The sequence below is a fragment of the Pinus tabuliformis genome, chromosome 4_2, assembly GCF_031772625.1.
Source record: "Pinus tabuliformis cultivar Carrire ecotype Pingquan chromosome 4_2, CPIR1, whole genome shotgun sequence".
In the NCBI taxonomy this organism is placed as follows: Eukaryota; Viridiplantae; Streptophyta; class Pinopsida; order Pinales; family Pinaceae; genus Pinus; species Pinus tabuliformis.
In genome coordinates, this window is record NC_142304.1 from 966,780,280 (window position 1) to 966,852,368 (window position 72,089).

A 72,089-nucleotide genomic window follows, 5' to 3' on the forward strand; every position below is an offset into this window, starting at 1 on the left:
GGCCCGTTTCCGCCTTTTGGAAATGTTGGTGCTCCGTTTATGGCAACATTGTCTTTGCCTAGGTTAACCATCGGTCTACTCGTTTGGTTGTTTTCAACCTCAGTGGTCCTGAGCGTCATGAATCCTATTCCACTGTCCCCTCTGTCTGAACCGCAACATGTTGATTCCAAGGTTGAGCCTACGCCTTCCTCCCTTGTTTCCTCACCTTCATCTCCTCCTTCGTCCGGTGAAAGTTTCACATCTAGTAACTAGGAGACTAAGAAGAAGAAGAAGAAGATGGTGTTTGACAAATGTGAGGCCACCAGTGTCGCAATTGCTTCGAGTGCATCTCAGGTCATACCACCCTCTTCTCCTCTGCGGAAGGTTAAGTTTCCTTGTAAATTGTGCAAGGGTGACCATCTTCTTTGTGATTGTCCTAGCATCCTTAGGACCTTAGAAGTATGGTCTCATGATCTGGCTCATCCCTCGTCGTCCTATGACGCTCATGACGATGCTACCGTACCAACTGGTAGTGGTAAGAAGAAAGGGAAGATTCGATTCCCCTGTAGGCTATGTGAAGGCAACCATCCCCTTTACCTTTGTCCACTCATGGATAAAGATTCTGCTGTTTTGGAAAGTTTTATAGCTACTCCGCATCCTCTTCCAGTTGGTTATCAGAGGCTCTCTTCAGACCCTCTCCCAGTTGACAAAGAGATTAACTTAGATTCTTCTCTTGTCCACCCGTCTCTTCCCAAACCTGGCTGTGCTCAAGTTGTTCCTGATCAACCATTGGTCAGAAAGAGTATCGACTTGGATTCACCACCCGTTTATCACTCTATTCCAAAAGAGCATCATGATTACACTGCTCATGTTCTTCTCGTCTCGTCAGATTCTCTTGAGTTCAAGAACGGCCCTCCTATCCCAGCTGATTCAACTGGAGTCATTTGACTGCATTCTGCCTTCCATCCTACGTGCCTTTCCAGATTACAATACATGCCTATGATAAGGTAGTATGTGGCACTGTCTTGGATGAGGGTGCATCGATTAGCCTCATGCCTTTCACTACTTAGAAAGCTTTGGGTTCCTCACAGCTTGTGCCAGTCATGCAGAATATGTTGGCATTTGATGGAGGGACCAGTCAACCTTTAGGGATTCTCCTGAAGTTTCCTGTTACTTTGGGAGGAAAAATTTTCTGTATTGCCATGACGGTTGTCCAAGGTGATTTAGATTTTAGTCTTCTCATTGGTTGTGACTATGTTTATGCCATGGGGGCCCTTTTCTCTTCACTTTTCCATGTGGTTTGTTTTCCACACGATGGAAGAATGGTGACCATCGATCAATTATTGTTCTTTAGTCCCCTGGTGCCTCCTGTGCAGCTGTCGTCCCCTATCAGTTCTTGCTTGCAAGCAGTACTTTCCCAGTTGTATGTCAATTATGTGGCTACCCGTTCCATCTCCGCCTCTGCTGATGATCATGTAGATGGTCTCGTACATCATGTACTGGGGGCATTAGAACCTGATCTGTCATTAGTGCTTCATGACATGTATTCCTCCCAGAGGGTGTTTCTTCCATCCTGCGAAAACCTCTCGGGAGCCATATTCTCATATGGCCCATGAAACAGGTTGTATAAGCATAATTCCTAATCTTGTGTCAAGCTCATTAAAAAATGAAATAAGATGCCCGAGGATAGTTTGTTCCTGTGTCAACCTCGTTAAAAAATGGAACAGGGTTATGAGGATAGTTTTTTTACTGTGTCAACCTCATTAAAAAATGAAACAACTCCCTTTTCCAAATCGAGTCTTTGATTACGATCTCCTAAAATCTGAGTCGAGTCTTTCCAAGATCTCGAAAGTGAACCTTCATTCCATCCACCTCGTTGAATGCAATGAATCTTGGGGGGAATGTACCTTGATTTGCATCATTATGTTGGGGGCATGTGAACTTATAACAAGCATAGTTTTTCATTTCAAGCTTGTGTAAACATGAAGCCGAATCCAAGAAAATTTCTCCATGGTTCAAGCTTGTGTAAAAATGAACCCATACCTGATTTACATCTCCTGATTGCCATTTTTATCTGCTAAATTCTGCTAGATGAGCCTTGGTTGGTTCGTTCTATCGGCACCATCTCTTTGGATGATCATATGATTTCACTTGGTTGTTTTTCCTTTCCTGAGGAACCGCAGCGATGAGTGGTTTTATTAGCCAGCCTCTTGACCATTACATGTTTTGAGCAGTTCCACCATTATTGGAACCAGTTGCTACCCTTTATACCACTTATTCCTCTAGGAAAAGTCTTATTTAAGCTCTTTTCTGACTTATTAAAGATGAAAAGATTGCCGATTTTTTCCCTTTTGACTCGTTAAGTAAAATAAAAGGTGGTCCACTTTGAGCTCTTTTCTGACCATATAAAACATGAAAATATTGTTGAACTTTGGTCATTTCGAGTTCGATATTGGTTACGAAATGACGTGTCTTTGATCACTTTTCTACTTTTTCGGATCGAGGTCACTAATTACGGAAAGTACTCCTTGATCATAATGGTCAAGCGGTTCTCTCGAGTATTATTTTATACTTTTTCGAGCTCGAGGGACACAAATTTACGAAAAAGGACCCCCCTGGAGTTTTCTTTTCCATGTCTTTTTCAAACTCTCTAAACATGAAAAAGGCTCTGAGTTTTCCCTATATCAGACTCGTTAAACCCTGATGACATTGGACTCGTCACAATGACGAGACTCGAGCTTCTCCTCCCTAGGGCTCGTTAAACTCTTACTAAGTTGGATTCGTCCGAAGGATGGACTTATATTACAAGCATATGTTATCCCCTTCAAGCTTGTTTTCAAAAATAATTGGGGTACTCACCAGCAATGGTGGGGGAAAATTTGGAAGTCATCGTTGGTTACCTATGGCAACTAGTCACTCTTGAACATCGACACTTTTGCTTCTTGTCGGGTTGGGATATCCACACATCGTCAGTTGGCCTTCCGGGGTTCTGGGTAGCCATTTTGCCTCATTCCATCTGATCCGTGTTGTCTCCATCAAGCCTCTAATCCCTTGGTACCAAAATGCTGCCACATTCCAGAGTCATGTCGTCGATATGTTCAAGAGTATAATCCTTCTGCAGTTTACACCCTTACCTCCTCCTTTAATATTCTGTTTCACCATCTACCACTTGTTCCTTATCTCGTGTCGTTGATGGGGGAAACATTATGGCCCTCCTACGATGGGTCGTCTCCTATCGACGCCAGCTCATTATCCAGGAGATTGATCTAGAGATCCCCTTCGGTACCTTGGAGCTTGCATGCCTCAATGGCAAGTTCTTCGCACCTGACGATAGACTTTCATCATTGGTCTTCGATTGGGTGATTCCATGAGTGTTCGACTTCAACTCATTTTTCACACTTAGTGGATTGTACTGGATAGTACCTTGAGAGCCATTGACATTATTGGTGGTTTCTCTCGCGCTTGTTAACGGTTTTCATCATTGACTGGTAATCAAGTAACTTTCTATCATGCTTAACTTCAACACATCTGTTCACATGCTAGAATTTGTACTATACATCGGATGGGTTTCAAGACCCCGAACTCAGATTACATATGTTCGGGCTGCGTGGATTGGTTCGTGATTGCATATATGACTCTTTGATGGATGGCTACAGCCATACTTCATGGATGGCTACGACCATACCTTTATCATTGTCATGGTCTTGTCAACTAGATGGCTACGTCCATACCATAGACCTAGTTTCATATGTCTTCTGGATGGCTTCACCCATACCTGGACTATATGTATTTCACTATCATAGATATTAGTTGTACTTGCGCTTGCAGGATCTTCGAGGCGGTTTTCTAGTTCAGACAGTTTCAAAGCATTTCACCCCTCCCAATCTCTTGGGATTCACGCTTTAGGGGGTATCTGTTACATAGTAATTTGTCACTGTCCTCATCTCAGTCCCTCTGCTGCGTCATGTGTCAAATAAACATGTTCATATCTTCCCACTGATCTAAGGAGATTAAACAAATTCTCTCTAATGCTGCAAATTGACCCTCATTCCCTAAGTTTTTGCCTCGTCGTGAGTAAATCCTTAATATACGTGATGATCCCATGTCATAACGATCTCATTGCGACTCTGTCACAGGTGTACATCTGTTTCCCACGACGGTCAGATTTCTAGACCCGGCATGAGGTTATGAGTTATATATAGCGATGATGGGTCTGCGTGCATTGCCTCCTAGCGATGTTGTCGTGGAGAATTAGTTTACGGCTCGCGACGATCCAGATTGGGCGAATTTGTTCCAATAGTTGACCTTCTGGATGTCTCTAGACCTAGTTGTTGGGATAGTTTGGGTCGCCCTTCCCCCTCTGGTATGGTAGTTCCATCATTTGTGCTACCTTCCTTGAGGATGAGCTCCTCCTCCCTCATTTCATGGAGACTCCTTCTCCTATTAAAGCACTCACCTTTGCTATGATCTGCTAGTTCTTTTGGTTGGGTAGTGCTGCTAGTGCTTTTGAGTTTGATAGATAGCTGGTGTGAGTGTGACAAGTGTGGGATTTTTGATAGCTTGTGGAAGGTTATGGAGTGCCCTTAACTTTGTGTTAAAGCTTATGAGTGAGGGAGAGACATTGTATGTTGGGAGATTCATCCTTGAAGAGTGAATGCTTAAGAAACATACTGGTTGGACCCTCCGAGAAGACTTACTACCTCAAGACTTGGTTGTAAGCTTGCTCTTGATTCATTATTAATACAACCAATGATGTTTTCCTATGTCTTGTATGTAATTTACTTGATAGCTCATGACTTCTTGACTTTATGAGTAAATAGATCATTTTTGTTTCCCAGTTACGTGCTTTGTTGTTTTCTTGTGTTGTTTCAGGTTAATCGCTCGTTAAGAAGAAGGAAACTGAAGCTGGAGTAGTGCAATGGAACTTCATCAACCACCGGTTTGAGGTATGCCTCCAAGGATGACTATTTAAGGAAATCAATTGTTGATTTTTCTTTGTTGTGACTAGACCCACTATAGGGCTAGAAGGGTTGCCTCTGTCCGCAGAGGGAACGCTTTCCTGCATCACAATTAGGGCTAGCAATCTGTGTTTCATAAATTGTCCTGTGGCTACCACTCCTCCTACTCCTGTTCGCTCCTCCCTGACTTTACATCTAGACCTTCTCCCTTTAGCCTCTATGGAGGGCACGACTTCTAGTGGTTCTCGCCCTTATAACTTGAGACCTTACCCCTTCCTAGAACCCTTTATTTTCTCCTAAATGAGGACCCTCTCCCTTCCATATCTTTGAAGCTTCCACATGGTAGAAAATCTCATCTGTCCAAAGCTATCAGGCGAGCAGGTATTGAGGTGGCATCAGGTATACAGACTCCTATTGACTGGGTTCTTAGATAAAAAGGAGACCCTACTAGGGTTACCCCATAAAGTGCCTCTCTTTCAACTGTAGGGGTTTGGCCAACCCAGATAAAAAACTAGCACTAAAAAGGTTGTGTAGATTGGAGTGGTTGGATGTACTATTTCTTCAGGAGACACTAGGTGATGGGGCCTCCGTCAATAGTCTCCTACTGAAAATACTCCCGGATTGGGAGTTTCATTATCTGGATGTCAGAGAGAGATCAGGAGGCTGCATTTTGGGGTTCAACGAAAAATCTATAAGGGTGGTCAACATCTGGGGGGTGAGGTTTTTCTAGGTTTTGATCTCATCTCCCTTGATATCATTATGCCCCTCAGACTCAATAACATCTATGGACCTTGTCATAGCAGAGAGGTTTTTTGGGAAAGATTGTTCAAAGCATATTTCATGCAAGCTGATAATCTGATTATTGGACACGACCTAAATTTCTCTTTAGGGATCTCTAAATCCTAGGGCAACAGAGCTCAGACTGACCCCTTAACGGCCTTCTTTGAAATAATGATCTATTCTCATGATCTCCTAAACATCGTTTTGGCAAATATTGTGCCAACTTGGAGGAATAGAAGAACTGGGGAGGATGCTTTAGCTAGAAGATTGGATCATTTTTTATTAAAGCTACTATGTTAGCTAGGTTGGATTGTATTCATCAATGGGTGGGAACCGGGGGCTTATCCGACCACTCCCCTATTTTCATGGATATTATGGATTCCAACCATAAACCAAACTCTCCTTTCAAATTTAATGCTACTTAGCTCGTTGAAGCTGATTTTCATAAATTAGTATTGGAGACCTAGACACACTGTGGTTTAGATAATCATTCCCCCTTGTCCGAAGTAATTGCAAGTAACTTGGCCCATTTAAAATTGAAAACCATCATATGGGCAAGAAAAAATATGCAAAAGGATGAAGTTGACTTACTAAGGATTGAAGGGGTCCTTACGCAAATGGAAAACTTAGGGATTACAAGCTACGCAAATTCTAGATCAAAGGATATGTTGATCAAACTGAGACAGAAAGAGGAGACTTGGTGCTTAAAGAGTAGAGAAATTTGGCTAAAGGTGGGAGATGAGAACTCAAAGTTCTTCCAACACTATGCCAGGGGAAGGAAAAATACAAATATTATCTGGGCATTGCAGGATCAGACCGGTAGGGAGGCCAGCACTTTCAACCAGCGAGCAGATATGGGAATCAAAAATTTCTCTCATATTTTAAAGGTCCCTAAGGAAGCCTCCATAGCTAAGATCTTTTGAATTGTTGATGTTTTTCTTAGATTTGTAGTGGTTGAAGATGCAGCGATCCTAAATAAGCCAATATCGTTAGGGGAAAAGGAAGCTACTTTGAAATGCTTCAAAAGAGACAAGAGTCCGGATCCAAATGGGTGGCCCATATAATTCTACATTAATTTTCATTGCAAAAATTAAAGGTCGCATAAACATTTGGAAGTAGAGATGGCTCTCCAGGGCTAGCAGACTCACCTTGATAAAATCTATGTCGGAGTCCATTCTGGTTTACTAGATGACTCTTGGATGGATTCCGAAAGGTATTATCAACAGGATTCAAAAAATTTGATGTAGGCTCCTATGGCAGGGGGAAAACGTGGTGGTGGGCTCCAGTATTGTAGCAATAATGCTACAACTCGTGGGGCTTCCTATCTCTAATTTTATCAACCCGGTAGTTCGTACAAACTTGGAAGCGACGGTGTTGTATGCACAAGTACTAGCTCTTGTCGCAGCTGTCACTTGGTTAGCTGGCACAAGTCCGCTAGGGCTCAAGCCAAATTCTATATGTTCTCAGAAGAAGCTTTCTAAATGATGGACGAAGGCTATCTCAAAGGAAAGCAATCTACTTTGCAAAAATGAACTGAAAGCCAACCAAAACATGCAAACCCTAGTAAACCCTAATTTGACTAGCTTAATCTCTATGATGCAATGGTGGGAGTGCAAATGTCTAAGAATGATGCCATTACCTCTAGTGATATGAAATGCATGAATTTAAACTACTTCCATTGAAAAGAACATTGTTTTGTATTTTTGCTTAAGTGGTTGGAGTGATTATGATTTTGCTTCTTATTAGGGTTTGGCTGTGCAGAGGTGGTGCAAAGGGAGAGAAAGCTTGGGAAAGGTCAGGAGGGCTAGGAGAGGTTCCAGGGGATCCCTAACATCATTCCACAGGAGTCCACAACGTTCAGATGCTCGGCAACCGAGTTTGCAGGCTTCTACAGGATGTCTGCAGGGGATCCTACAGGAAGCTCGGGATTTCTACAGGAAGTCTGCTAACTTCTACAGGATGTGCTATGGTTGGAGTTTTGGGTGATGGAGGAGTGAAGGAGTGGTATGAGTGGATGGGTAAGGTGAAGGAGGAGTTTTTGGTGGCTCAGGGATAGAGGTATGAGATGAGGAAAGAGCGGGTACAGTTGGTTGGTGAATAGAAGGGTGGAAGCAAGGGAAAGTTAAAAAGATGGAGCTACGTGAGAAGTAGATGAGTTGGAAGGCTAATGAGCTGAAAAGAGGTCGAGCAAGTGGCTTCAGGCGTGGTTGACAAGAAGAAGAACACGATAAAGTGATGCTATGTAGTGTAAAAGAAACAAATCCTCTATATCTTGCACAAAACCGAGAATTCCATCAACCTATTCTAACTGTGTTATTAAACCAATGAACAGCAATGTAAAGTGTGGAGAAAAAACGTGCATGGTGTTGGAACGAAGAAGTCGTGCTCAAGAGTAGAGTGCATGGACGGATCTACAATTGAAATGACTGTGTGGCAGCTTGCATGAAAGCATAAGACTGCGTTTTTTGGTGGTTGGTACAGCCCACACCCCCAATCTCTAAACAGAGATGGCAGCGAGTGCACCATCAACCTTTTTTTGAATCTCCAATGAATTAAAATCCTCCTACTCTAATCTAAACAACTAAAAGCACTTGAACTGTAAACTAATCCTACTCAATCACATAAAAGAAATCGAATCAGCAGACTGTAAATTCTAAATGCATGTCAAAACAGAGGAAATAAAGTGCTGCAAGGAAACAAGTAACAATACAAGGAAGAGGAGATCTATTGCTCTCAGGTTGGGCCCTAACTTGAGAGCTATAGCTCCCTTAAGAACTCAGAATTGAATCCAAAGCTGCCTGCCTTTATTAAAAGATCATAATCATGAGTCTAACATCATGCCAAAACTGGCTTACACTGGCTAACCAAATTGACTAACTGAAATGAGGTCTTAAGCCCTCTTATTTATACAATTTGAGGACCCAACAGTCCTCCTAAAATTTAGGGACTTGGCTGCCCAAGACTTGTAGTTAACAGCAGTCCTACTTGACTTGCTTGGCTGCCCTTGTGCTCATTGATTTGGTGGCCTTTGAACTCCGAGCTGATAATTCGAGGTAAGGGCCCATAAATGAGGGGGACACCTTCCTACAAATCCTCTAGCTTGTTCTCCCACGAATTTGGCTGCCAAGTGCTCATTAAGACCTTCAATTTTGTCTCCAAGTGGACCAAAAAGGCTACGCAAAGCACCCATTAGACTTGTTGGCATAATGACTAACCAAATTCACTCTATTAACATAAAAATAATCAAAAACATGCAATAAACCAATGAGAATGGTGGATTAAGTCAACTTAGGAGGTTGAATGAGCCCAAATAATTGCCCGTTTTTGGGGCTCATCATCACCCCCCTACTGAAAGTGTTTCTCATCCTCTGAGCAACCAATCTCTCTCCTCATTTTTGATGGCCCTGGTGGCTTCTTTGGCTAACATCTCGGCCGATTCCTCCTTTGGCTTCCCTCTTTCCAAACTTCCTGTAGAAACAGTTCGTTGGCTTCCTGTAGAAACAGTCCTGTAGCTGAGTTCTGGCTTCCTGTAGAAACAGACAGCACCACTATATCCTGCTCGGCTGTGGGCGATTTTCCTTCAACTGTGCTGCTAGCTTGATCCTCATAGTTATTATTCTCGATGGAGCTTGGTGGACTTTGGGATCCAAAAACCACCTCAATGAGGTCAATCTCCCTTTTGATCTCAGCCTGGTTAGAATTAATAGAATTATCACTCATATCATCATCTATGTTACAACCCAATAGCATATCAAGGTCAATATTTTGATCAGATGAAACACCATCTAACAGAAATGGGAAGTTGATGTCAGCATCAGACTCCATTTGAAAAGCTCCATCTCCTGCTACTACTACCTCAGAGTAGTCAGTCTTGTCTGGAGATGTGACTGCATTGGCAGATCCAGAACCCTTTCCATTACCAGTACCATTCATTACAAATTCACATAGAGGAATGCTATGGCTGCTGTCCATGGGAAAAGGGTTAGGATAGTTTTCTGGGTTGAATGTAAATGGCCCATCATCTCTTTGTGGAGATCCATCATCCTGAATCAAATGCAGGGTACTTGAGACAGTTGATCTAGGATCTCCATGATGGTGATGCAGTTCTTCTTGAGTTTGCATATTCATGATGGAATCACCTCTTTCAATTTTCTGCATATCCCCATGATGGTGATCCTTTTGTTCTTGAGTTTGCATGTTCATGATGGAATCACCCCTTTCAATTCTCTGCATACCTCCATGATGGTGATGCTTTTCAGTTTGCATGTTCATGATGGGTTCACCTCTTTCCATTTTCTGCATATTGAAAAACAAAGAATTGCAGGAATATGAAGAAGTTGTATGAACATTTTCCACGTCCCAGGGTTTCCATACAGGGATACTTACCTTATTGCGGTTGTTGGGAGAAGAGGTCAGGCAATGAAACGCATTGTAGTTTTCTTGCTGCAGTTGAACCTGAACCTGTAGCAGCTGCTCATGTCACTGTCGATCCCCTTGATCTGAATTAGATGACATTGCATCTGATATTGGTACCTCTTTCCTATCCTCATTGCAGGGCACTAATTCCTTCTTCTCGGCTTCTTTCAAATTCCTTATGTGGTCTGTTAAAATCGAACTTCTGTGTTTCCTGTCATCCATAGAGCCATCCAGAGTTCTCCTTGATCTTCTGCGAGCAGTTTGCCTGCGTTTACTTGCATTCCAGTGGTTTTTTATGGCATTCTCCGTTCTGCCCGGAAGACGTTTGGCAATTTCTGCCCACTTATTCCCCACTTCTGCATGAGCCTTCACCAATAATTTTTCTTCTTCTTCAGTCCACAGATCTCTCTTTCTTCAAGCTCCAAACTTGATGAAGAAAAACTCAGGCTTCTCTGCTCTGGAAGACTCTGCTGCACTTTCCTGTAGAAGACCCCACCCGTTTCCTGTAGAATGTGATTCTGCCTTTGAGTGAGCCCGATGCACGAGTGAAATTCGAGAACAGGTAGGAAACTCAGCGGAGGACGATAGGTTAAGCCGATTGTGGAAGCAGAGGATGTATACTTCAGTTTAACATGATGCAAGTGCAAGTTGACTAACAGTTTATGAATTTCAGCTGAGCGCTCATTAATTCTGCGTGATTTTTGGTGGAGTGAGGTGGCAAAACGTGTGTTGTCCCATATGAACTGCTGTGCTATCATGAACTGCATGTCTCCTTCTATTTGTTAATCAATTGAAGCCCTGTGCACTGAAGTTCAACAAATCTTCCATTGCTTGTGTTTCTCAACTTCCACGTGAATGACTATCCACGCAGGCTGCGTGATCTTCATGTAAGTGCTAGAGAGATGGGTGTCTTGCTACATTCATGGCTTAATTTCACCATTCCATTCGTTCATGCAATGCTTAGACTAGATTCATGCAATAGATGAACAAGGTTTAGTCACGTACCTGAAGTCAAATGGCTGCTTGTGAAGCTTTTTGTTGCTGCATGCTTGGATCCTTTGATTGCATGAAGGCTTGGCTGATTATTTTTTATTGCTTTTCCTTGTGCAGGTGTCCTCTAGCCGGATCTGAGTTGCATGCAATTGTTTCCACGTTCAGATCTGCACCTTCAAGCTGCTGCTGCTGCAATGTCACAAAACCAGAACTTGTTTTCGCCATTGCTCTCAAACGGTAAACCAGATTGATCTGAAACTTGGTGAGCATGTTTCTATCATCATGATGCATCTCCCATAGCAAAATCATGATCAATGGATGCACGGATTTCGAGAAAAATGGAAAATGGCTGAAGCTTTCAGAGCTCGATTTCTCGGAAACCGTGCATCAAAATCGGCTGAAACTGCTTGGGTAGGTTACCATCACTCACATGCATATCCCCATGAAACAGGTTTTGAAACGGATGCACGGATATGGAGAAAATGTAAAAATGGCTGATGGTGATGGAGGTTGATTTCTTGGAAACCGTGCACCGGAATTGCATGAAACTACTCAGGCCTGTTGTCATCAACCTTGTACAATTCCCCATAAAACGGTTTGTCAAATGGATGCATGGTTTTCAAGTTATGACAAAAACAAATTTTGTTCTATGTCTTTTTGCTTCAAGGCACTTTGCATGTGTTTGCATGGAAGGGAAAACTAAGCTTGGGTTGTGATGCAGGTATGGAGATGATGGAGGAGGAGTTGGAAGATTGCATGAGGGCTTCTGAACCCTTGAGGAAGCTACAATGTTCGCCAAACCACTTTTTGGAATCCATGTCTAGTTTCCCACAATTTCTACAGGAAGTTCCTGTAGAAGCACAATGAGAAGCACAATGAGGTGGAAAAAATGATGGAGAAAGGCAAGGGATGGACACACAAGTGCTTGTAGGCCTAATCAACAGATTCCCATCATCAGATTCCATTTTAGACTTGAATTTGGTTCGTCCAAAGGTTCTACAGGATGTTTCCTGTAGAAGTACAGAGCTTCCTGTAGAAGGCACAAGAAAGATTCCTTTAACCTTGATTTGAGTGCTCCTCCTGTCATGAAACGTCCTTCTTGAAACCTGCAATGTCATTGCTGCAACATGAAATTATTCAATGGAGATTAGCTTTATTTTTCTTTTCCTTTTTCTCTTTTTTTTTTTTTTTTTTTTTTTTTTTGAAAAACAACTAGGGCGCCTCATGGAGGTTTTCACCCTAATTTCCTGCCTTGGGCGCCTCCAAGGGAGGTTTTCACCCAAAGATCTTATTCTCTTTTCTCTTTTTTTTTCAACCCATTGACTGCCTCATGGAGGTTTTCAATCAATGAGCCAATCTAAGGCGCCTCCGAGGAGGTTTTCACCTTAGATTTCTATTTTCCTCTTTTTTTCATTTTTTTTCTTTTTCTTTTTTCTCTTTTTTTTTCTTTTTTTTTTCTACCCTACCCTACTTGAAAAACAAACTCATTCTCAAGTATAAGAATACTTCCAATGGAGCCATGTGCACATCGAGATTAGAGACAAGATGATGTGAAGGCTCGAAATGCATGCTTGGATAGGTATCCAGATCTCATAGACCAAATGATCTGACCTTGAAGGGATCAAACATAGCTGAGGAAGAGAGTACTGCTGCAACTTAGTGACTGTCTGGAACCATGTCTTAATATAGCTTTGATATCCTTGGTTCTTTTGCTGATCTGGATCATTCTTCATGTCACCTTCTATCATGACCTTCTGATCTTCCTCTTTTTGTTGATCTTTCTCTTGAATACATGGAATATTTGATGGTAACCATGAGGGAACTCTCTCGATCTCTAATTCTGATCTCTTCTCTTCATCAAGTGCAGCCCATGGTTCTTCGATCTCTTCTTTGGAACCTTCTTTTTCCTTTGGTCCTTCAATGTTGTCAATAGATTCTCTCTTTTGCAACACTCTTCCTGAGCTTTGGTGAACATCTTTGAGCTCAAAAGGAGTCATTTGCACATGTTGTGCCTCAGCTTTGCAATTGGGTTGAGCTACTCCATTGCATGGCTTTGGAAATGGTACAGGTAGCTCAGTGGAGGTGTGAAACTGAGATGGAGATGGATGGCATTGTGGTTGGGTAGGCATTTGGGGTTGCCTTGGTGGAGGAGGAGGCGATGGTTGTGGATGAGCAGGTGGTGGAGGAAAATAAGCAGGAGGAGTGTTGTATTGGGGCCTCCACCCCTGATGAGGTGCATTCCACTGAGGCTGTGGCTGAGCATAAGAGTGAAATGAATGAGCAACTGGTTGGGCATAATATGGATCTGTGAAGGAACAAGGAGGAGGTGTGAACCAGGAAGGATGAGCAGGGGGACCCCAAGAAGGCATGAAAGTGGCTTGGTAGGGGTCATAATAGGTCTCAGGTGTCCCTTGCAGCTCCTGCTGATAAGATCTAGGTTCATGCGGCCAACTTTGGTTCATATAATGGAGTGGTTCAGTGGCTCCTTTGGCTCTCTGATATGCAGCTTTGATTCTGGGTAAGGAAGGGCACTGATCTGTAGGATGGTATTCTTCACAGATGAAACACACTTCTAGGGAGTACAATGGACATTCGTTCCTAGGATGCTTTCTAGTGCACCTAGGACAAAAAATGGCCAAAGCCCTCTTGGCTTCTTCTTGCTTCTTTTGGATCCGCAAGGTATCCAGTTGCATGGCAAGAAACTGCCTCATATCACTCTTGAAATCTTCCAGCTGATTTGCAAATTCATCTTTGGATAAGGGACTGTTCCCAACATTTCTGCTTGTAGCCATTTGCTCCAGAGGAATGGTTCCTTCTTCTTCTCCCCTAGAGGTTCTTTAAATATGCCTTGATGTCCACCCAGGGGTTCTTTAATCACAGCCATCGAAGAAGAGATAACGTTGGCTGTGTGAAGCAGTGGGGGGTTGTGCAATCATTTTTCTAACTTATCTCTACTCCTACAAGGCATGAAATGAAATCTTTTTGGTTGATTTTTTTCTTTTTTCTACTTCTACCTACAAAATTGAAATAGATTGAACTGCAACTAACTATCTTGCTAAAATGAAAATGCGGAATTGAAATGAAAGCAGGAAAGGACTAATCTATTTTGCTCAAATGAAATTGCAGGAATGGAAATGCTAGTCTACGCTTGCAGAATTGAAATGCTAATCTACGCTTGCAGAATTGAAATTGCGGAATTGAAATGCTAATCTACGCTTGCAGAATTGAAATTGCGGAATTGAAATGTTAATCTATGAAAGCGGGAAATGCTAATCTACTTTTGCATAAACGAAATTGCATAATGGAAACGAAATAAACTACTTAGAAGAAGATTGTAGTGGAAAATAGAAGAAAAGCGGCAATCACCAATACTCTGACGCTTCCCCGACAACGGCGCCAAAAAGATGGTGGGCTCCAGTATTGTAGCAATAATGCTACAACTCCTGGGGCTTCCTATCTCTAATTTTATCAACCCGGTAGTTCGTACAAACTTGGAAGCGATGGTGCTGCATGCACAAGTACTACCTCTTGTCGCAGTTGTCACTTGGTCAGCTAGCACAAGTCCGCTAGGGCTCAAGCCAACTTCTATATGTTCTCAGAAGAAGCTTTCTAAATGATGGACGAAGGCTATCTCAAAGGAAAGCAATCTACTTTGCAAAAATGAACTGAAAGCCAACCAAAACATGGAAACCCTAGTAAACCCTAATCTGACTAGCTTAATATCTATGATGCAATGGTGGGAGTGAAAATGTCTAAGAATGATGCCATTACCTCTAGTGATATGAAATGCATGAATTTAAACTACTTCCATTGAAAAGAACATTGTTTTTGTATTTTTGCTTAAGTGGTTGGAGTGATTATGATTTTGCTTCTTATTAGGGTTTGGCTGTGCAGAGGTGGTGCAAAGGGAGAGAAAGCTTGGGAAAGGTCAGGAGGGCTAGGAGAGGTTCCAGGGGATCCCTAACATCATTCCACAGGAGTCCACAACGTTCAGATGCTCGGCAACCGAGTTTGCAGGCTTCTACAGGATGTCTGCAGGGGATCCTACAGGAAGCTCGGGATTTCTACAGGAAGTCTGCTAACTTCTACAGGATGTGCTATGGTTGGAGTTTTGGGTGATGGAGGAGTGAAGGAGTGGTATGAGTGGATGGGTAAGGTGAAGGAGGAGTTTTTGGTGGCTCAGGGACAGAGGTATGAGCTGAGGAAAGAGCGGGTACAGTTGGTTGGTGAATAGAAGGGTGGAAGCAAGGGAAAGTTAAAAAGATGGAGCTACGTGAGAAGTATATGGGTTAGAAGGCTAATGAGATGAACAGAGGTCTAGCAAGTGGCTTCAGGCGTGGTTGAGAAGAAGAAGAACACGATAAAGTGATGCTATGTAGTGTAAAAGAAACAAATCCTCTATATCTTGCACAAAACTGAGAATTCCATCAACCTATTCTAACTGTGTTATTAAACCAATGAACAGCAATGTAAAGTGTGGAGAAAAATCATGCATGGTGTTGGAACGAAGAAGTAGTGCTCAAGAGCAGAGTGCATGGATGGATCTACAATTGAAATGACTGTGTGGCAGCTTGCATGAAAGCATAAGACTGCATTTTTTGGTGGTTGGTACAGCCCACACCCCCAATCTCTAAACAGAGATGGCAGCGAGTGCACCATCAACCGTTTTTTGAATCTCCAATGAATTACAATCCTCCTACTCTAATCTAAACAACTAAAATCACTTGAACTGTAAACTAATCCTACTCAATCACATAAAAGAAATCGAATCAGCAGACTGTAAATTCTAAATGCATGTCAAAACAGAGGAAATAAAGTGCTGCAAGGAAACAAGTAACAATACAAGGAAGAGGAGGTCTATTGCTCTCAGGTTGGGCCCTAACCTGAGAGCTATAGCTCCCTTAAGAACTCAGAATTGAATCCAAAGCTGCCTGCCTTTATTAAAAGATCATAATCATGAGTCTAACATCATGCCAAAACTGGCTTACACTGGCTAACCAAATTGACTAACTGAAATGAGGTCTTAAGCCCTCTTATTTATACAATTTGAGGACCCAACAGTCCTCCTAAAATTTAGGGACTTGGCTGCCCAAGACTTGTAGTTAACAGCAGTCCTACTTGACTTGCTTGGCTGCCCTTGTGCTCATTGATTTGGTGGCCTTTGAACTCCGAGCTGATGGTGGAGAATTCGAGGTAAGGGCCCATAAATGAGGGGGACACCTTCCTACAAATCCTCTAGATTATTCTCCCACGAATTTGGCTGCTAAGTGCTCATTAAGACCTTCAATTTTGTCTCCAAGTGGACCAAAAAGGCTACACAAAGCACCCATTAGACTTGTTGGCATAATGACTAACCAAATTCACTCTATTAACATAAAAATAATCAAAAACATGCAATAAACCAATGAGAATGGTGGATTAAGTCAACTTAGGAGGTTGAATGAGCCCAAATAATTGCCCATTTTTGGGGCTCATCACGTGGGTCAGTATTTTGCTTGTGTTCACTGCGACAGGATTGGGAAACACAAGAAATCAGGTGGTTGGGGTATAAAGGACCTCCATTTTTTTTTGCAAAGGCACTGGCAGCTAAGATGGGATGGAAAATTATCAAGTCAGAGAGCTTATGGAAAGAGGTGGTCTATTACAAATATATTCATCCCCTATCTGTAATTGACTGGATTCGAAGGCCCACCCAATGCTTACTCAGTGCATCGATTATATGGAAGGCCATCTCTCAGTCAATAAGAATTATCAAGGATGGCTTGGCGTGGCATATTGGGAACGGTGAGCAGGTCAAATTGGGTACAGATGCCTGGTCTAGATGTGGGAACGCACACATTCTCCCACTGGCTTTACGAAAATTTCTATTAGTGGCTGGCATCACCCAGATTTCCCACATCGATGATGACAAACATTCACTCCAGACAACGCAGATTTGTCTAGACTCTAGGGATCTTGGCATCCCGGACAGATGGAGAAGGACATGGCAACGATTTATAGGAGCTCTGGAGGAAGAAAATATCAGAATAAATACACAGGATGATGAAATCATCTGAGCCACAGCTTCTCATGGTAGTTATTCCCCAAAGGAGGGATATGCTTCTCTTATGTATGCTCATGAACCGGGGAATATTTATTGGTTGAGTCACCCTCTATGGAAACTAAAATCACCACATAAAACGTGGTTGTTCATGTGGTGTATCCTGTTGAATAAAGTACCCATGAAGGTAAACCTCATGCAACGTGCCTTTCATGGCCCGTCCAGATGTTGTCTATGCCATGAAAACGTTGAGGATATTGATCATTTATTCCTCCACTGCTCAGTTGTTGTTCAAGTGCGGACTCATATTACAACCACTCTGAAAATTACCCACAAATGGGAAGGCTCGTACATCATTAATGCCTGGCATCGTTGGTGGAACGAGGTTGCCACACAAAAGACATAAACCCCCCTTTGATTGTTTGTTGGGGCATTTGGTTGAACAAAAATTATTGTATCTTCCAGGATGCCCTGAACCATGGGCCAACCACTTGTAACTATATTGTTGCCATATACAACCTGATTCTTGATGATCCTGAACAACAACATGCTTAGGTCATCACTCTGGAAGTTATAAATAAGAGCTTTCCTTGGGCTTATTTTGATGGGTCTACCTAGGCCGTGGGCTGCGTGGTGGGGGGGGTTGTGATCCATATAAATGAACACTTTTTTTCAAAATCAAAGTGGGTTTAGGGAGAGGCAAAAATAACTATGAAAAACTCACTAGCCTAATACACCTTCTCATCTTTGCTCTGGAATAAAACTGCCACAGGATCCAGCTTTCTGGGGACTCATAACTTGTTATAAATTGGATCAAATCTACATATCATTGTCACTTGCACACATTCACGGGTTTACTGGATGAAGTCATCAATCTAAAATCACAATTTGATTTTATTGTATGCTCTCATATATACAGGGTAAGGAATGTGGTCGTTGATTGTCTATCCAAAGAGGCAGCGCAACAAAACAAGGGGCAATGGTTGATTCAGGAATTCAGAGATAGAGCTTTTTTCCAGTTCTTTCATCATCCATTCATTGAATTGGATGGAAAAGTTTCGGATTGATCTTCAAAAAGATCATCTGACATATTTTTTCTTTTTGTTTATTTATTGCTCTTGGTAACTGAAATGGACTATGGTTTATTGTTTCCTTTATGTAAATATTATGTTGATACTGTAAATATTGAATTATGACCATATTGATTCGAAATGGGTTTCCCATTCTTGGTGACTACATCTCATACATGTTAATGATACAACATGTAATTTTCTTATTATTAATGAAGATTGTTCTTTTTTCTTGGAAAAAAAAGAAGCCTCCTACAAAAATAAAAAGTAGTTTTTTCCATAATTAATAATAGATAATTTGATTTTTCCATAGCTAATTATGCATACAAAAATAATGAAAAAAAAATCAATTGTTCCTCATCCATAGATGGAGTGCAATAAACCACCATTTTACCCATTCCGATATGAAGTGTCATGCCCCTACACCTGGGGTAGTCTTTCAACCGCTTATAGCGAGGTGCAACATTACCAATCATTTTCTTTTCACCAATACTTACGATTGTAGACTATGCCTAACATTCCATACTTAGTTTTATTTTTGTTACCAAGTATTATTAATGTGTTCCTTTATACAAGTGAAAGCCCATAACATTCACATAACAGTAGTATACAATAGGAATGCACAACAGTATAAAGGGAGGGGCAACTCCTTGCAATATGAGTCTGCCCGAATCAATATATTATACAATCTTCAATGTTACAAAGCTTTACAAGTTAAATCTTTGGAAACCCAAAATTTACACTTAGCCAATTTTCAACTTCGGAAAACTCGGTTGCCCAGCTCGTCGGCACCTCCACACGATCGCCACACGACTCACGAACCCTTCGTTCACCTCGTCGCACAATCGTGTTGTTTTCCCAACTTGGGCGTGCCTCCAAGTCGCCACACACGGGCGCCTCTGCCCGAGACACACCTTTGTTCACAATCTCAACACTTCACCAAGCAACACCGTGCACACTTGCACGATGGGCGAGCGCTCACCCGAGTCACCCAAGAACCCGTGCCAAGTCGTCGCACAAACCGGGTGCCACACTCGTGCAATCCTTCCTCCAATCGGCGGGAAACCCTGCCCATGCCCTTCACCCAAAACCAAGAAACATGACTTAACTTCGTGCGGCCTCGCCCAAGAACGGGCGCATCACCAAACTACGCCTTCCTTCTTTGCGTCCACACACTTAGACCTACGCCTTTCTCCTTTACATGAGTGAAGATGCTTGTGTTGAGTGATTGTCAAATGAACTCATTGCAACTCTTGTTTATACGGGTGGCAGGGCGAGTTAGCCTATCCAGCCGACTTGTCCTCCACGCCTTATTCACCCACACTTCTCCACAATTCACCCGTCGGCTTTGTCTCCAAGTGTGGTCGGCCCGTGAGTTGAGCCAACCGCTCCCCACGCCTATAAACTCAGCTTGCCCTCCTTCCTTATGCACATAACACTTCGCATATCCAAGTCGAGCTCGCACTTCGTTCAAACCGGCTATTCATTCAACCTCCAACCACGGTCACACTTCGGGCGGACGCGTTCAGGACTACAAGTCCTTACATCCTCCTCCACCTGAAGTCGTTGTCGTCCTCGACAACATACCATCCTGGTAGCCGTCCACCAAGATTAATAACAACTGTCTCATCCATGATGTCAACTCCTCCACATACTTCAAACATGCCTGCAACATATGTAGAACCACCATCTCCATCATGTGTCGTCCCGGCAACCATCTGTCATCAAGATCACCATACCAAGGTATACACCCAATCGGTATGTCATACATCGGAAATCATCTCAATCCATGATCATCGACCATCTCGTTGTAATCTCCACATGCTGCTCCCCATCGTGGAAGGCTGGCCCATCCATCTCAAGCTACATGCTTCCTGCAACATCTCGTGTCAACCTCATCATGTGTCGTCCTCGTGTGAACCGCTACCATGATACTCCAACATAATGCTAACACACCTCTATACACTACGCATCCCCATGTTTGAACTAGTCGGGTGATCAGTCCAACTATCACGCTCAAACCATGAGAGTGAACATCCTCATGCCATCATTAGCTGTTTCTCAAAACATCCTGTCACATCCTCAACTCGATCAAGAATCCATCTCCATACAAGTGTAAGCCATGCTCAGGTCCATGAAGTAGTCCTCATCTCATCTGCAACATGTTGTCCATGATGTTTGGTACCAATGTGCTGCCTGAAATTAGCCACATCTATCCCAACATCATCATCCATATGTGTGCCTCCTCAACATGAAGAGACCATCTCATCAAACTCTGATTCTCAATGTGCCACATCCAGGTCCAGGAAGCAACCTCCATCATATCTGCAATGTGCCATTCCCCAAGTCTGCCATAGAAACAAGTATACACCTGTCTCATCTATCCATGTGCTGCCCATGATCATAGATCAATCAGCTCCCATGTGTCAAAAGTGGTTAAGTCTCGGCTCAACCCATGCCCAAGTGTTGCCACCAAGGCATCATCATCGTTGTAACTCCATCACTTCAAAGTGTCTCATATCGATCCTCCACATCAAGTCACTCTTTCAAGCCATTCCCATACATGTACTTGAAAGTATGCACCCCATCCTGCATCAAAGTCTCTGACCTCAGCTCCTCAATGCATCAGATCCTCCAAGTCCACCATATATGAAGTCCCTGAAAGTCACAACCTCATGTCATCATGAGCTCCATGAGTCATCTCCAACCAACACTCTAGCAAGCATACAAGTCTCGGCCCAAAGGTCTCTGCAAGATGCCTCAGCTCTCCATGTAGTAGGAATGCTCCATAGTCTGCTCACAACTCCATCCAAGTCCATGGCCTTGTTGTACATAAGTGCACAACCTCTCCATCGGCTCATAAATAATAAGTCTCCATGTCACATCAACAAATCCACTTGCACAACATCCCTGCCTTGGCACTCCTCATTGGATGCCCATAAGTGACACCTCTACAAGTGCTCCCGCATAATGTCCCTACATAAGACTGCCATGCTCCATGTCTCCAACCTGATGTCCATGACTAAGTTGCCCATGTAGTCCAACCAAGTAGACCCATCACAACAATCGATCATCCTCATCCAAGTCTGCAATCTTCGGTCTAGTGAACTCGGTCACCCAACCATATCATCATCATCACGAGTCCCTTCCATCATGGCTCCCCCACTGAAGGTTCCACCAAGACTTGCTCTTGGTCTCGGCCATGAGAAGTCCACCCAAGTATCATCATACCTCAAGTGTGTGCCCTCCTCCAATTTGTCCATGAGTCATGCCGGGCACTTAGCTAATTCTCCATGTGGCTAAAGCATGACCCAATCCTCCGCAACGATCATCATGTTCCTCCCTTGTCACGAGCCTTTGTACCTTCTACCATAAGGTCACAAACAACCCCAAAAAGTCCTGCAACAGTGAACAATCCTTGCTTCTCCATACAAGGTCTCATCGTAGAAATCCATGGTAAGATCCTCCCTAGCATCGGCAAACTGATTTTTCCCTTCCCTGCATACGGTCCATCTACCAAATGCTCAAATGAAACACAAGTATCAATACTTACTTCATCATCATCATGAGGCTCCTCCATGTGAGTATCCTCATCCATCCATGTCTGCAAACTGTATGATCCTGGTCCAACTTGATCAATCTCAAGTTCATCCTCCATCATTGTTATGTCTGCAACATCCTCAATCATCACAACTTCCTCTTCCTTGTCGGCACAATCTGCAACTTCATCCTGCTCCATTGTCCAACCAAGTTGAATAAGTTCATCTTCAACATTATTTTCCAAGACTTCAAGTTTATCTCGAATCTGGGGATTCTCTTCTTTCATCTGCTTCAACCTGTATAAGGTAAGCAAGAGCTTCCCTTCGCACTCTTCCAAACTTGCCATGCCTTGTCGTTCAGCTTGGTCCAAGCACTAAGATTCACCTCTACTAAACTTGTTTCACCATTCACCTGAATCACCCTGATATTTCACCTGTCACCTGCAAAACTTGAGCTTCCTGCCAAGTCTTCGGTCTTCGTAGAATCAGTTCCTTTATTCAGTTCATCAAGTTCCCTGCAAAACTTGGACTAGCTCTGATACCACCTGTCACGATAGTGCAGTGGGATCAACACTTCATCGTCAACCCGATCAGCTTCCTGATCATCAGCTCTGATACCACCTATCACGCCCCTACACCTGCGGTAGTATTTCAACCGCTTATAGCGAGGTGCGGCACTACCAATCGTTTTCTTTTCACCAATACTTACGATTGTAGACTACGGCTAACATTCCATACTTAGTTTTATTTTTGTTACCAAGTATTATTAATGTGTTTCTTTATACAAGTGAAAGCCCATAACATTCACATAACAACATTATACAATAGAAATGCACAACAGTATAAAGGGAGGGGCAACTCCCTGCAATATGAGTCTGCCCAAATCAATATATTATACAATCTTCAATGTTACAAAGCTTTACAAGTTAAATCTTGGGAAACCCCAAATTTACACTTAGCCAATTTTCAACTTCGGCAAACTCGGTTGCCCAGCTCGTCAGTGCCTCCACACGGTCACCACACGACTCACCAACCCTTCGTTCACCTCGTCGCACGATTGTGTTGTTTGCCCAACTTGGGCGCGCCTCCAAGTCACCACACACGAGCGCCTCTGCACGAGACACACCTTTGTTCACAATCTCAACACTTCACCAAGTCACATCGTGCACACTTGCACGACGAGCGAGCGCTCACCTGAGTCACCCAAGAACCCGTGCCAAGTCGTCGCACAAACCGGGCACCACACCTGTGCACGCCTTTCTCCAATCGGCGGGCGACCCTGCCCGCGCCCTTCACCCAAAACCAAGAAACGCGACTTAACTTTGTGCGGCCTCGCCCAAGAATGGGCGCATCACCAAACTACGCCTTCCTTCTTTGCGTCCACACACTTAGACCTGCGCCTTTCTCCTTTACATGAGCGAAGATGCTTGTGTTGAGCGATTTTCAAATGAACTCATCGCAACTCTTGTTTATACGAGTGGCAGGGCGAGTTAGCCTACCCGGCCGACTCGTCCTCCACGCCTTACGCACCCACACTTCTCCACAATTCACCCGTCGGCTTTGTCTCCAAGTGTGGTCGGCCCGTGGGTTGAGCCAACCGCTCCCCATGCCTATAAACTCAGCTCGCCCTCCTTTCTTATGCGCATAACACTTCGCATATCCAAGTCGAGCTCGCACTTCGTTCAAACCAGCTGTTCGTTCAACCTCCAACCACGGTCGCACTTCGGGCGGACGCGTTCAGGACTGTAGGACCATGGTCGCACTTCGGGCGGACGCATTCAGGACTGCAGGTAATTTTCTTGGAAGAAAAAAGAAGCCTCCTACAAAAATAAAAAGTAGTTTTTTCCATAATTAATAATAGATAATTTGATTTTTCCATAGCTAATTATGCATATAAAAATAATGAAAAAAAAAAATCAATTGATCCTCATCCATAGATGGAGTGCAATAAACCACCATTTTACTCATTCCGATATGAAGGATGTGGAAAATCAAGTCCATATGTCCAAGCTTGAGGCATAATGCTTAAGTAATTGTGGTCTTTAGACTGATTTCCTAAAAGTCCCATCACCCTTGCACACCTAATTCCTATGCCAACTCACCCAAAATCACCATGTGGCCTCCTCCAAGGGTTCAAATCCCATATGGTGTAGTTTGTCAAAATCTTATAATGCATCCAAATGACCTATGATATGATTGAACCAAACCAAATGTCCTTATGATGGATATCAATGGAGTCGACAACTTCTTCTCATACCTCATTCTGCCTTCCACATGGTTTATGTCCGACATCCTTCATGATTAGTTTTCCTTGCATATACCGTGGTTTCTCCAATAAAAACCCTATTAGATATCTAAACCCATATTTATTGTATTACAACCTTCACTCCTTTCATCATCGCTTTCTACACTACATAAATTGTAACATGATCCTTTCTTCATTCTCCGCTTTACCTTACCAATCGTTGGATCAAACCTTTGATTTTGCCATTCCATAATCACCATCCTCATAAATTGTGTTTTCTAATCTCTATGCTTAAGAAATACTCATTTACAACTTATATAAGATCTTAATTAATTACTTATTTAGTTCGATCCAAAACTCAGAGATCCATCACAAATCATAAGAAGTTGCACCTTTGATTTTGCTATTCATAATCACCATCCTCATAAATTGTGTTTTCTAATCGCTATGCTTAAGAAATACTCATTTACAACTTATATAATATTTGTAATTAATTACTTATTTAAGATTTCATTATCGAATTCATAGATAACATCCAAAAACTTTAAATGCCACTAACTTAGATAACTCGTTAACTTACAAAAGTACATAATTATTTATAGTTTCATCATTCATAGAAAAAATCATTGTTTTATGACGGTTTTTTTTTTAATTACGCCGTAAGGCGTTTCCCTCTGAAATAAACTTCCCTAAAATCTACCTGTCATTCCTGTGCGCCGTCAGATCATGTGTTAGACGATTATAGTATTGTTAGTCGTTCGATTAAGAGAAGGTAGTTAAATGGTTGCTCACGTCATCGAAACCGTCGCGGGGTTTGGATGCGCTGGGAAGCTGAAGCGAACAAAGTTATTTCACAGAGCAATGATATGAATGAGAACTGTTCTTGCTTGCTTCAGCTATCCTCCACAGGATCCACAGAACTTGTTTCCAGGGCTCTGGCCTGGTATCACTGAACATTGTTTCTTCCCCGTTATTTCATCGCAGCAGAACTCGAGTATTCTCACCCCGGAAGCTCTTATCTTCTGAGTTATAATGTTTAATTTGAAACCAGGGTTTTACTTGTTTTCATGGGTTGTTTTTGCAGGCCAGCAACAAACCCCAACAAACTCCAAGTGGGGTTGGTGTTATCGGCTATCAAGAACTCCGGAAGTGCAGGAACAACTTCTCTCACTCAGGTTGGCGAGCTCAGCCTAAGGCTTGTCTTACGATTTCCTTTGAAGCTATGTAGGCTTTATTACTGTGGAACATGTTTGGTTATTCCTCTTCCCTCACCTTAGCACACTGTCATACACAACCTCCATGAAACTCTCCCTCTATCCTCCATCTCTTTTAGGGATTCGAAATTCAGAGAATAACAGAGGCATTTTCAGTGTCTTCTCAGTCTTCGTTGTGAACCCGCATCCAGTTTCTAACAAATGAGAAATGATAGTCTCAGCAACTAATACATTTAGTTTGGGAGAACCCACAACTTTAAGATCAGGTTTCATAATTGGTTGTCCAGATTTCATTCAGGAATAGCATTTTCAGGAAATATGCAGACAAATATTTTTTTTCAATTGGTGTCAGAACTGATAGACCATTACTCCTTGTCTATGTAGGTACGAGTAACCTGTCATCTCAAGCATTAGCTCCATAATATATAATTCTTGACGTATTCTTTGTTGATGAACTATAAGATACATTTTCCAAAAATGAAAGAAAGGCATGCTTAAAATTAACATGCCTAATAGCACTCTACCATCCGTACCGTGACCTTTAAGTGTTCATCCATACTGTTAATTCTGGTATCGAACAATAGAGTTTTTCATTTGGCTTACAAGTCACATCCCACTGGACTTTGTGCTCTTACTGAAACCCATTAGCAAAACATGATTACAAACGCTATCTTCATAGGTAGAGCATCCCTCAAAACAACAAACATTTCCCACGCCCAACACAGTTTCTTCCAAAAAGATTTGATTGAAAACATGAAAAGAAGTTCTATCCATTGATTCAAAAGAAGTTACACTGCAATTTGTTTTATCCCTTGATTGGGGTTCAGATAGATGAAGCCAACAAACTAGCAGTTAGCAAGAAACCAATCTTGCTTTGGTAGGAGAGTTTAAAGATGCACAGATAGCTTGCAAATGGGGAAAGGATGCTACAGTAAATACAATGCAACACAAGTTAGAATAAGTTTGTTCTCACAATAGGAGAAGACAGAACATATATTAGAACAAAGGATGTAAGATCCTTGCTGCTGGCATTTTGGCACAAGAGATAGTCGAATCTTGCATTTTGTGTAAACTAATGCTAAGCACAAAGATATAAAAGAAGACCGGTAGTAGATAGTGTGGACGTATTTATTTTTGGCTGCCACATGTTTCAACTGTCATTTATTGATTTAAGCTTATTGATTGGCAATATAAATTTTCCCATGTGTAACTCAGCTGCTTGGGATGGATCTAGGCTTGTTTTTATTGGAAGAACACAAATAGACTCGAGAACTGCATGCCATTTCTTCCCACCATACTCCATGATGGCTCCCGTTCATTCTCCATCTGTGTGATCAAAACAAACTCAAACAGAATACTCCCTCAAGATCACTCCCAGCATAGTAATAATATTCATTCAGCTCTATGCCTAGTTAAGTTCTGGAGCATCTTTTCGCCCTTTCAGCTATTGTATTAGTCTTTTAAAAAAAATGTATTTATGTCTGGAAGAAATGGGGTAGTCATGCTGTTACATCTCCTCGGTGTTTCACAGGTTTACTCATTTCCAGTTAATGAATAAGATTGCTGATATCTCTCTTTACAGTTCATTCTATAAATAAACAGGGTTATGGGTTTCATTCTTATCGTTTTGAGGAATACTGTTAATTTCTACAGCGGAGATTTCCCAATTTCCCCAATGGAGCTCTTTCTTTGAAATTGGGGTTTCTTCCCCAAGAGGGTCAATCTACCTGAACAGGTTACCCTGGCTAGAGGATAGGTATTTTAATACCTCACTTACCCTCAGACCAGTGTATTGGCACTATGAACATGGTTCATTTACTCCCTTTACTTTCGTTTATCAGTCACAGTGTCTCTGTTGATTATGGGTTGAATAACATTACCATTTCAATCCTATTAGACAGGTATATCTCACAGTATGCTCTATCAATTTGTACAATTTATTTGTCCAAGAATGCATACTCAAATAAGTACTGTGTAATTCTTACATATACCAATTCTTGTCCCAGATACATGTTTAATTCATAGGTTCATAATAAAAGCAGTCTTTTCTTACTTAAGTTGTATTCTTTACTTATCTATTGCAGAATTTATTTGTCCAAGAATGCATACTCAAATAAGTACTGTGTAAGTCTTACATATACCACTTGTTGTCCCAGTTACATGTTTAATTCATAGGTACATAACAAAAGCGGTCTTTTCCTACTTAAGCTGCATTCTTTACTTATCTATTGCGCTCTCAGCAACATATCATAAGCAGTATTATTTGGCTTATCTAATGCATTCTCATAACATAAACAAAACTACTTTTTCTTATCTGATGCATTCTCAGAAGCAGATCATAAACATAATTACTTATCTGATGCGTTCACAGTTTTCCAAGGAAGTGACTTTGGGAGAGGACCACACCTCCCAACCTATGGAACTGGCAATGGCCATCACGTCCAAGTTCCCCCCGAGCTTCCTCCTTCTGTTCCAGTTGTTGAGAGTAAACTCTCACAGATTACTTCTCAGGGCCCAAAACCGTAGTCCAGCCTGGAAAAGTCAGATTTTCTCTCTGGCAGGGAGGTTTCCACTGGCACCAAGCCAGCTCCAGATAACCTTCCCCAAGGCAACATAGTATTCACACTCTGTTTCTCTAGGTGGTCACCTCTCTCCTTACGAACCCCTCCTCATGCCCTTTGAACTCTTTTTGTCTCCAGGACTTCGAAACTGCTCGGTAGTGCTAATTCTGCCATGGCAAACTCAATTCCAGTTTGTGCCCATATGGAATACTGTCCAGCATGTTTCTTTGCAAAATAACATTTGGTTTTCTGCAGTATGAAGGAGCTACAGCAGAAGATGGCCGGAAGCGAAGCATCTTTGACACTTTCACTCACAGGGAAGGTCTGTTTCATCACATATCTTCATTCATCCCTTCATTTGCATTCTACCCAGTTCCTTACTTTACTTTGCGACTTTCAAGGCCAAGGCTGGAAGTGAGCTGTTGTTTGTTTTAACTGTATTGTCAGGAATTACTGTGGATGGACGTAATGGAGATGTCGCTGTTGATCAATACCATCATTACAAGGTATTATTATCTGCAAATCTAAGAACAATAAATGTCACTAGGACAACCTATATGCAGTGGCTACTTGTAAGCCATCCTCAAGATTTATGTGCATGTCCAACCCCATTATTGTTGTTTTCATACTAATGTATCAATAGTTAAACTCCTAGATGATTTGGGTATCAACCTGATGCAAAATTTCATGTGGGTTTTGAAGGAGGTTATTGATCTAATATCTGCGATGGGAGTAGATGCCTATAGATTTTCGATCTCATGGCCCAGGCTTATTCCTGGTATATTTCTGTTTGAGCTCTGAGCACATGTTTAATCCTGAGAATTTAGTAAACACTCAATGGACAATGATGGTAGGAAATAACTATTTCACATATATTGATGCAGATGGCAAAGGACCCATCAACCCAAAAGACGTTGAGTAGTATAATAACCTCATAAATGAGCTTTTGTCCCATGGTAGTATTTATTGACAAACCTGTCTCTCTACTTTGTTTTTATTCCTGTGACTATCATCCTTAAAACTGTTAATCATTTCACAATGCATGTCTCAGGCATTCAACCACATGTGACATTATACCACTTTGATCTGCCCCGAGCTCTGTAAGATTCCTATGGATGTTTCTTGAATCCACAGATTGTGTAAACATCTTATGTCATCTCCTGTTCTTGTTTTTCTTCCCATGTGGGTTGAAACACAAGTCAAAGCATCAATTTATGGTGCATTAATAACCTTATGGTTAGAGAAGCAGAGTTCTCTAATCTACTTCGATCTTATGCAGGGAGGATTTTAAAGGTTATGCAGATGTGTGTTTCAGAGAGTTTGGTGATCGAGTGAAATATTGGTCCACTTTCAATGAGCCCAATGTTTTTGGCACTGCAGGAGACGGCGTTTTCCCACATTAAAGATGTTCCCAACCATTTGGAAATTGTACTGCTGGAAACTCAACTGTTGAGCCATATATTGTTGGTCACCATGTTTTGCTATCACATATAGCTGCTGTGGAGTTGTACAGGAAAACCTATCGGGTTCTTTTCCTCTCTGATCTATGTTCATCTCCATTCACTCTATGAGATTTTATAAATTTCTCGATGAATGCAGGAAAAGCAAAAGGGCTGGATTGCATTAGTAATTTTGGTACATTGGATGATACCTCTTACCAATAAATCCACAGATGTGGTTGCTACTCAAAGAGAAAATGATTTTATGGTGGGCCGGTGAGCGATTTCTACTTTCATTCTGATAATTTTGATATTTTGAATCCGTTATTCGATCCGATTACAACACATTCTATTTTCAATCCATTATATGATATTGTTGCTCCACATCCTGAATTGGTTTTACAGCTATACAATCCCCTCTCTAAAGATCAGCTCAAAACTCTGCCAAGGATAAATTTGTTAATGACAATCTCTCTTAGAGCATCTCGGATTGGTTTTCCAGCTATACAATCCCCCCTTCTCTAAAGAACAGCTCAAAACTCTTCTAAGGATAACTTTGTTAAGGACAATCTCTCTCAAGTTCAAAACTCTGCTAAGGATAACTTTGTTAAGGACAATCTCTCTCAAGCCTACTATTGAGACAAGGGGCTCCTTCAAAATGCTAACTAATTTGGGATAGGCAACCTCAATTTATTAGATTTTTCTACTACAACAATCTGTTGAGCTTTTTAGCTTTTGCTTTCTGGCTGTTTCCAATTGTCAATATATTCCTCTCAGAAAATGGAATACCTCAAAGGCTCTCTTGGGGTTCATAATTTAATTTTTATTTCAGCTTTAGATCTTTATACACAAATGTCTCACGTTTTATTTGCTTTTGCTTTTGCCCGTTTCCAAAGGTCAGTACTCTAATTCAACTTTTATTTTTGGGACTCAAATAGTTGTTGAGGCAAAAAATGATTCAATTATGGTGTTGCAGGGTTTTGATGTTATCAAAGTACACAGCCATCGACAAATCTTTCCTCGTTCCACTGTTGGCCCTAGAGGCACCTGGAGATGTCATTTCTTGGATCAGGTGACCAGGTTCTTCCCAGTTGCAAAATTGGACAAATTCCAGTGAAGTGAACTGAGAGTTTAAACTTCACCCCACATTTGGATTTGTTTGTCTACATTATTACAGAGGTGATTATGGTTTGTGGACTGCCTCTTTGGTCTTCCTTGTTAGACTATTTTACTACATTCCTGGTGAGTCACAAGAACTCAAATGCCATCCTATTTTACTTACTTGGTCGTTCTTTCCTGCACAGTATATTGAGTTGAATTGCATGATAGAACTATAGTGTTTGACAAACTTAATTTGTTGGGAACAGGGGAATTGGAACTGCCATTTTTATTTGTGTTACTGGTGATTATTGCTCCTTATCAAGCCATGAACCTGATGCAAGTTGTTGTTTTCCTTAACAAATGATTGAATTGGTGTTTGGAAATGTGGATGGTAGTTTATGGGATGTTGTTTATTTGCAAAGGAACCCAAGCTGGAATGGTCATTTCCATAGCGGCTTCTGCATACTTGATCTATCAACACGTCACCAGGACAGGGGGTATTAAAAAGGCTTTTGATCAGGGAGTTGTTGTACCCACCATTGCTGCTGCGTGCCTTATCTGTGTGCCATTCCTATTCCCCGTTAAAGGGTATATATTTTAATTTAACCAGGTGTCAGGCCTAAACAATGCCATATTTGTAAAGCCATCTTGACTCCCTACTTAAAATTTTCAAATTATTATTGTGGAAAATAGTACATGCAAGGTGGTGTGTAATAAAGATCTAGTATATAAATAAGTCCAACAAGCTGCATGATTGACTCCTTGGGAGCTTTGTCTTCTTTGCAAATCATGTCAATTTGGATTGCATGAGAGATTGGTTGAGAAAATTAGATCGGCTCTTTCTGGATATGTTTGAACCTCCTTTGTCCTTTGCAAGGGTAGCTGGTTGGCTGACTTGTTGAAAGCACTATTTTTGTCCATGGAGACAAAAACTGTATGAATAATATTTTAAAGAACGCAAGGTTCTTTTCAGTGGTCAAACCATGCCTTTTATTCAAAGTTGCAGATACCATACATGCAATGATATTCCTCTGATTTAAAAAATAAAGGATCCTCTATAGTATGAGAGTATACTGAGTTGGAGGGTTTTAAAATTCAGGTTAAATAACTTATTTCTTTGCCTTTTATGCATGTGAGGCATGATCACACAAAGTTATCCATTATTCACAGTTCTGAAATATTGTGGAGCTCCTGTGCACAATATTTATTTTCAATTTTTTGATATTTTCTATCTGTTTTCTGTCATTTTTTTATGTCGCTTAATCTGGCATCCTTTCTATTTTGATGCCAAATTTTTTACTGGATACAGAATCTACTTTCATTCTGCTAATTTTGATATTTTCAATCCATTATTCGATCTGATTGCAACACATTCTATTTTCAATCCATTATATGATATTGTTGCTCCAGTACACCTTCTGTCTTCTTAAAACAAGATAATACCACGGATTATACAACTCGCAATAAGTCGAGATATGCAGGCTGTTTTAGGCAATATCCCATTTTTGTTTCTGAGACTTCTGTCTTCTTAAAACAAGATAATACCATGGATTATATAACTCATAATTGTCAAGATATGCAGGCTGTTTTAGGCAATATCCCATTTTTGTTTCTAAGCCTCTGTGACTTCAATTCTAAATGATTTTCCATATAAAACAAGTAATTTTTTATTTCTTTATTGAGAAAGAACATATATTAAGTTTATATATAATATTATGGTGAAGTTAAATATTGAATTGGTATAAAGATAATTTGTTTATGATATAAGGATCTATTTTCTTATAGTAATTGGATTATTATTAGTTTTTACTGAGGTAGGACTTTACAATATAAAAAGCTTATTGAATTATTGAACAATGTAATTATGTAATGTTTAATTTTCAAAAACAAATATTTATTATTAGTTTTTACTGAGATAGGATACAGTTTAAAGTTTAGTTATAATGTAGTGGTGTTTCTTACTGGATAACAGAGTGGTATTGTCAATGAAGTGGTGTCTCCTACTAACTTAATGGTTGATCGGTTAAGTAAGTATGTTTGCTTTCTCGGTCATATTTCTTTTTGTGCAGAATTTGTGTAAAACAATGATTAGATAAGCCTTTCTTAGAGCATCCTGGATTGGTTTTACAGCTATACAATCCCCTCTCTAAAGATCAGCATAAAACTCTGCCAAGGATAAATTTGTTAATGACAATCTCTCTTAGAGCATCTCGGATTGGTTTTCCAGCTATACAATCCCCCCCCTCTAAAGATCAGCTCAAAACTCTACTAAGGATAACTTTGTTAAGGACAATCTCTCTCAACTTCAAAACTCTGCTAAGGATAACTTTGTTAAGGAAAATCTCTCTCAAGCCTACTGTTGAGACAAGGGGCTCCTTCAGAATGCTAACTAATTTGGGATAGGCAACCTCAATTTACTAGATTTTTCTACTACAGCAATCCGTTGAGCTTTTTAGCTTTTGCTTTCTGATTGTTTCCAATTGTCAATATATTCCTCTCAGAAAATGGAATACCTCAAAGGCTCTCTTGGGGTTCATAATTTAATTTTTATTTCAGCTTTAGATCTTTATACACAAATGTCTCAAGTTTTATTTGCTTTTGCTTTTGCCTGTTTCCAAAGGTCAGTACTTTAAAAAAGGCATTAGGATTTTTTGAGTCATAATTCAACTTTTATTTTTGGGACTCAAGTAGTTGTTGAGGCAAAAAATGATTCAATTATGTTGTTGCAGGGTTTTGATGTTATCAAAGCACACATCCATCGACAAATCTTTCCTTGTTCCATTGTTGGCCCTAGAGGCACCTGGAGATGTCATTTCTCAGATCGGGTGACCAGGTTCTTCCCAGTTGCAAAATTAGACAAATTCCAGTGAAGTGAACTGAGAGTTTAAACTTCACCCCACATTTGGATTTGTTTGTCTACATTATTACAGAGGTGATTATGGTTTGTGGACTGCCTTTTTGGTCTTCCTTGTTAGACTATTTTACTACATTCCTGGTGAGTCACAAGAACTCAAATGCCATCCTATTTTACTTGGTCGTTCTTTTCTGCACAGTATATTGAGTTGAATTGCATGACAGAACTGTAGTGTTTGAAAAACTTAATTTGTTGGGAACAGGGGAATTGGAACTGCCATTTTTATTTGTGTTACTGGTGATTATTGCTCCTTATCAAGCCATGAACCTGAGGCAAGTTGTTGTTTTCCTTAACAAATGATTGAATTGGTGTTTGGAAATGTGGATGGTTGTTTATGGGATGTTGTTGATTTGCAGAGGAACCCAAGCTGGAATAGTCATTTCCATAGCGGCTTCTGCATACTTGATCTATCATCACGTCACCAGGACAGGGGGTATTAAAAAGGCTTTTGATCAGGGAGTTGTTGTACCCACCATTGCTGCTGCATGCCTTATCTGTGTGCCGTTTATATTCCCCGTTAAAGGGTATATATTTTAAGTTAACCAGGTGTCAGGCCTAAACAGTGCCATATTTGTAAAGCCATCTTGACTCCCTACTTAAAACTTTCAAATTATCATTGTGGAAAATAGTTTATGTAAGGTGGTGTGTAATAAAGATCTAGTATATAAATAAGTCCAACAAGCTGCATGATTGACTCCTTGGGAGCCTTGTCTTCTTGGCAAATCATGTCAATTTGGATTGCATGAGAGATTGGTTGAGAAAATTAGATCGGCTCTTTCTGGATATGTTTGAACCTCCTCTGTCCTTTGCAAGGGTAGCTGGTTGGCTGACTTGTTGAAAGCACTATTTTTGTCCATGGAGACAAAAACTGTATGGATAATATTTTAAAGAACACAAGGTTTTTTTCAGTGGTCAAACCATGCCTTTTATTCAAAGTTGCAGATACCATACATGCATTGATATTCCTCTGCTTTTAAAAAATAAAGGATCCTCTATATTATGAGTTGGAGGGTTTTAAAATTCAGGTTAAATAACTTATTTCTTTGCCTTTTATGCATGCGAGGCATTATCACACAAGGCTATCCATTATTCACAGTTCTGAAATATTGTGGAGCTCCTGTGCACAATATTTATTTTCAATTTTTTGATATTTTCTATCTGTTTTCTGTTCCCACCAACACGCAACGCTGCATCTCCATCACTCTAGAATAGAAACTTGACATCTGTAATTGCAAAAAAATGATATCAATTGGAAGGCCTAGCTGCAAAGCATTTCTGGGGTCTGTAAAGCAATTTCAACAAAAAACCGTCTAGCAGTGGGAAACATTCTAGGGTACTTGATGTTTTACTAGCTTAAAATTATAATTAAATTAAATTAAAACTTTATTCTGAAATAATATAAAATTAGTATAAACCTGACTTACAATGATGGGGGCTTACATAAACAATGTTGTGCCATTCCAAAGTTGGGATTCCTCAATGTTTGACATTAATCAACATGCCATTTGTTCCCTTCCATTCAAAAGTTCAAGTTGGTTTCCTGATCAAGAAAGATCGATTGCATCCCTCCTTCTAAGCAACTCAATAATGATAAATGACCGAATTAACACTTCAACATATAAAAAGCAGAGTTGTGAGAAAACATATGTTTTGTAATGTTGCTTCTCACCCATGCTTTTGTTCTCTTTAGAAAGTGATGTTCCTAACATTTCTCCAAAGGGAAATTTTTACAATTTGCCAAACTAGTGCAGCTATAAAGACAGTAAAAAATGTTAAAAATGAGTACTATAAAAGAAAGTGTCTTATGTGTCATGCAACAAGATCAGAACCGTCTTGTCAATAATCAAGCTTAACATACTAAACTTTTAATGCATCCATTCATGCTATCAAAGCAATACAAAATATTGTATGAAACTTACCAGAGGTGAGCCTGCTCCACATGAAGAAGCTACGAGACAACTGACATATCCTCAACATGTTTCTCCTTATTTCCGCGTGTCACAAGAGGCGACTTCTAGACCAATAGAGGATAACATAGAGAATCATTCAAGCCACTCCCAAATAGTGCTCAAACTTCATCTTGTATTACCAATAATCCTGACAAGAGCACGTTCCATCCTAAAATGGTGAAAACGTATAATGTCCCTTACTACAATTTCACGTCCAAAAATCTTAGAAATAAACTTGACAGCATTGTGACAGTCACTACATACATGAAGGTTCTTTATTATTCGAATAGGGGCCCCAGGAGGTGTGCTCATAAGCCCAAATGCAATGGCGAGCTTCTCACTGTGATGGTAGAGGACATGTTCCTTATGTTCATCCTCCATATCATGAAGGACAAAGTTTGTGTTCGATACATAACCTGCCTCCTTGATTTTTCCCGGCCAATGTATTCAACATTGTATGAACTTCTTCTATTTGTGGGTGTGTTCTATCTTCTGACATGAATGCATGTACTCTATTCTTGACCTCAATCCAGCGGAACCCTAGCTTCTTTTTTGCGTCTTTGTCCTTCATCATTTTTCTAACCTTGGCTGCGTCATCCCACCTACCAGCTGCAAAATAGATATTTGAAAGCAGCACATATGCAAAAGTATTTTGTGGCTCCAAATCGAAAAGCAATTGTGTGACACACTTTCCTATATCTATATTGCCGTGAACTCTGCAAGCACTGAGCAGTGCCACCCAAATACTGACATCAGGTTCAAATGGCATCTTATTGATGAAATCTTCTGCCTCGTATAGATGACCAACACGACCAAGAAGGTCAATCATGCAGGCATGATGATCCATTCTTGGTGTGATGTTATGTTCATGCCTCATGGAATGACAGTAGTAATGTCCTCGATCTACTAGACCTGTATGGCTGCAAGCAGAGAGAACACCAAGGAAGGTTATGGCATCTTGCCTAATGCTTGTCAGTAGCATTTGCTCAAAAAGTCTCAAGGTTTCCACCCCATCCCCATGCTGAGCATGACCAACAATCATTGCATTCCATGAGACAACATCACACTCAATCATCTTCTTGAAAACTTTCCGTGCATCTTTTATGCCTCCACATTTGGCATACATAGTAACCAGGGCGTTGACCACAGACATGGGTGACTCAAACCCCATACAAAAAATGTGGGCATGGATGTGTCTTCCATGCTCAAGAACTGCTAAGTTGGCACACGCACTAACAATGCTAGCAAAAGTTTCCTCATTTGGCTTCAAACCAGTGTGTTGCATTTGACAAAAGAGTTTTAGAGCCTCTTCACTATGCCCATGCTGCAAATACCTTTCAATCATTGCATTACAGGAGATCACATCTTGTTGAGGCATTTTGTCTAACACTTGACGGGCATATTGTAGGCTGCCAGATTTAGCATACATGTCTACAAGAGCACTTCCAACGAACATATTTGAGTCAAAACCAGTCTGGATAATGTGGCTGTGAAGTTGTTTACCTTCTTCAAAAGCAGGTAAGCTGTAACTTACACTGAGAATGCTTGCATAAGTGAATTGATTCAGTTTCACACCTGTCTGTTTCATTTGGAAACTAAGCTTGAAGGCCTCCTGATAATGGCCATTATGTGCATATCCTGCAATAATTGCATTCCATGAGATTAAGTCTCGTTCCTGCATTTTATCAAGCACACATAGTTCATTTTCTATGGTTTGAGTTTTGGCATACATTGTAACAATACCATTGCACACGGAAACTTGGGACTGGAATCCACTTCTGATAATGTACGCATGGACCTGTATGCCAAACTACAAATCAATGTGAATAACACACGCATTGACGACACTGACAAATGTCAACTCATTTGGCTTCATATCGGTCTGGTGAATTTGATTAAAAAACCTTGTGGCCTCGTCCACTTGCCCATTTTGGGCATATCCTGCAACCATGGCAGTCCAAGAAACAATATTTCGAACTGGCATTAAATAAAACATTTGGCGTGCACCAGCTACTCTCCCACATTTGACATACATATCAACAAGAGCAATCCCAACAAATACATTTGACTCAAATCCAAGCTTAACAACCGGTCCATGAATTTTCCTCCCATATCCTAAATCCACCATGCATGCACTTACAACACTGGCTAAGGTGAACTCATTAGGTTTCATGCCCATCCATTGCATCTAGCCATATAAATCCATGGCTTCAACCTAATCACCACATCGGGCATATGCCACAATCATTGCGTTCCAAGAAACTATGCTACGTTCACGCATTTTGTCAAACAGAGACTGTGCATTTTCCACATACCCACATTTTGCATAACCTGTAAGAACCGTAGTCCATGAACAGGCATCTCGTTTAGGTATTGTGTCAAATGCTTGGCATGCATCCTTAATTCTCCCACACTTCACATACATGTCAATCATACAATTCCACAAATAGATGCTTGGCTCAAAGTCGGTTTTAACCATATGGCCATGAATCGTCTTGCCCTCTGCTAGGGCTCTGCTATTTCCGCACTCCAGCAAGCGACGAATATAAATATTAGGATCCACCTGAACAAACCTGCAATATGTAGAATTCAGAACACCTATATCATGGCTACTTCCTTGTTCTTCTTTGGGATAATCTTTGAGAGCATAACCAAACTCTCTTTGCTTATTTACCCAGTACCTACACTCTAGATGAAACACCATTATATTCAAAATGCTTCTCTGACTATGATGATGGTGTTTGAGCTATTTTAAACAGGTGAAATTTATAGCACACAATGCCATTCATCTAATTCATAGCACTCAGTGCCATTCATCTTATCAGAATTTCACCTATTTAAAACAGCTCGGACACCATCATCATACTCAGAGAAGCATTTTGAATACATTGGTGTTTCATCTAGAGTGTAGGTACTTGGTACAAGTAAAGTTAGCTTCATGTTCTCACCCATAATGATTGCCTGGTTCGTGACCAACATCATGATAGGACAGTATAATATTGTGAAATATTATCCTGGAGCATTCAAGGCATTCAACCCATATTATATATACTATTACTTTCATGAATATCACTAATAAGGATGGGTGATGCTTGGAGGTGTAGTCTTATGTATAACAGGTATTGATTATTCGCATGATGATATGTGTCTCATTTTATCATATAGTATACTTGGAACTATTTTCTAAATTGATAAATCCATACCAATGATTTTCTCAAAGAAAATTCAGAACTTTATCCCAATTATTTATGTTAAAGCTATACAAATAGAAACACTAACATCAGTGCTTTGTTCTGACTGGATCCAGGTGTCGATGCCATGTTTGCAGACTTGGGCCATTTCAACAGGAAATCAATCCAGGTCCAAGCTATATGTCTGACAAGGACATAATTATTAGTATTTCATCATACCTACATGCTTCATCCTCCTTAAGTTTTAGTACCATAATGAGAAATTCGGGTTGTTTGTTGCAGCTTGCTTTCTGTGTGTTGGTTTATCCATCTCTGCTTATCACATATACGATACAAACGGCTTATTTGATAAACAACCCAGGGGACATAGGCTCTACATTTTACAAAGCAATACCACAGCCTATGTATTAGTCAATGTTCATTGTTGCCATTTTAGCAGCCATTGTAGCCAGTCAAGCATTGATTACAACAACATTCTCAATCATAAAACAGTCAATGGCTCTTAGCTGCTTCCCCCGAGCTTATTTTCCACCATAGGGATGAAAAATGTTGCCTTATTTCATATCATAATGTACTGATATTCAATATATAATGAAAATTCTAAGCATTTACCATGTTTTAAATATGCATTCATTTTTAAATTTATGGTAGATTATCTATGCTTTTATTTAGCGAACATGTTGCTCATCAATCTAGGGCGGAGACTAATGAGCATGCATGACCTTTGAGTCTATATAGACCATACGTATGAATCATGATTTGAAATCTTGGCATGGTAGAAGAAGATTACCAAAGTTCTGTGATTTTTAGGTTATCATTAGATAGGTAAAAGATGGACAAGATGTTACAATGTGTTTTTAAATTATGTTTTGGAAGAGGTAAAAGTTTTGAGAGCATTTTCAATTTACTTCAGTTTTGATAGTGGATATGTGAGCTGAGCTATATGGAGATAATTAGAGCTATTTAATCCTGCTCATTGTTTGGTGAATTTGAGATTCAAAGTTTGTTTACCAAATGTTTTATAGAAAATTGACAACATTGGCTAGCTTGCTACTTGAATCTGCATCAGCTCTTGAAACGTCAGCACTTATGGATTACCAGCAGAGAATAATAGCATATATATGCTTAGATATTTTATTTTTCTTACTTATATTGTTACTGGTCTTGATGGTGTTGTTTTGGTTGTGGCGAATTTTAAGAAGAATTGATCACGCTCCTTTGGAAGTGCCAACCCTTGAGGCTCAATTGTTATGTAAAATATAGGAAGATAGAAACCTTTGCATTGTTGCATTGATAATATGTTAGATATCATTTTTGGGATTCAACTGCGTTAAGATATCATTGATAATATGTTGTTTTTATTGACTTTTGGGACTTGGAAAAACGTGTTTCCTTCACTAGTGAGAATATTAGAAGGATAATCTATGATAAATAGTGCATGGGACATCTTTTACACAAAATATTTTGCTTATACTACCCTTCACTATGTTTTTTGCTATCTCTAAAGGCATTTATCTATCATTTGTATTGAATAAGGTACCACAGGGAGGTTGGTGTCCCTTCCTAATTGCAACAATTTCTCTGACCATAATGTTCTCTTGGAACTATGGAAGGCAGAAAAGTATAAATTTTTAGCACGGAGGAAACTCGGCATAGAAGGTTTGAATGGATTGCTTGCTAGGGTGAATTCACGTGTACCAAGAATTTGTTTCTTCTACAGTGACCTTATTTCCAGCTTACCACTGATTGTTGAGAATTATGTAAAGAATGTGGGATCTCATCATGAAGTTCTTGTCATTGTCACCATAGGAAGGGTTCCAGTCAAGACAGTGCTTTTGTCAGAGAGATTTATGGTTGGAAAACTAGAGCGAAAGGGTGTATATAAATGCATAGCCTAATATGAGTACAGTCTATGTGTTACAGGCCCAAGCCACAAAACAACACTTTTCCCATGTTGGGTCCCTTCAAATTCTGAATCTAAGAAGCCCCATAGGAGCAACAAAATGAAAATGATACCTACAAAATCACTCTTCTTGCCTAAGCCACCAATCCTAGCAAGGCTTAAGGAGGACCAACGATAATTATAACGATCCCATGCTTCCACTATACTCTCTATTGCTTTATGATCCAATATGTTTCTCATCTTATCTTTCCATTTTGTTTTGAATGTGGAGTCTTTACAGCCTGCAATATAGTATGCTCTAAGCCCTTGTAGCAATATTCAAAATGTGGCTACAGTTGCTTTACAATATCTGTAGATGAGGGTATGCCCCCTTTGTTTGCTATGGCAGAGAGTTGGGCTCTTGCTATGAGTACCTCATAAAACTCACCTTCATATGTTAGTTGCAGTGTCTTATTTGGGGACAAGGACACAAGTCCTTGAGTTGCGGCCATGGTTTTAGTACCAATCCTCTTTTGACTTCTTCCTTGCTCGGTAGCAATTTATAGAAAACTTTGTACCTCAACAACCAGTATGCTCGAAACTTGTTCATATCAAACACTAATATATCCAGGGTTTTCAAATGGGCATCTCTAAAATTTTGGAAAATAAATTTAATCATTTCGCAAGTTTTGGCCTACTACTCATAAACATCAATCCGAAAAAGGGGTATGTGTTGTAGTATTTGTAAATGAGTAAACATTTAAATTTAGTTTTATATGAAAAAAATATTTAGTATGCATAATGAAACAAAATTAAAATAATAATAATAAAACAGTTTAATTGACATCTCATATGAACTTAGTAGTGAAAAATGTCATTTTAATAGAGTTCTGGCAAGTTAAGGAATTTGTGCATCCCTATATCTATGAAAATTTCACCGAGAGTTGAATTGGGATATTAAAAACACATTCGAGGTTTTATCCAAAAGAAAGTTCATGACATCTCATGTGAAGTTAGTAGTGAAAAATGTCATTTTAATAGAGTTCTGGCAAGTTAAGGAATTTGTGCATCCCTATATTTACGAAAAGTTCACCAGAGAGTTTGATTTCAGCAAGGAGTTTGATGGCTTTCACTTGTATTTTTCGAAACACCTAGTTGATAGAACCATGTAGTAGGAAAATGACATTTAATTTTTACTCTCACGATGGTTTGTGACAACTAGCAACCTTGTGTGCCCTCTTTAAAAGTGACAATTCATTCTTAAATATGTAACATATGGAAAAACAAAATCTCCAAATACAAAAAAAAAACTTAAAATAATGTACAAAAATATGTTCACATAAACAACAACTACTACATGAATAATGGATAACCTCTATATGACATTCACTATAACTCATTATCATCCACCCTTTCTTTCAAGAATGTCCATTCACATGTTGCTATTATTCCACACACTACTATTACTTATCCATATTCAAAACACACATAACTAATAGTTTCAAGTGTAACTCAATATCATCCACCCTTGCGTTCAACAATGTCCATTCACATGTCACTATTCTTCTACGCACTATTATTTATAAAATATCTATATTCAACATACACAACTACAATGTCCATTCACATGTCACTATTCTTCTACACACTATTATTTATAAAATATCTATATTCAGCATACACATAACTAACAATTTCAATTGCAACTATTTATCATCGACCCTTGCTTTCAACAATGGCCATTCACATCTCCATATTCTTCCACACTCTATGCCTTACGGCGTTTCTTTTGCAACATCAGGTGCAAATGCTAGTTATCGTTCATGTGAAATTTGATATTTATGTGCGCCTATCATTTCGAAAGTATATATTATATGTATTTATGCATTTTTATTTATTTTTGTCATAAACAGAAGAACGAATTTAGATAGCGTATAACATTTTTACTATTTTTGGTTTATAATTGATATTTTATAATTGAAGAATTGCGACGAATATATTTTGTATATTTAGGAATTTTATAAATTAATATGTATTTTGAAAAATTTAAAATAAATATAATTAACTAAAATGATGGGAACATTTGTATATTTAGGAATTTTATAAATTAATATGAATTTTGGAAATTTTAAACTAAATATAATTAATTAAAATGATGGGAACTGTTAATATGAACTGTATTTTGAAATTATATAATACTTATTATTTTAATTTGGTTCTATCAATGATATAAAAGATTACAGTGGTAAGTATAAAAGTGTGGAAAAGAGTGAGTTAATAGGCATGTGAGCAAAAATGACGACTAGGTGCTATTATGAGGAAATGTGTGTCCGTAACTAATATAATATTTACTATTTTAATTTGGTTCTATTAATGACATAAAAGATTACAGTGGTAAATATAATGTGTGGAAAAGAGTGATCTAATAGGCATGTGAGTAAAAATGAAGACTAGGTGTTTATATGAGGAAAAGTGTTTCACTACATTAGAACTTTCCCGTCCGTAACTCTTTAATCACGAATAACTAAAGAGAGAATCTAAATTAGCTAAAATATTAAAAATTACATATTTAGTATTAAGTTAGTGTGTTGTTGTTGACTAGATTGATGTATAGAAATGGATTACAATTAATTGAAAAGTTATATGAGATTTATAGTTTTCTATAAAGTTTGGATGCATAATTAACTATGAAAAAAACAAATTCTCTATTATTAATTATGGAAAAAACTACTTTTTATTTTTGCCAAGGTTTCTTATTTCAACTTAATGTGTACGAGGATCAGTGGAATTTTTTATATTTTTTTAATTAAGGGCCTAGATTGATTCTCAAGGGAACATGCTCAGCATATGCTTAGTACTCCTTAATCACGAACAACTAAAAAAAGAATCTAAATTAGCTAAAAATATTAAAACTTATGTATTTAGCATCAAGTTGGTGTGTTGTGCTTCACTAGATTGATGTATAGAAATCGAAAAGTTGGTGTGTTGTGCTTCACTAGATTGATGTATAGAAATCGAAAAGTTCTATGAGATTTATAGTTTTCCATAAAGTTTGGATGTATAATTGACTATGAAAAAGACAAACTCTCTATTATTAATTATGGAAAAAACTACTTTTTATTTTTGCCAAGGCTTCTTATTTCAACTTAAGGTGTATGAGGATCAGTGGAATTTTTTATATTTTTTAATTAAGGACCTAAATTGATTCTCAAGGGAACATGCTCAGCGTATGCTTAGTCTTAATGCTTATCAACAACTATAGTGTATTAAAAAGTTTGTTAGGTTGCATTGGCTTTTAATAAATTTAAAAAATTAGATCTGTGCCATGTGGCTCCCAACTCACCAATTTCCTAGGGATTTGAGATTATTCCAATTCTAATAAGTTCCTCCATGATAAGTTCCTCATTGTTATTTATAACATTCATTTATATATAAGAACATTTTATTTAGCAAAATGGTCCATTACTTTAAACAAATTCAAAAAATTAGATTAGTGTCAAGTGGCGACCTCATTAATATTTTTAATGTGGTTGTACTAGTTGTCGTAGGCTTCTTATTCAACTTAAAGTGGATGAGGATCAATTGACAATTTTTAATTTTTTAATTTTTTAATTAAGGGCCTAAATTGATTCTCAAGGGAATATACTCAGCGTATTCTTAATCTTAATGTTTATCAACGATTGTAGTATATTAAAAAAAAAAAAAAAATTATTAATTTTTAATGAATTTAAAAAATTATATTTGTACCATGTGACTCTTCAACAAACTACAAAACTACTTATAACAGACTTATAATCTGTTAGATCTTCAAATCTTAACAAAGCCTGAAATGCCAAACATATACCTAATCTTACCTTTTCGTTGAATCTCCTCAAAAGCTTCCACTGTGCCTCAAAACCCCTCTAACATTCGCCCCAGAACCAACACTCCCAACCATTTTCATGTAGAAACGCAGCGTTAGAGTTTGCCAAATCCATCATATGCAACCAATACCCAAAAAATTTAGTGTCGCCACAAGTAAACTGATGTAATTCTGATACCATTTATTACCTCCCATCTTAGTGAATATTACCCACTTTCTACAAAATAGTATTCAAGATTGTAACTTTGAATAGCATTTAATGCATAAAGTTATTATCTAAATTATTATCTAAAAATTAAGAATATTTAATTAAGAAATTATTTATTGAATTGAGAAATATTTTTTTGAAGAATTTTTCGGCGAAAATCACATGGAGAAATTTTTGTCGACGCGTTTCGAACCAACCAGTGTGGTTCATCCACAGGACAAGTTGAATGAGCAGATCTGGCCTATGCACTTTAAATAGACCGCGCAGAATATCCAAAGACTCACATTACAAGAAAGACAACCAACCAGTGTGGTTCATCCACAGGACAAGTTGAATGAGCAGATCTGGCCTATGCACTTTAAATAGACCGGGCAGAATATCCAAAGACTCACATTACAAGAAAGACAACAGCTCGATTTGGCCTGATAACGACTAGTTTGACCATTATATTAATTAATATTATTTAATTTATTTATTTATTTTTTAATTTTTTATTTTTTCTATATAACAGAAATTTTAGTTATAGAATAAATTAATCATAAAATGAATTAATTATAAAAATTTATCTTAAATATATTAATAAACTTACATTAATTCAAATCTGTTAGAAATGTATACTATAATAGGTAAAATAATTACTAAAAATAAATAATTTCAAATATATTAATATTGAACTGTTAAATAAAAATATTAGTTAGTTATAATAGCTAGTTTGACCTAGTTTGATAAGGTGTATTTATTTATTTATTTATATATTTTATTTAAAAATGGAATAAATAAATAAATTATAATAGGTAAATCATAAAATATATTAATTTTAAATATATTAATATATTAATAAATTTAAAATTGTTTGAAAAATATAATAGAATAAGTAATAATAATAATAATAATAATAACATAAATAAATAATTTCAAATATATTAACTAATAAGAATAAAACTAATTTTAGATAAAAATATTAGTTAGTAAAACTAATTCAAGGTCTATGTAATGGTAGAAATAGTATTTTAAAATTAATTTTATGCAAGTAAAAATAAATATATATATATATATATATATATATATATATAATTAATAATATTAATGATAATTATAACCTATTAAAATTAATAATTAAAATCAATTTAAAATTAATTTTCTTAAAAAAAAAAAGAAAAATAAATAAATAAATTAAAAATAAAATAAAATAAATAAATAAATAGAAAGGCGATAAAAAATTTTCTATTTGATTTTCGCCAAAAAAAATTTCAAAAAAAGAAATCATTTAAACGACTTACTATTATCCATGGGGCTTAGAGTATAAGGGTATAATGTATTCTAGAATGTGTTAGATTTTTAATTTTATTTTATTTTAAATTGACTAAAAATTAAACAAGATTATTTAACGTTTATATGTGAGGAAATTTTAATTTTTTTTTAAATCTAATTTTTTAATTAATTAAATAATTTGGCAATCTTATTTTGTAATAATAATATGGTCTTCTTTAATACGTAAAGGATACATTGCACCAATACACAACCCAATCAGTTCAAACGGATACTTACCCTACCTTACATTGGTTAGCAACCCTTTACCCACCATGATAACTATATATGTTATATCCACGCTTAATTAATCACTTAATGGAATGGTTAGTAAGTAAATATTGTCTTAATTATAATATTTGCATGGAAATCTTGTCCTCGATGGAATCTACCTACAGATTTTCTTGGCAATGGGTATTATTTGGAGTCTCCCACCCAGAAAAAGTTGGTCGTAAGTTAATTGCATATTAATGGGATTTTATGGCATCCCTAGTACACTGAACAACTCTGACTCCACAGCTCTACCGAAACTACCCTGGAAGTTTTATACTCTACATATCAAAGGTGAAGGATTGATTAGATATCTTAATCAAAAGGACCCTCGGCCTGTTGTCATGAGAGCTCTTTCATGCATTTAAGCCCTGCATATGAATAATCCCCATTGAGTCGCCAGCAGCAGCCACAAAGAGTGCAAGGTTGGTCGTTATATATGGAGATGTCTTTATTGTTATATATAGAGTTGTTTTTAGTGTGATTTTTTGGAGATTTTGGTAACGGAATTCGGGGGAAAAAATTGAGATTAAATTTTGATTTGTATTTATTTAAGTTTTTTAACTTCATATTTGAATTCAACACCTTGAAAAACCCCTGAGAGGCTTTGATTGTGCAGAAATTAGCTATCAAACTTGCGATTTCAATAAAGTGCTGCCGGATTTTGACCGGAAAAACCCACCGAAAAAACTTCCAAAAAATCTCTTTATAAACAACTCCGTTGACTCTCTAGGACTTGAAGGCTTAGAGAATGAAAAATGGTTTCCAAAGAATACTAAGGTTTCTATCTCTCTTTGTCATTGAAATTTTTTTAAATTTTTATTCAGCATTGAAATTTTTTTAAATTTTTATTCAATTTTGAAATTATAGATGATTTATTCCCAGGAAATCCCGTCACTTGTTATATGATTAGCCAAATCTACACTTCATCCGGATTGATTGCTTGTCCGAAGCCAAAAAGGCAAAATGAGGACCGCTCCTTGATTTTCTTCAATTAACGTTTTAGTTACTTGTTAAATGAATTATATGAATGTGGATTCTTGAACAATCTTGATAGATAAAGGCGTAAAGATACTTCCTAACAATTTATTGCAGAAATGATTTCGTAGGGCTTCCAAAGGCTGAATGCAACAATGCTTCTTTACAGAACAATTTTTTTTTTACAGTGAAACTTGGCTGCCAGTAAATGTTTTATTATTTACAATACAAATCATCAAGATCTGTAAAACATCATTAACTCGTATATATCTTCATGGATTTGATAAATAAAAGGAAATGAATAGTTCAACGAAGCATATTCATCTAAAAGTTATCTTCTTGGATTAGTCCCGCTTACAATTTTCTGAAGTCACTAGAGAAATGCTCTCAGAAAAATACAGCTAGAGCTAGTAACTGAGCGCCTTGTTAAAACACTAAAATTGAAAGAAATGTGTAAACACTAAAACCCTACACAAAGTTTATATTAAAATCTATGAAGTGCAATCATTATCAGAATCTGACCTAAACCTGAAAATGCTAGCGTCCAGTGTAACACTGAGAATTTCTTTTAGTCTTCTTTGATGGTGGAGTCTCCTCTTGGAAGCTCTAGGCCATGGGACCTATTCAGAGTTTTCTCTTTGTTTAGGTATTTTGGGAATAAGGGTTAACCGCCTAATCAAGGTAATTGTAAGGGTTTGAAATTTTACTAATGTTTATGGATATTGATATAATGGCCAACCCTAACATGGTATCAAGACCTTGACTGGAAATATAAACAAAAGAGTAATATGTCAACATAAAAAGTAAATTGCAAAGATAATTTTTCAAGCAACACTAATTTTTGAACTCTTTCCTGATCGTTCCTTGCACTGAGTTACCATTGCTGGCCAGTCTAAGTCATGTCACACTTAGAATGTGATATATATCATCTTGGAGCCTCATCTGTTCAAAATCAATATGTTTGTTAGGTTTGTTTTTCTTTGCTTCCTTTTCCCCTTTGTCAGTTATTGCTCATTTAAAAAAGCGAAAAATCAGAAAAGTTGTATTGGGCTCTTTCATATATGATCTGCATTTTGACAATACTATTTTAAAATTATTGCTCGTTTAAACAAAGCCAAAACTCAGAATGTTAAAGCCAATAAAAAAAATTAGACTGTTTGCATTTTGGCAATAATATTTTGAAATATGAGTTAAATTAACGAAACATAATTCACCAGATCTATTTCCGACCAGACATTCCATTATTTTGTTAATTAAAAATCATATGTAGATGGAAAAGTCATTATTTTTCATATGAAATCATGGGACAATGTAGCACTCTTCTTTGATTTTTTTGTTGACTGTGTTGTTCCTATGCTTGTACTCAGCTTTTGGTTGAAGAGTCTTTTGGTGGATCACTTGAGCTTGGAGGTGATCTCCACATGTTCTGCTAACAATTTTGATTGTGAATGTGTTCACTTTAAATTCCATTTTAATTCAGGAAACTAGGAAGATCGAGCTAGAGTCAACATTTCTTTCACAGTGTAGTTCAAAATGTATTTCACTTTCATATTTTGTGCATTTTCTTATTTCCAATCTTTAAATTAATTTTTGAGGTGGCACATGTGATTTCTGGATTACAGTTGAGCGCTGGAGCTGCAATGTAATAGTGAGATTTATCATTGGAGATCCGTTTGGAAAATTAGCAAGTAGATTGTTTATGTTTTTGTGAGTATAATTAAATTTTTAACATTAATTTAGTTTGCTGCAATGTAATAGTGAGATTTATCATTGGAAATCCGTTTGGAAAATTAGCAAGTGGATTGTTTATGTTTTCGTGAGTATAATTAAATTTTTAACATTTTATTTGACAGTAATTTAGTTTGTTTTCCCGGTTACTAGAAAAGAGAAGTGGATTAAATCGATTTTTTTAAAATTGATTTTATGTTTTTCTGTCTGTATTCTTATTTTATTTTTATTATTTCCAGAAAATAAAAAAATTAAATACTCCTCGATTTTTTTACGGATCTCAAAAGATAGAAAATAAAATAAATTCAAAATTTGTTCTAAACTAAAGTATAAAGTATGAATTGATAAGAGAGATTTCTTAACAAACTAAAAGACCAAGAGAATCAATATCATAATCCGATCATTCGTTACTACATTAAGGTTATACCCTGTATAGGGATTAGTTATGGGAAAGCAATGTTATTAAACACATAAAACCGATATAATTGCTCCATTGTTTCCCGACAGTACAGGTTTTAATGATTCAAAATTCACTGATTCGCCAAACTGTTTTCAGATATGGCAGTGATTAGGAAGGGATTAGGCCAATGTTCAATCTGTTGGACGTTTTCGGTTTTTGTAGATCGTATCATTTTTATTTTATTTTGAGAATGTGCTCGCATGGAGATTTTAATCATGAATCAATACCGATGTTGTTGTCCTAAACGTTAATCAATATTGATGTCGGAAATTTGGATTTTAAACGAGTGAAAGTAGATATTAAAAGTCATATGAAGATCTATTTAAAAATAAAATTGTCATAAAAGAATTATTATTTGATGGGTAGTGTTGGGATGGGGTTTTGGGGTTAAGTTTTAGTTAAATTTTGGGTTAAATTTTGTATAATATGTAAAGTCTCTGCGAAATGTAGAAGCGGAGTGTGGAGATAGTATGAGTCAAAGGGGTTTTAGTCCCTTAGGTGGGTAGGTGATAGGAGGCTTTAAGACCCGCCCATGGCCTCGACCATGGTATTGTAAGAAAAATGCTATATAGGGATGAGTCATAGCGAGTCTAGAGAAGTAACTAAGATAGAAGATCATTGTTTTGGGAAAGGAACTAAGACAGGAAAGATCTGTTTCATGTACTTAGATGAGAAAACCTCCAATGCCATAGTTCGGATTGAAGATATGTGTCGCAAGACATGGCTCCCAGTGGCTCTTGCAACTGAATGTGCGGAGACCTTGGTAAGTCCGTGGACTGAGTGTGCAGGCCCATGCAGATAAGTGCGCAGGGAAAAGAAGTCTGTACTTAAAAAAATTATACTTAATAAAGACATTTTTGAGCCAATTCAGATGCATCTATGTATTATTTCTTATTTCTGCAAGTGTCTATGATTTCTCTTTGTGTTAAACTTTATATGAACTAATTCTTATATGGTGCGCAAAAGTAGTAGATCAGTGATATTTATGCATGTTATGAATAATTAATAACCTTCGCAAAGATATGGAAGTTGTTTAAGTGAAATTATTGTAATCATCTACTCCAGAAGAGTTAGAGTTCGCGAAGGTAGATCTAAGCCCTAGGAACCAAAGGAACTTATCACATTGACCTTTAGATGCAAAAACCTGGTTCTGTCATCCCCTAATACTGCTTCGGGTGAGACTTCAGCGTGCGCTACATGGGTTGTTACCAAAAGGGCCAGCAGTTAGGGTTTTGTTGGTTGGTGCAGATAACGTTGAACCTAGGTCAAGACCCATCAAGCCAACAAATAGTTATGTTGCCAAGACTGAGATCTTGTTAAAGGGATGTGTGATAAATGGTTCCCCATGAAGAAAGAAATTGAGATGTGGATTGATCAAAAACTGCACGCCTTTGCAGCATAGGAAAACAAAATCCGCACTTGTCTAAGGAAGAGTGACTGAACAGATACTTGTACACAGACAAGCTTGAAATCTTCTTCTGCTCTTTTCCTTGTGAATTACACGAGTGGTTGTACATGTTAGCGGATAGTCAGGGTAAGTGGAAGTTTGACGGCCCTATTGTGTGGACCCCAGAACTAGTGAAGCGTTTGGAGGCTTCAGAAAATAACATTGCATGGGCCTTCGATCACTATATCAATCATATTTTTGGAGGATTCATCAATGAGTTTGTGATTAGCTATAGTGAAGCAAAGCACAAGTTCTTTAAGGGACCAAGAGGTAAGTACTTAAAATCTCTGAAGACATAGATTAAGATGTTTTTGTGTGAATAGCGGGTTATGCCATTACATTGATGTTTAGTACTAGCGAAGCGGAAAACCCTTCAGAACAAATGAAGAATCACGCTCTGAATACAATCTGTTATTAGGATCTCTTGATAGTGACGACGAAGGAACTATTCTGAGAACACCGTGAAGCGTGTAGCAGATAGTCAGCCAAGGTATCCTGGGGATACCCCATCCACCCACTCTACCGCCACCTCCACCTCCGCTGCATACACCTGCACCTCCACCTCCACCTCCGCATCAATCATTCAACATTGCAAACACGATGAAGATTGCAATATTTAAAGGGGTGGGAAGCGAAGGCCCCACACAATTCTGGTTCGTCGTGGATGTTGTGTGGAAGGCACAGAATATTACTAATGATAATATGAAGAAATAATAGCTGGTCACAACGCTAAAAGATAGAGAATTGACTTGGTATATCAAGTTATGTATGGATAAACCCGGTGGGACGATGGTAGAGACTCAACAAGCGTTGAACAGTTAGTTTAAAAAGCCCAAGTCTCAGGTGTAGTCTATAATAGAGTTTAAGGAAATACAACAAAGGGTAAATGAGTCTACATGGAACTTCGATCAGAGGCTAAAGTGCCTGATCCAACAAGCTAATATGAAGATCATGGATGATCAACACATAGACTATTACATTGCTTCGCTATTGCCTCATTCGAGATTACCATTTTCACAGCAGAAGATAGGAACAAACGCAGAAGCAGTGGAGATCATTATGATATTAGAAGTTTCGCAAGTGCAGGATACGAATGTAGGGGTACAACATATTCAATCACAGTTGGCAAGCCTACACATTGAGTTCTAAAGCTTGAAGACAGGAAAGAAAGCTCAGTCTGAGGTGCACACATAAGTTTGGTACATAAAATGTAAAGACAAGGGACATGATAAGGATCACTGTCCTATTTATCAAAATTACCTTATTGAAGGAGGTCATGTTCCTTTAAAGCCTAAGAACATTGCAGGACCAAGAATAGGAGTACCCTTATTGGGCATGATGAACGAAACTGCTGAAGCTACGAATTAATGATGGATCAAATGCCTACATATCGGATGCAAGCTGAAACTCAGCCATAGGATCAGGGCGCAGGCGTAGTGCACGGAGGATTCCAGGGTCGTGGAAGAGGAAGAGGAAGAGGGGCTGGAAGAGGTCGTGGACAAATTGTTTGCTACAACTGTGGATAAGCAAGACATTTTGCGCACGATTGTGAGAACCCAACACATCCATCCTGTCAATATTGTAGATAGTTTGATCATGTGATAGAGGATTTCCCAGTGCTGATAGCCAAAATGCAGGAGAAAAAGACTCAACCAACCACGCAAAATATACATATGATGAGGGCGGAGCCTCATGAAAAGGACCATAGCATCAATATCGTGACGCAAAGTGGTATTTCCATGGGAGAAGATAAAGGAAAGAAGCTAGAAGCCGAAGGATGGGTGCACAAGATTGCCAAAAAAGAGGTCGGATTTGATCTTAAAAGGCTAAAGAAACTTTTATGGAAGCCAAGAATAACTTTGTTTAGGCTTCTATGTTAGGAAGTCTGGAGAAATTGATTAGAAACAATGAAGCGCAGGACATGGATACCTCACTATTGGCCACTTTTTTCAAAAATTGTATGAAGCTATTATGGGATAGGAAGGTGGTGGAAGGGCTCCATGAGCTAATTGACAATTGTATGGGTAAAATCAAGACTCCTCCTGAATAGCGCGTTGTGAGGAAATTGGGTAAACATAAGAAGCGGACAAGGCACAAAATGAGGCTAACCATGCAGATTGGAGAATACGAGATGGATCAAGTCATCATGGATCTAGGATCCATTACGAACGTGATGCCAAAGCATATGTGGGAAAGGATGGGAAGACCTGCGCTACAATGGTCTCCTATACAACTACGTATGGCCAATCAATAGAAGATCATTCCTATGGGGCGTCTGTACGGTGTAATAGTAGAAATTGAGGGAGAAAGCGCTCTGGTCGACTTTGAAGTCATTGAAATAGTGGATGACAACAATCCTTACCTTATGCTATTAGGAATTTATTGGGCCTTCAACATGATGGATCCGGTAATTAATCTAAAAAATTGAAGAATAACATTTGAAAGGAAGGCACTCTAGGTTATTATCCTGTTGGATCCCACTGAAGGAGCGCGCTGCACTGAACCAGTCCACGACTATGAAGAAGAAGATGATTTGGATCAAATATATAAGATCACTGCGCACGATGAAGATTGGATCAATCCCACAGCATATGGACGAATTGCATGTGATAAAGATAGCTCATGTACCTCAGATTCAGATGAAGAAACTGAGCACTGACAGAATAGGTTGCATGAACTCTCAATGCTACACTGCAATATGATGACAAAATCGCTTCATTGTGTATCTACAGAGGTACGAAATCTACCTCATTATGATGGTATGAATGATGTTAACTTGTTTTTGGATCATTTGAAAAGGAGGTGCCAAAGGAATATCGACTCCAGGTGCTAGATCTGGCACTACGCACTACGCCTGCACGATGGTGGGGGACACATAAGGATAGCTTCGCTGACTGGAAAGAATACAAGAAAATGATGAAGCTAAGGTTTGGGTACACAAATATTCGCCTGACAGAGACATATTTAGGCAAGGACGATCTACGGGAGCATTTGGCGCAATGGAATAAAGCTTGGTGGGAGGAGCCTCAACTTGAATGGGTACATATATTTTGTCACACCCTAGATATTATTCTGATGAACTGGTACTTGGAGATGGAGCTACGTCGTGGGATGGCTGACTGGGAAATCCTGAGGGAAAGTTTCTTGTTAACTTTCAACTTTGAGGATGGAATTATGTGTATTTATGAAGAACTGCAAGAAATTAAGGTTGAAATCTTCAAGATGCCCGAGGAATAGGTAGAATGGGTTCAACGAGACTGGAATACACAACGGCGCCATGCACTGGAATGCTACAACATGACTATAGAAGAAGAAGAAGAGGATCCACGAAAAATAAACATTCCAAAGTCCGAGGGACGACGCGAGGTTCAAGGACCCAAAGCAACAAACCTTGATATTACAGAAACTTTGAATACCAAGCAATTGAACATTGGATCTAATGCACAACCTAAGTTTGCAAAGATAGGCGATTATTGGGATGAAGACACGGTCGATAAGGTTGTAGAACTACTCCACGAATACTAGGACTTGTTTCCTACCAATTTCTCGGATCTAAAGGGAATAGTAGCGGATTTGGGTGTAATGAATATCACATTAAAGCCTGATGTTAAGCTTGTGAAACAAAGACCCTATCGTCTAAATCCCAAGTATAAGGAGAAGGTACGCAAGGAGCTAGACAAAATGCTGGAGGATGGAATCATTGAGCCAGTGGAAGAGTTTGATTGGGTGAGCCCTATGGTTGTTTAGGAAAAGAAGCAACAAGATGAAATCAGGATATGTGTAGATCTAAGGAAGCTCAATGATGCGTGCATTCATGACCCATTTCCAACACCATTTATGGATGAAGTTTTGGAGAATGTTGGAGGGCGGGAAGCTTATTTGTTCACTGATGGGTTCTCACGGTACTATTAGATTAAGACCGCGTCGGAGGATCTCAGCAAGACTACCTTTGCAACAAAGTGGGGACGATTCCAGTACACAGTGATGCCATTCACGTCGAAGAATGCACTCGCGATCTTAAGGGTCGTAATTTCAGATTTTAAGGAATTTGTCCATAAATTCTTAGAATTTTATTTTGACAATTGGACTGTGCTTGGATTGGTCAAGCATCACATTGCAAGTTTGTGCCTTATGTTGGATACTTGTCTCAGATACCAGATTTCCCTGAATTTGAAGAAATGTAATTTTGTGTGCCCTATGGGATATTGCTGGGCCATGTGGTATGCAAGTAGGGATTAATGGTAGACCCTGCAAAGATCATTTCTATTGTCAATTTAGAGGCTCCAAATAATGTAAAACAATTGCGCACAATGTTGGGCCACACTGGATACTATAGGAAGTTTATCAAAGATTATGCACAGATTGTTGCACCAATGCAGAAATTATTGAAGAAGGATGTGACTTTCTGCTGGGATGAGAAGTATCATAACAGTTTGGATGTTTTAAAGGAAAAGATGGTATTGCACCAATTTTGGTGTTCCCAAACTGGAAGAAATAATTTCATGTTCATTTGGGTGCCTCATGTATTGCATTAGGTGCGGTATTAACCAAGCCAAGCTGAAGGCGAAATTGATCATCCTACAGGCCTCATGAGAAGGAAATTATCAAAGGCCGAGAAGAACTACTCAACTATAGAGCACGAAGGGTTGGTGACGGTGTACACAATGCAAAAATTTAGACATTACCTGTCTAGCATGCAATTCAAAATGTATACATATCACTCTGCTCTCAAGTACCTGGTCAACAAGCCTATGTTGGGGGGGGGAGATTTGTAGGTGTTTGTTTCTTTTCCAAGAATACGACTTTGAGGTGATTGTGAAGCCCAGACGATTGAATGCATGACCCGATCACTTATCCATAATTGAGACAAGCAAAGAGCCCACTAGTTTGGAATAAGGGTTGTTGGATCCGTAGCTCTTTGTTGTACGTGTCGCAAATGATCATTTTGTTGACATAATCTAGTTTTTAACCACTAGCACAACCCTAGAGGGATATTCTACACATCAGAAAAAGGAATTGGTCGTCCATGCAACTGATTTTTCTATGATCGCTAGACACTTGTATAAGATGAGGTCTGATGAAATACTGTGCCAATATGTTCCGGAGTTTTAACGATCCATCATCCTCACTGAAGCACATGGAGGAATGGCAGGAGGATACTATGCTGGCAGAGGAACCGCACAGAAGATCCTGCACATAGGTTTGTTGTGGCCCACATGCATAAGTATTCTAAGGCATATTGCAAGGCATGTGATGCTTGTTATAGGACGGGGAAGCCATCGCAGAGGAATGAACTACCCTTAAACCTGTAGATTTCTCTGCAATTGTTTGACAAATGGGCGATTGACTTTGTGGGTCTAATATAGCCACCAGGGAAAAAGACGGGTGTGCAATACATTATTACGACAACCGAGTATTTGACGTGATGGGAAGAAGCACAACCGGTCAAAGACTATAGCACTGCTACAGCTGTAAAGTTCCTTTTCAAGTTTGTATTAACTCAGTTTGGTTGCTCGAATATATGTATGAGTGACATGGGTACGCATTTCTTAAATGTAATTATTGTTGAGATGTTGGACAAATTCTTAGTTTATCACCAGAAAAGCATGCCTTATCATCCTCAAGCTAATGGTATGGTTGAAGCGTTCAATAAGATCCTAGAGAGTGCATTGACAAAGGTCTACAATGTGAAAAGGAATGATTGGGATGTATGCATACCAACAGTTCTATGGGCATATAAGATAATGTGTAAAACGTTGACAGACCAAACTCCCTTCAGGTTGGTCTATGGGATAGAGGTTGTGATGCCCATGGAGTATATTGTGTCGAGTCTACGGATTACAGCACTCACTGATATGGCTTATCACGACATGATGGAGGAGCACCTCGCACAGCTAATGGAATTAGAGGAAGATAGGTTTTTGGCAGGATTTCACCAGCAGGTGCAAAATGAACATGTAAAGGCCTCACACAATCGCAGCGCACCTGCCAGGTAAATGATTTAGTGTTACTTTATGATAGCAAATTCAAGAAGTTTCTTGGAAAATTTCAAATGCATTTGTTTGGGCCATGTGTCGTCAAAGAAATTAGAGATGGTGGCATAGTTCAACTCGCAATGATAAATGGGGAGATGTTCCTAGGAAAACTTAACGGCAGTCGTTTGAAGTTGTACAAGGGTGATCCCGCCCCTACGTAATGACTATATGATGGCGGGGTAGCCTTAGTACTCCAGGTAGCTGCAAGGAGGTACGAGACTTTAAACTACTCTGCCCAAATTGTGAATAGATGAAGAAATAGGGGTACACGATGGAGGCAAGCATGGCGCCAAGGGGAGTTACACCACGGTAATTGTGCTACAGGTATGGGTGCCACATAGACATCTCAAGAAATAGTCGTTGAAGATATTGTAGATGATTGGACGGTAAATTTTTCGTTAGAAGGTGCGGGGGGATGTATTTATTGGGAAAATATTTAGCAATCTGCCACCAAAGGAGCATTGATGAGGGGGTTTTGGAGGGAACAGTTGGATCGAAATTCAAATTCACCTATAAATATGGTAGGTCGCCCAACATTCGAACACTTTTCTTTCAACGAGTTTGCTGCAAGAGAGATTGTTAAATTTCTGAGAAGATTTGGGAAGATATTTTGGCATGACCAGAATTTTCTAGCTTACCTGAGTGGTGTCAAGAGATCATCTTTGAGAGAATGATGTCCACTCCCCCTGCAACCGAAGCTGAAACCTCTGAAGTCGCACCCCCTGAATTCGTGCCTAAAATGGAATCAATACCCTTTGTACCTACGACATTGAGGTCGCCTAGACCTAAGCCGACTGCCACTAAGAAGAAACAAAAGAAACCACAACAAGTTCTGGTGAGGTAGTCACCGCAGAAAAACCCCCCTATGATTCGCCAAAAGGGGAAAATGGATAAGTCACAGCAACAACATTAGCTCATTGATATTGATGAAGAAGAGCTTCACGGAGGTATCGAGGAGATGGATGCCGAAGAGGTTGAGCCTATAACTCGGCTCTCGAAGTATATCCCAGCATGAAAAGGCAAAGCTAAGGTGCCGTAAGACCAAAATACCACCAAATTCATGGTTTCTACACCATTGCTGCCATAAAAGATGGTGTTTGAAGGCATGCTATTAGGGCGCATTCCCTCACCCAAGCTGGAGGATTGGGACTTGGAAGACCATAGGATTTCCTGCAGCTTGCGCCAAATAAATATTTGGCAAAAGTGTATTATGCAGAAACTAGTGTCATGTGATTGGAGCCGATGAAGTGGGTCGTGGGAGTGGAGAAAGCAAGCCTGTTGAATATGCTTTAGGTGCCTTATTTCAATAGAACCAACATAAAAACTGTGTGTATTAGCCAATTTCTCACCCTAGTGCATGATGGGTGTCTCTGGCTAGGAGAAGCCACCCCTAAAACTGATATGATGATCCATCGGATCACTATGTTTCCCTACCAAGGGGTGGATCCTACAGAGGCATTAGGAAAAAATAAAGAAAATCAACTTGTGGACCAAATGAAGAGTGAGTTCGACTTGGTAAAGAATTCGTGTGGGTATTCCATCTACTATATTACACACAAGGCGGTGCAGTTTGCCGCGCAAATCTTGGCCTGCAAGATCATGTGGAAGTGTCGCACGGACAAGGTTCCAGTGTCGATGATTTCATTAGCTGCATAATGTGCTAAGGGTGTGCAGTACAGCTGGGCACAATACCTCTGCAAAGAGTTTTTTACCAAATATCATTAAGCCCAGAACAAGGGCAAGACATTCCGTTATGCCTGGTTATTTTTGCTAATTGTACTAGTGGCATGGAGGATGCCAAAGGATAGCTAGTTTCCTCCGCAAGACCCAGAACTTCAGGAGGCAGCGAGGTTCACTTCGCTTTGGACGTCCAAAGATGCAACGCGGGTCACGAAAACCAAAATGTTTTGGGTGCTTGTAGAGATGGATCTCTGCACGGTGATCAACCAAAGACCATGACTGTCACCCACTCTATACAAACAATTGGAACCTTATGCAGAATTCAAGGTGGATTTTCACAGTGTTTCCATCCACGTGAGATGGGATCCAAAGAAGGAATCGTATAAGTTTCCCTATCTAGTGATTGAGGTAGATGTACAGGATATCATTGGTAAATTTCTAGGGGACTGGTTGGTTCCATCAACTTTAGGCGCGGGACCAAGAAAGGCCAAGGAAAGTACATCAGCAGAAAAACAAAAGGAGGCAGAGTGAGCTACCGCTTGGGAGAAAGTTGCACAGCAAAAGGAAGTTGCTGCTAAGACAGTTGCTGCTAAGGTAGCTGTTGAGAAAGAATGAGTGGCTAAGGAGACTACAGTGAACGTTGAGGAGTCTTCTTCTCAGCACATTGAGGACCAGGAGGAGTCTGATGTTGATGGAGGCGAGGGCGCAGAGCAGGGCACCCCCTTTAGAGTACAGAAGCACTCCAAGGAGACAACTTCAGGGACTAGGAAGAAGCAGAAGTCTGACAGGAACGCGCATGTCGATCCAATGGTCCTCACTGAGGGGGACTTGGACAAAATCTATGGGAAGGTCTGCGACACCATAACAAAACTGTGGACGCAGTTTGAGCAACGGTACCAGTTGGTGCTGGGAAATGTGCAGAAGGATCTGCAGATCTAAATGGGGCAGCTGTAAGCTAGAGTTGTCCAAGCGAGCGGGATTCAGGTGAACCTATAGCAAGTGAGCGTGACCGTTCTGGATAAATATTAGATTCTGGACCTCTAAGTCATTCAATTTCTGGATGGGGCCCTACGCACCCAGTGAGAGGAAGTGAACATCCAATTGTCACAGCGTAAGGATATTGTTGTCAATCTTGCGACACTCCCTATCCAAACCCTCCATGAACTGCATCAAGGAGATCAAGACCAACAACGAGTAGATATTCACAGAAAAGGCGCAGGCATTGAAAGAGAAAGATGAAATGGCAATGTGCATCCAGTACTTGGAATCAGTAATTACACAGGCATGCAATGTGCTATGAGAGCTCAACATTCCCACAAACATAGAGTCAACAGAGAAGATGCAAAAGTTGGTTGCAGCAGTGAGGGAATCAAAGGATGAAATCAACGGAGTCTGATTTGAACTTCAGCTATAGATATTAGAGTTGTTGTTGAAGTTGCAGCTGACAACTCTGCCATAAGTCCAGGAGCAGTGTAGAGCAGTGATCAAGGAAGGGATGGCCACCTTATATGCAACAATCAAGGACTGAACATATTTATTCGAGTAGGCCTGGAACGCTAGACATCTGTGCAGGAGGATCCCACCCTGCATAACACTGGCATTGACATTAGGGAGAAGCAACAACATCTTGATGAAATACAGTCGATTGTGCACACTCTGGCACTAGTCTAGCACTCCGTATGACTACAGGAAGGAAAGCAGTTGCAAACAGAAATTAAAGAGTTGCATCATAAGGAGGAAACAAATGGTCAAGACAAATGTTTTCTGGAGGGAGGGGTTTCGATGGCGGGTCTAGGGTTTGTCACAGGTAACAATTTTTGTTTTGGACAGCATTCATGGCGATGAAGTGGTTGCTCCGTGACTTGTTTTTGCATTGGGGTTTGTACAGAATGAGTTTCTTTTAACCTTTCAATTTTCTCCACTGTCACCATTCCAAATTTTTGAAGGGTAGTGATTAGGACCTGGGTCAGGTGAGTTTATTTGTGGTTGTTGTCAATTGGGTTTCCAAAGTTTTCAATTCTCTATAAGGCATCGACTTTTTTGTTCTTTTGTGGCCACCAATCAGACTCAGTTCCTGTCGAGGGGGGGGTGCACTTGACTTTTTCCTGCTGGGAACAATTTAACCGAGCAACTCAAACGAATTTTTTCATGTATGGATGAAGAATTCCTAGATTACTCTTCTGACACCATGGACCCATCACAAATCTGGGTCGAAGAAAAAAACTTGTTGAGAGGAAGGATACCGTTGGCAAAAAAATCACCACCGAACACACAAGTTGATGTTTTCTCCTCGGTAATGGAGGACATGGAGGTTACCCTACAAGGGTTAGGGTTTACACAACCGAAAGCCGCGGTGACTTAAGGCTTGCTCAACCTTCCTGAGGTATCGAAAGTGCCATTTCTGAATATCCCATCACCATCTAATTGATGTCTTGGGCGCATGAATGACAGGGTACTTAGAATGTTTTGGAATGCACGGGGGTGGCAGTGGGAGGTGTGGGTGGAACAAGAGTAGAAAAACAAGGTGTATTGAACCAGGCTCATAGTGTACCAGGGGTTTCCTTAGAAGTTTTACCACCTCTGGTTTATACATCCATTGCTCGCATATCGTGGTGTTTCAATGGTATCACTCGGCAAGAAATAGGGCCTAAGGAAAACAGAGCCTCTGACTTAGATGATAATCTCCAAGCAGAAGGTGAACAACAGGCCTTAATCTCACATATCAAACCTGGTGGGGGGAAAAATAAAAGTCCTCAAAGGTTCGGGAGTGGGGGCGGCATCTGGTTTTCGGAGAAGGTATCAATATGGTCCAAGTGGCTTAATGAGAGCACTGTTCTGGTGGGCAGGGTTCGGGGTTGAAATTATACACCGGCCTGCTCAAAGAGATGGACAACAGAGTTCTATGAGCATCTGATGGAGCAACTCCCTGCGGTGCTAACCATGTCCAAGGGTTGGTTTGCTATCATTTTCACCCAGCCAGAACATGTCAACTAGGTCATGATTCATTATTGGCATATAGAGAGAATGTCGGTTCTACTAAAGAGATGGTCACCCCTCTTTTATCCAAAGAAGGAAAACATGGGGACATGGCTGCTTTGGTTGCTTCTTCCTAGACTCTCGCTGCAATTCTGGGCTGAGGAAACTTTTAGGTGCATTGGAGATGACCTGGGAGTGTATCTGGACTATGACAGATCATAGCATGAAATGGGATGCTTGGCAATTGCTAGAATACTAGTGCATCTAGACACCCGTAAGGGTTTGGTGGAGAGCTATCGTCTTCAGTTGGGTGAGATTATAAGGTGGCAGATACTAGACTATGAAGGCATTCCTTTCCACTATAGGCAATGCCATGAGGTCGGTCACCTGTACAAAGACTATCCTTTGATTATAGGGAAGCACTCAGAACCTCCTCAAACGTATGTATCTGCAAGCACCCAAAAAAGCATGGAGGCAGACTCTTCACCGATGGTACACTCAGAGGAGTCCTTGCCGAGTCCAAGTGGGGATGGGGCGGTGACACAACAGACAAACTCCTGGACCTTCGAGGCACCGATCACCAGATCACAATCAAGGGGCACTGAAACTATTTCAAGTACTCTTCCTCCCTCTTCTCTTGTTTCTCAAGATTGTTTGTTATCTAGCATCGGTTTATCATCTGTGATTGTTTTTGGTTCGGGCATTAAGGCTACCAATCTGTGTTTCATAAATTGTCCTGTGGCTACCACTCCTCCTGCTCCTGTTCGCTCCTCCCCGACCTTACAGCTGGACCTTCTCCCTTTAGCCTCTATGGAGGGCACGACTTTTAGTGGTTCTCACCTTTATAACTTGAGACCTTACCCCTTCCTAGAACCCTTTCTTTTCTCCTAGATGAGGACCCTCTCCCTTCCATACCTTTGAAGCTTCCGCGGGGTAGACAATCTCATATGTCCAAAGCTATCAGACGAGCAGGTATTGAGGTGGCATCGGGTATACAGACTCCTATTGACCAGGTTCTTAGATAAAAAGGAAACCCTACTAGGGTTACCCCATAAAGTGCCTCTCTTTCAACTATAGGGGTTCGGCCAGCCCAGATAAAAAATTGGCGCTAAAAGGGTTGTGTAGATTGGAGCAGTTGGATGTGTTATTTCTTCAGGAGACACTAGGTGATGGGGCCTCCGTCAATAGTGTCCTACTGCAAATACTCTCGGATTGGGAGTTTCATTATCTAGATGTCAGAGGGAGATCAGGAGGTTGCGTTTTGGGTTTCAACAAAAGATCTATAAGGGTGATCAACATCTAGGGGTGTGAGGGTTTTCTAGGTTCTGATATCATCTCCCCCGATATCATTATGCCCCTCAAACTCAATAACATCTATGGACCTTGTCATAGTAGAGAGGTTTTTTGGGAAAGATTGTTCAAAGCATATTTCATGCAAGCTAATAATCTGATTATTGGAGGTGACCTAAATTTCTCTTTAGGGATCTCTTAATCATGGGGAAATAGAGCTCAGACTGACCCCTTAACGACCTTCTTTGAAATAATGATGGATTCTCATGATTTCCTGGACATCGATTCGGAAAATATTGTGCCAACTTGGAGGAACATAAGAACTGGGGAGGATGCTTTGGCTAGAAGATTGGATCATTTTTTATTAAAGCTACTATGTTAGCTAGGTTGGATCATATTCATCAATGGGTGGGAACTGGGGGCTTATCTAACCACTCCCCTATTTTCATGGAGATTATGGATTCCAACCATAAACCAAACTCTCCTTTCAAATTTAATGCTACTTGGCTCGTTGAAGCCAATTTTCATAAATTAGTACTGGAGACCTAGACACACTGTGGTTTAGATAATCATTCCTCCCCGTCCGAAGTAATTGCAAGTAACTTGGCCCATTTAAAATTGAAACCATCATATGGAAAAGAAAAAATATGCAAAAAGATGAGGTTGACTTACTAAGGATTAAAGGGGTCCTTAAGCAAATGGAAAACTCAGTGATTACAAGCTACACAAATTCTAAATCAAAGGATATGCTAATCAAATTGGAAACGAAAAATATTCATCTTCTGAGACAGAAAGAGGAGACTTGGCGCTTAAAGAGTAGAGCGATTTGGCTAAAGGCAGGAGATGAGAACTCAAAGTTATTCCAACAATACGCCAGGGGAAGCAAAAATACAAATATTATCTGGGCATTGCGGGATCAGACTGGCAGGGAGGTTAGCACTTTCAACCAGCTATCAGATATGGGAATCATAAATTTGTCTCATATTTTAAAGGTCCCTAAGGAAGCCTCCATAGCTAAGATCTTCTGAATTTTTGATGTTTTTCTTATATTTGCAGAGGTTGAAGAGGAAGCGATCCTAAATAAGCTAGTATCGTTAGGGGAAAAGGAAGCTACTTTGAAATGCTTCAAAAGAGACAAGAGTCCGGGTCCAAATGGGTGGCCCATATAATTATACATTACTTTTCTTGATCTCATTGGGCCTGACCTATTTTTGGCCATTGAATATTGCAAACTTTCTGGCAAAATGTATGAGGGGTTCAACCCGACTTTCTGGACCTTATCCCAAAAGATGATAAACCTCTATCTTTTGATGACTATAGGCCTATCTCCCTCTGCAACTGTATTTAAAAAATTATCTCCAAAATAATTTCTATGCGCCTTAAACCTTTCTTGTCCAAGAAGACATCCAAGGAACAATTTTCTTTCCTTAGCCACCGAAAAATCCATGAAGCCATAGGGACTGCTCAGTAAGGACTCCACTCGATAAAAAAAAACAACAAGTCTGTCATCCTCAAAATCAACCTTTCAAAATCTTTTGATCAGGAAAGTTGGCCATACCTTCAACTCATCCTTAATCATATCATCTTCCCTCATATTTTCATTAATTGGATCATGTGTTGCTTCACTTCTGCATCCTTTAGCAACCTTATCAATTGGGTTGCATAATATTTTTTCCATGTTGAATGGGGTCTGAGACAGGGATGTCGTTTATCCCTATTGCTTTTTCTTTTGATCATGGAAGATTTAAGTAGATTGTTAATACATGCTCGTGCAGAAGGATCTCTGGGGGGGGTATTGATATCTGAAGTGTCTTATCTCTCACATCTATTGTTTGTAGATGATGTGCTTATTTTTTTAAATGGTTCATTCTGTGATACCACTTGTTTCAAGAAAATTCTATCATTGTTTTGTAAAGTTACAAGTATGGAGCCAAATTTCAATAAATCCACCATCATATTAGTTTGTTGCCTCCAAAATGAGGAAATATATGCTTTACAACAATTTGATTTTGTTCGACAAGATCTGGACACCAAACTAAAATACCTAAGGTTCAGGCTCAAGCCAAATGGACACCCTATTGTTGATTGGTCATGGCTCATTGCAAAAATTAAAGGTAGCATAAACATTTGGCAGCAGAGATGGCTCTTTAGGGCTAGCAGACTCACCTTGATAAAATCTATGCTGGAGTCCATTCTGGTTCACTAGATGACTCTTGCATGGATTCTGAAAGGTATTATCAATAGGATTCAATAAATTTGATGTAGGTTCCTATGGCAAGGGGAAAATGTGGGTCAGTATTTTGCTTGGGTTCGCAGGGACAGGATTGGGAAACACAAGAAATTGGGTGGTTGGGGTATAAAGGACCTCCATTTTTTTTGCAAAAGCACTGGCAGCTAAGATGGGATGGAAAATTATCAAGTTGAAGAGCTTATGGAAAGAAGTGGTCTATTACAAATATATTCATTCCCTATCTGTAATTGACTGGATTCGAAGGCCCGCCCAATGCTTACTCGGTGCATCGATTATATGGAAGGCCATCTCTCATTCAATAAGAATCATCAAGGATGGCTTGGTGTGTTGTATTGGGAATGGTGAGCAGGTCAGATTGGGTACAGATGCCTGGTCTCAATGCGAGAACACACACATTCTCCCACTAGCTTTATGAAAATTTCTATCAGTGGCCGGCATCACCCAGATTTCCCACATCGCTGATGACAAACATTCACTCCGGACAACACAGATTTGGCTAGACCCTAAGGATCTTGGCATTCCAGACAAATGGAGAAGGACATGGCAACGATTTCTAGGAGCTCTGGAGGAAGGAAATATCATAATAACTACGCGGGATGATGAAATCATCTGAGCCACAGCTTCTCATGGTAGTTATTCCCCAAAGGAGGGGTATGCTCCTCTTATGTATGCTCATGAACCGGGGAATATTTGTTGGTGGTGGCACCCTCTATGGAAACTAAAATCACCACATAAAATGCAGTTGTTCATGTGGTGTATCCTGTCGAATAAAGTACCCATTAAGGTAAACCTCATGCGACGTGCCTTTCATGGCCTGTCCAGATGTTGTCTATGCCATGAAAACGTTGAGGATATTGATCATTTATTCCTCCACTGCTCGGTTGTTGTTCAAGTGTGGACTCATATTACAACCACTCTGAAAATTACCCACAAATGGGAAGGCTTGTACGTCGTTGATGCCTGGCATCATTGGTGGAACGAAGTTGCCACACAAAAAGACATAAACCCCCCTTTGATTGTTTGTTGGGGCATTTGATTGAACATAAATTATTGTATCTTCCAAGATGCCCTAAACCATGGGCCAACCACTTGTAACTATATTGCTGCCATATACAACCTGATTCCTGATGATCCTGAACAACAACATGCTTAGGTCATCACTCTGGAAGTTATAAATAAGAGCTTTCCTTGGGATTATTTTGATGGGTCTGCCCAGGCCGTGGGCTGTGTGGTGGGGGGGTTGTGCTCCATATAAATGAACACCTTTATTTCAAAATCAAAGTAGGTTTAGGGACAGGCAAAAATAACTATGCAGAACTCAGTAGCCTAATACACCTTCTCATCTTTTCTCTGGAACAAAACTGCCCCAGGATCCAGCTTTTTGGGGACTCATAACTTGTTATAAATTGGATCAACTCTACATATCATTATCACTTGCACACACTCAAGGGTTTACTGGATGAAGTCGTCACTCTAAAATCACAATTTGATTTTATTATATGCTCTCATATATACTGGGAAAGGAATGTGGTCGTTGATTGTCTATCCAAAGAGGTAATCCAACAAAACAGGGAGCAATGGCTGATTCAGGAATTCAAAGATAGAGCTGTTTTCCAGTTCTTTCATCATCCATTCATCGATGTGGATGGAAAATTTTCGAATTGATCTTCAGAAAGATCATCCGACATATTTTTGCTTGTTGTTTATTTATTGCTCTTGGTAACTAAAATGGACTATGGTTTATTATTTCCTTTATGTAAATATTATGTTGATATTGTAAATATTGAATTATGACCATATTGATTTGGAATGGGTTTCCCATTCTTGGTGACTGCATCTCATACATGCTAATGATACAACATGTAATTTTCTTATTATTAATGAAGATTGTTCTTTTTTCTTGGAAAAAAATGAAGCCTCCCGCAAAAATAAAAAGTAGTTTTTTCCATAATTAATAATAGATAATTTGATTTTTCCATAGCTAATTATGCATACAAAAATAATGAAAAAAAAATCAATTGATCCTCATCCATAGATGGAGTGCAATAAACCACCATTTTACTCATTCCAATATGAAGGATGTGGAAAATAAAGTCCATATGTCCAAGTTTGAGGCAGAATGCTTAAGTAAGGAATTTGAAGGCTACTAAACAAGATTAATATATTAGCATTTAGAACTATCTCAGAAGGCTCATGTCTGTGTTGCTTCCACTTCAAATGCCATATATACTTAGGATCTTGTAGAACAAATGTCCAAAGCATTATCAGATCTTAGATTATTTGAAATAGAATTGAGGAAACATGGGCACTCTAGTAGAGGCAAAAGTACAATTTAATATCAAAGAAAGGCATCTCAATTCATAAAATGAAAGAAACAAAAAACTGATACATGAAAAATAAGTCTCTCAAGAAGAAATCAATAAATTGAAGGCCAAATTGAAAGAAACTTCTCCCTGTTGGAAGCAAAGTGGAAAGTTTTGGAAGAAATCATACAGGTGATGCACTCAGTTTTGAAATATATTTGCATTGTGGAAGAACAAAAATATCTACTAGGAAAGTCATATACAGTCATCAAAATAATTAATAATGAGTTGGAAAACAAAGTCCTAACAACAAAATAAATGATAAAATATTTAAATGATAAAACTCCAAATGAGCTTAGGGCACTAGATGAAGTTGACAAAACATATTTCATAGTAGAAGTAAAAAAGGTTATCAAGAAAAACTTCTTTACATCTGTAATTGCATATGATTTTCCCTTCAATATAGCTGTTTGTTTTATGATATTTCTGGAGTTCCTGTATTAAACTGTTTACTGAGATTGTAGCTTGTTTCCAGGGATTTTGATCATGTTGATTTCACGCTGCACTCCATTTTTTACGCCTACGGGTGGTTCTTCGTATTGGAGGAACCATGAATAGACTTTGAAGCTCTCAATCAGCAAAGCTTCAAATATTTCCTGTCAAATCAAGGGTACAGTTCCTCATGTCAAAGGATTAGTGCCATTGCAAAATTCTGCAAATCCTTTGATATCATCAGCAAGACTGCCTGCAAGATGAATAGTAGAGATGAAAAGTCACATCCTTGTCCTATATAAATATTTGTAAAGCTTATTTTCTGTTGGAAAGTCCAGTATCCTCAACTAAACTAACCATTTTAAATCATCTATAGTTTAGATGATCTCTTTTTATCTGTCATGATTTGTTGTTTATGGTTAATTCAATAACCAATATCTTTTTCCTCCTCCATTGCGGATGCAAGTATCATTAAGGGCTAATAGTAGTATTGTCAAAGAACTGAGCTATTACTGTCAAAGAACTGAATTCTAAATTTACAATGGCAGGTATGGGAAGTGAAGCTTTGGAAAATCTCTGCCTCGTTTTCCTCACAAATAGATCCTTCCAATTTGCCTGAGAAATCCCTTATGGCAGTTTCAAGGGTAACATTCTTATCTGGTATGCCGGTTCCAGAATCTGCACAAGGGGCTACTGATCATTCACATAAGTTTATGTGAAACCAAAATTTTATCTATTAAGTAGATGCTTATCCTCACTTTCAAGTTGACAATCCAGAATTTCGTTACAGGCAGATTTCTGAATGGAAAAATGCTTTTATTTTTTTCAGCATGTTTGTGAAGTCTGTGAAGAGATTGCGAGTAATGAAGAGTTCAGATGCTCGTCGTCTAGGTGAGAATTTTTCGTCTAAGCAAACAGGACCCAGTGATCCAACTGCCTAATGCTGCTGGAATCAAGAGGGGAACCCTAGCAAGTTTATCTCACAGTAACCCTAAGAAAGAAGATGAACCCAATGTTCCTTTTCTCTGAGAGAGTTCATGTGCCAGATTTCGCAGCAGACAAATAGCAGACTTGTCAAATGTAGTCAGAGAAATACCTGTGATCGCAGAGCAGTCGTAGAGCACGTAGCAGAGGACATGCGAAGCTTAATACCAAACAAGATTAGTAGCCTTCAAATTCCTTACTTAACCCTAAACCCTAAACCCAGCTGAAAAGCTTCCAAAAAATCTCCATTATATATTGGGACATATGTTGACTCTCTAGGACTTTGGAGGCTTAGAGAATGAAAAATGGTTTCCAAAGATTGCTAAGGTTTCTATCTCTCTTTGTCATTGAAATTTTTTTAAATTTTTATTCAGTTTTGAAATTATAGATGATTTATTCCCAGGAAATCACGTCACTTGTTATATGATTAGCCAAATCTAAACTTCATCCGGATTGATTGCTTGTCCGAAGCCAAAAAGGCAAAATGAGGACCGCTCCTTGATTTTCTTCAATTAACGTTTTGGTTACTTGTTAAATGAATTATATGAATGTGAATTCTTGAACAATCTTGATAGATAAAGGCGTAAAGAAACTTCCTTACAATTTATTGCAGAAATGATTTCGTAGGGCTTCCAAAGGCTGAATGCAACAATGCTTCTTTACAGAACAATTTTTTTTTCCAGTGAAACTTGGCTGCCAAGAAATGTTTTATTATTTAGAATACAAATCATCAAGATCTGTAAAACATCACTAACTCGTATATATCTTCATGGATTTGATAAATAAAAAGAAATGAATAGTTAAACGAAGCATATTCATCTAAAAGTTATCCTCTTGGATTAGTCCCGCTTACAACTTTCTGAAGTCACTTGAGAAATGCTTTCAGAAAAATATAGCTAGAGCTAGTAACTGAGTACCCTGTTTAAACACTATTGAAAGAAATGTTTAAACACTAAAACCCTACACAAAGTTTATACTAAAATCTATGAACTGCAATCATTATCAGAATCTGATCTAAACCTGAAAATGTTAGCGTTCAGTGTAGCACTGAGAATTTTTTTAGTCTTCTTTGATGAGGAGCCTCCTCTTGGAAGCTTTAGGCCCTGGGACCTATTCAGAGTTTTCCCTTTGTTTAGGTATTTTGGGAATAAGGACTAACGACCTAGTCAAGGTAATTGTAAGGGTTTGAAATTTTACTAATGCCTATGGATATTGATGTAATGCTTATGGATATTGATGTAATGGCCAGACCCAACATGGTATCAAGACCTTGGCTGGGATTAATGCCTATGGATATTGATGTAATGCTTATGGATATTGATGTAATGGCCAGACCCAACATGGTATCAAGACCCCAACATGGTATCAAGACCTTGGCTGGGATTAACTGCCACTGCAGGTATTGAAGATAATGGTGAAAGTTTGGAAATCTACTACCTTAAAAACATAAGATTAATCACCCACCCAAAGTAATACTAAGAATTTAGAAATTTACTAATTCCTACTGATTTAAATGTAATGGAAAACCTGAAAACTTTGGCTACCTTTTTATGTTCTTTTGCGATAAACCTTTCACCTTCTTTTTATGCTCTTTTCAGGTATCACTCTGCTTAGGAAGCCCTGAAGTTTGAATGGACTCCACTATATGTTTGTAACCTACTGAATTTGAACTTCTATTAAAGTTGTAAATATATTTTAAAACAAGATCCTCCAACGACAACCTCCCTGCTTTTATTAGTCCCTGATGGCCAGGGACTATAGTAATCCAAATGTGATGCTATAGAATTAATTTGAAGCGCTATGTTATTAATTTACGCGGATTATTGGAGGGTGACCAAAGTTTTCAAATGCGACGGTGCTTGCCATTGCCGGGATAACCAAAGTCTTGAAAAGTATCCGTGTTTGCCATCTTATTTGGCCTCTTCCCGAGGCAGAAGAGGCTGGACCATAGGTTTATTTTGCTTTACCCTGTTTATTATCTGTGGTGGTCAAAGAGTTCATATTAATGTTAACATTAGTTTGAATTATTTGAGCGTTTGTTTGTAGGTTGGTTGAATTATTTGCACATTTGTTTGCAGGTTTATTTGCAGGTTGGCTAGTATATTAGCAGGTTTGAGCATATTGGCAGGTGTTGTGCATGCAGGTGGTGTAGGTGTCCATGCATGGTGGTGCAGGTGTTCTGCTGGCCTCCCTTCCTTGTTTCCTCTTTCTGCTGTCGTCCCTTACTTGTTTCCTCTTTCTGCTGTCGTCCCTTAATTCGGCTCAGTTCCGATTCAGGTCAGGTCCAAGCTATTAACAAGCAAGCAGGTCCAGCATCTATGGCATATAAGGCAGGCCTCATGAGTAAGTGGTCAGGGTCTGGCAGACAGACTCTCGACTACTGAGTTCATCAGCGTCAACCCAGGCTGGGATACCGGGCGGGGCACATAAATGGATTTCTTTACTTTTTACAGTACAGAAAGAGGCCATTTCATGAAGTTTCTTCCCTGGGGGCAGGGTAATGTCGCGTCCAAGTCAGGTAGTGTCACGCAGGCTTTTCTTTTTAGAATGTTTCTACTTGTTTGCGGGAAGAAAACCTTTTGAAGATAGGTCGATAGAGGTGTAGGAGGTGGTAGATAGCTGCTTCTAACCTGCGTCTTCTTCCTCGATCTCGATAAAGTAATTGAATTGAAAATCCCTCCTCCGAAGCTCTTCTCGTAGCAGGGTCAAAGTTCAGTCAAGACTAAGTCGACTATCCTATCTCTTCTGCCTTTCTCGGCTGGAGAAGTTCACAATCCCTCCAAATGTCATGGAGGAACTCAATCAGGAACTTCTAAATCGAACTCTTGGAATGCTATCTCCTCCGCTTGATGGATCCATCATGAAAAGGCAAAGATGGGCGATTGGTTCGACTCTAAGACAAGCCCTCAACGAGACCTATGAATTCTGGGTTTGGTACCAAGCCTATTTATCTGAAGCGAGTATCCCCAATGGCGAATATAGATCGGGAACTCCAGTTCCTGCTTCGAGCCAGTTCCTACTTCGAGCCAAAATACGGACCTAGAACTCGAGACTCTGAAACTAGTTCAATAATAGGATAAGGGGTTAGGACTGGAACAACCAGAAGGTATGCTGCTAGGTAGGTGATCAACCTTGCTACCCTTGCTTCTCTCACTCATGCCTATGCCTAGGTGCCTCCGCTACTCGTTTTGTCACAAATGGATAGGGGAGGGGCAGAACAGGGAGGTAGGTCAGGCAACATCTGCAGAATCACCTTGTTGCAAAAACCACTACTGATGCTGCAGGTTTACGGATTTAATCCTCCTGCATCCTTGGGCTGACAGTCAGGGAGGTTAGACTGTTAAATAGGCAACAGGGGGTGGAGCTTAGACAGTTAAATAGTAGGGCATGGAGCTTAAACGGTTAAATAGCTTAGAAGGTTAAACAGCCAAGAGTTTAAACATTTAAGCCAGCAGCTAAGGTAGCAAAAATAGCAATGGCGTTGACATCTGTTTGGGGAGCTATGACATCTGTGCTGGTTAACGTGCAAGGCTGATTTGATGGAGG

The 72,089-nt window shown here is 39.3% G+C and overlaps 1 protein-coding gene and 1 pseudogene across 1 annotated transcript; one reads left to right on the forward strand and one right to left on the reverse strand.

Annotated features, from left to right (window-relative positions):
- Nucleotides 1-25,084: 25,084 nt before the first annotated feature.
- Nucleotides 25,085-34,219, forward strand: LOC149172852 (uncharacterized). The gene is made up of 10 exons (XM_089424436.1): nucleotides 25,085-25,195; nucleotides 28,051-28,117; nucleotides 28,243-28,301; nucleotides 30,211-30,306; nucleotides 30,412-30,476; nucleotides 30,758-30,923; nucleotides 33,065-33,160; nucleotides 33,266-33,330; nucleotides 33,452-33,521; nucleotides 33,606-34,219. The coding sequence occupies exons 2-10, from the start codon at nucleotides 28,052-28,054 to the stop codon at nucleotides 33,784-33,786; spliced, it is 864 nt and encodes a 287-aa protein (XP_089280562.1). The 5' UTR covers nucleotides 25,085-25,195; nucleotide 28,051; the 3' UTR covers nucleotides 33,787-34,219.
- A 1,115-nt stretch (nucleotides 34,220-35,334) lies between these two features.
- On the reverse strand, nucleotides 35,335-37,902 carry LOC149172853 (putative pentatricopeptide repeat-containing protein At3g13770, mitochondrial pseudogene; annotated as a pseudogene).
- Between the last annotated feature and the right edge of the window lie 34,187 nt (nucleotides 37,903-72,089).

What these genes read in the sequence shown, in the direction of transcription:
- LOC149172852 (XM_089424436.1), top strand. Translation starts at nt 28,052, where the DNA reads ATGAAGGAGCTACAGCAGAAGATGGCCGGAAGCGAAGCATCTTTGACA. An exon ending in GATGTCATTTCTTGGATCAG is followed by an intron (nt 30,307 to 30,411) that starts GTGACCAGGTTC and finishes ACATTATTACAG; the next exon opens with AGGTGATTATGGTTTGTGGA. An exon ending in ACTATTTTACTACATTCCTG is followed by an intron (nt 30,477 to 30,757) that starts GTGAGTCACAAG and finishes TTATTTGCAAAG; the next exon opens with GAACCCAAGCTGGAATGGTC.